The 60,948-nt window shown below is 58.2% G+C and overlaps 1 long non-coding RNA gene across 1 annotated transcript; it reads left to right on the top strand.

The window, feature by feature from the left end:
• The first annotated feature begins 2,588 nt into the window (after positions 1-2,588).
• Positions 2,589-22,794, top strand: LOC129510263 (uncharacterized). Its single transcript, XR_008664555.1, has 3 exons — positions 2,589-2,729; positions 3,351-3,507; positions 22,022-22,794. It is a non-coding gene; the product is annotated as an uncharacterized LOC129510263 (long non-coding RNA).
• Positions 22,795-60,948: the final 38,154 nt, after the last annotated feature.

Raw genomic sequence — 60,948 nt, 5'->3', positions numbered from 1 at the left:
AGGGAGGGAGACCACTCATCCCTGGGCTCCATGCTGGCATTACCTCCCCCGGGAAGCTCTCCTGGGTGCCCAGCTGGCATCTCTCATGACTTGGAGGTTTTGGTGTCCGGCCTTGCTCTTCTCAAAGGACATGTTGGCGTGTGGGAGGGTGAGGCTTATGGGGGCTGGAGGCCCTTGTGTGTAGGTCCTGCCAGGCATGGGCCATGGGTTAGCTCAGTACTGATGGAGTGGGGGGTTCCTGTCAGCCCCCAGAAGCCCAGGCCAGGTGGGTGTAGAGCCCACCACACCGAGGAGGGGCTGAGCTCAAGATGAGGCAGGGTCAGTGTGGGGAGCGCCTGCATGGCCCTGCTTCGCCACTGCACGCCTCCTGGGGCAAGTGCATGTGTGCACGTGTGTGCATTCCTGTGTTAGTGAATCTGTGAGGTTGTGCACATACGTGTACCTGGCCAGCTGCCTTGTGTGTGTGTGCCAGCAAGTGTACATATGAGAGTATAAGCACATGTCTGTGGGCATGCCTGAGTGACCTGCATGCACATGCACGTTTGTCCAGGAGAATGGGGCAGCATGTACCTGTGTGTGTTTGTGAATCTACTCTGTGTGTACATGTGCCCAAGTACATGTGCTAGTGTGTGCATTCTTGTTCACACAAGGACTTGCTTACACTGTTGACCTATACAGACATATGTGCATGCCTGCAGGTGAGTCAAGCACACTCAAACGTGGGTACACATGTGCTTGTGTACACTTTCATGTGTACGTGCACAAGGCCTGTGTGTGCACATGTGTGTGTACATGTGGCCTGTGCATGGCACATATGAGCATGTGTGTATGTGCCTGTTCACAAGTGACAGGGGGGCCCTGGAGGGCCCTTGGGGCGAGACCCCACAGGCATGGCCACCATCACCTTCACTTGGGCGGCGCCAACAGAGGCCCCCATGGGACCTGGTGTAAATACAGCAATCCCAACTTCAGATAAATACAAGATGCATCAAAAGATTTAAGGCACCTGTTGTGTATTAAAAGAATTATATCTTGTTTATGGTTCGGTATAAAATGCACAGCTGATTTATATAACGGCTGGCCCATCACAGAGGAAATCTCATTTCAATCATAAATGGCAGGGTTTGATTTAAGAATTCATTCTTTAATGGGTCTGCAATGTTCAAATTTAAACCCATTCAATTCATCAGCCAAATATTCAATATGGGGCACAGAGAACTCATTTAGGCAAACAGAGACTTTTAATATAAATTTTCCGGGAGATTTCTCCATCGATTCCGCAGTTTAGTGCAAAATGATTTGTGCGATACATTCTCGGGGATCAATGCTGCCGGTCAATGGCTCCTATAAAACCGCCTCCCCCGCCCGGCGCGGGTCAAGGAACTTTGGCTCTCGGGGAGCCACCGGCCAATGGGTGCGGTGCTCGGCTGGGGTCACTGGCCTCTGCATGTGCTGAGGCCCACCCGGCACAGGGGACCTGGTGCCCCAGTCCGCCGAGAGTCTCAGGCTGACCCAGGGGCCAGTGGGGGAGCCCTTCCCCACTCGTGCTGGCCTGGTGTCTGCTGAGTGGACGAGACCCCACGGCTCGGGGGGTGGGGGGCTTTCCTGGAGGCCCTGCCCTGCAGCTGACACAGTGCAGCCTGGGCCTATCCAGGGGACACTCAGGACTGTTTAGCTGGGAACTTGTCTGTCTTCTCTTGGGCTGAGGATCCCCGGCAGAGACCTTATCCACTGTGCTGGTCGGGCCCATGGGTCACCAGCCTGGGAGCTGGTAAAGCAGCATTTGGGCCAGAGCCGCCCTCCTGGATCTGAGGGCTGGGCTCTGAGAGGTGGGGAGGTTGACTGCGGACGTGAGGTATCAGCCTGGGGTGTGTCAGCAGGAGAGTCCAGGGCTGGACCCCACAGCCCCCTGTACCCCGACCTAGCTGAGCCAGTGATCTAGAGGAAAGAAATGTTTGTCCCTGCTACGTGCTTCCTGCCCCTGGCCTGGGCTAAGTGTGAAACCCATGAGCAGGGTAGCCTCGGGCCTCTGTGTAGTGCCCCCATTTCCCAGGGAAGGTGGCCCGGGCCTCGGGGACCTGCCGGAGGCCCACTGGTCAGGGGCAAAGTCATGAGGTATAGTCTAATGCAGTGCAGCTGGCATGCACAGGGGAGGCCGGGCCATTTGGGCAGCACCGTGAGGGACCGTGGTGGCCATCACAGTGCCTGGAAGCCCGACAGCCTTCATATATCGCCCTGGACAGGGGCTTGTTGGACACTCACTGCTGTAGAAGGGATGGCCCCTCCTGCTACCCAGTCAGCTGTGGAAGACATAATGAGGAGGGACTTCAGGGTGACCAGGAGGGGCATCCGTGCAGTGGCCTTGGACTGTGGACTCAAGGGCCCCACCTCTGGACCAGGTGCAATGGCTCCAGTGTACCAACCATGGGGCGGGGGCGGGGTGGCCCTCAGGCTGTTTTCCCCTCCCCCATCCCAGGACCTGCCCACCTCCTCTGGCCCCCACCTCCCCACCCCTGTGATCCTCTGGACCCTTCCCTCAACCTCTTGGATGTATTTTGCTCATTAGTTCATTCATTCATTCACTCATTCATTCATTCATTCCCTCACCCCTCATCTGTTTGCTCCCTCTGTGCCTGGGGTGCACCTGCAGGTCTTCCCTCAAGCAGCTCTGGCTCTGGAGGACTAACCCTGACCCTGTCCGACAAGGACCATGAGTCAGGAGCTGGCAGGTGCGTTGAGGTGAGGGGGCTCCAGGGAGCGGCATAGGTATGGCTGTGTGCCTGCGTTCTGTACGTGCCTGCGGAGTGAGCGCAGCAGGTGGGGTGTAGGAGGGTCCTGGGGTGGTGAGCAGCCCATGAGTGCCTCAGTGAGGAAGGGTAGGGGGCTTCAGCAGGGACCCCCGGGGTCACAGATGACCACAGGCCTAGGGAAGCCCCAGTGAATGCGGCTGATCTACCCATGTCGATGTCCTCTGTGGAAGCCCGGGCTTTGAGAGACCCCCGTGGGGGTACAGTCAGGGGGTCCCAGTGAGCTGAGGGCATGGGCCCTGCTGGGACATGGGTCAGGGGACAGAGTCCCTGCCAGGTCTCCAGGTAGAGGCTCCCTGCCACTGACTTGTCCACGGAGTCTGAACAGCTGCCTTCCCCAAGGCCAGGCGCCAGAGGTGAGTCTGGTCAGCAGATCCTGTCAGGGCCAGCCGCCCCAGCCCCGCCTGGTGGCCCTTGCCTGAGCAAGGCAGCAGCGTCCCTGTGTGCGGGGATACTCCAGGAATGAAAAGCAGAGCCCATATTGATTTCATTTCCAAATTATTAATCAACTTCACAGCTCAACAGAAATATTGTATTGTTCAGCTTGGGCAGGTCCAAATGGCTCTCCCTCAGGCGAAGAGCAGGAGGTCGGTGAAGGACGGCGGGTGATAAACGTCCCAGCCTCCGTAGAGGCCTACAGATGCCCACGGGAACTCAGAGCACCAGGCCCTGCCCGCCCTCAGCCCTCCTACCTGGCTAGGTGAGTGCTGGGTGGGGGGTGGGGGGGGTGGGATCCAGGTGCCTTGTGGGCAGGGGCACCGCTGATCTGACAGGGACCCAGGGTATGGGAACCAGCAGGGGACTTCTGTTGGCCCTTGGGAAACTGGGAGGGCCTTGGGGGCAGAGTGCCCAACCATGCAGTGCTTCTGGGTAGCAGGCCTGTCTCCAGCACCCTCACGGCCTCCTCTCCCAGCCCCCTGCCCCTTATACCAGGTGCAGGGGCCTCTCTGTTTACTTGTCCACCCGTCCGGGGCTGGCCCAGGTCCCCTGGCAGACTGGCTGCATCCAAGCCTACGGTGCTTGGAGGTTTGGAACCTTTCAAGGCAATGTGGGGGCCTTTATTGAGCACCTACTGTGTGCTGCTGTGGCTAGGGCCCTGCTGGAGTTTTGGTGGGTTCTGACCTCACATGGCCCAGGGGGCCCGGGACCCTGCCCCCAGGATCTCCCTGAGGAGGGGGCGGGGAACACGGGCACAGCTGCAGCACCACGTGGTTCAGGGTAGGATGAATTGGGGCAGCAGGGATCCTAGGATCTGGTTCTCAGTTGCAGGGAAGGTGTTAGGTGGCATCTGGTATGGAGGCTGGAGGGCATCAGGAGGACACTGGAGGCACTGGTCACCACCCCAACTGGGGAGTTAGTGGGGCTCGTTTTTAGTGGATGATGTTGTGGTTCGTTTGGGTCAAAGTCTCCTTAGCTTTTAGAAATACACCTTGAAGCACATGTAGGTGAAAGGGTGTGTGGAGAAGTCCCTTCCAGGCAGCCTGGGGTGGAGGTGGGCCAGGGACAGACCGGGTCCCAGCAGGCAGCATGTCCAGGGCACACGCACCTCTCTACCCCATGGTTGGTTAGTGTTTCTGTAACAGTGCAGGTCAGAACCTCACCCCCTGTGGGACAGCTGCTCCCCAAGGAGCAGACACCAGCAAGCCTTGGCGAGGACGTGGGGAAATGGACCCTGAGCACCGTTGGGGGGGGGGGCAGTGGGTAACAGGATGCAGCCACCATGGAAGACAGCATGGACAGTCCTCAAAAACGAAGCATAGGATGACCACACGGCCCAGCCATTTCACATCTGGGTATGTTCCCAGAATGGATGGCAGGGTCCCCATGGTTACGGCAGCATTAGGCACAGCAGCTGAGACATGGAAGCACCCATGTGTCCATGGACGGATGGATGGACAGATGGATGGAGGGACGGATGGGTGGATGGCTGGAGGGACTGATGGACAGATGGACAGATCGATAGATGGACGGATGGACAGATGGATAGATGGATAGATGGATGGAGGGACGGATGGACAAGTAGATGAACGGATAGATGCTTGGACAGATGGATGGATTGGTAGACAGATGGATGGACAGATAGATAAACAAAAGGGACACACAATACACACGATGGAGTGTTACTCAGCATTAAGCAGGAAGGAGACTGCCACCTGGATGAACCCCATGGACACTGCTCGGTGAGGTGAGCCAGCCACCCAGGGATGACACCGTGTGATCCCACTTCTCTGAGGCCCACGGAGGGGTCAGACCATAGAGAGGGCCAGTGGGTGGTGGGTGTCGGGGGTGGGGACGGGGGAGGGGTGGGGAGCTTGTGTTTCTTGGGGGCAGTTTGGGAAGATGAGAGAGTTCTGGGGGTGAAGGGTGGGGTGTCCACCATGAGCGTGCCTGATGCCATGGAACTTCCCGCTTAAAGACAGTTATAGTGGTAAAAAATATATATCCATTATATTTATTTATTTATTGATATTTATTTTATTTTTATTATAAAATATTAATTATATATTGCCACAATTAAAAAACTAATGTAATATATCCAAAGCCAATGGATTATGTATTCTAAATGGGTGAAGTACATGGTATGTGAATTCTGTCCGGGTGATGCTATGCTCTGGAGCATGAGTGTATGTGTCCACGTTAACCTGTGGACCAGCTTCTGTACCGGTGGCTCAGGTGAGGTGGGGCACACCCCTGGGAACCACTGTGCAGACCGAAGAGGCAGCAGGGAACAGGGCATCGGGGATTCTGGCTGAAGAGCCCACTGAGGGAGGAGGCCGGGAGCAGGAGCCCAAGTGGCTGCCGGACTCTTCAGGAAAGTGGCTCAAAGAGGAGGAAGCACTTCCTGTTGGGAATGAAAGGGGCAGAGATGATACAAAATGAAGACTGTGTATGGCCTCTGAACCTGGGCCGAAGCAAGATGAGAAACCCCTTAGTAACTAATGTGGGCTGCATTTTAAAAAACAGGGGGGCCCTCAAGAGGGCTGAGCAAGAGCCCGCGAGCTGTGGAGCCGGGGAGGAAGGCATGGGTCCCCTGCAGGCCGAGTGCCCGCTGTTTGCCTGCCACCCTCTTGTAAGGCAGGACTCCAGGGATGTCCCCTGAGGCCACCCTGAGGAGTGCTACCCATACCTGGACACACAGAGGTGAGGGACTGTGGGCCAGAGCCGTCATGACCTCTGGGGGTCTGGGGTGAGGGGGCATCCCCTTTGCACCCTGGGGGAGCCGTGACCACAGGGCGAACTTGTCACTTCCATTTGTAGATGGCTGCAAAGGTGCTTTCTGCCCCACAGGCTGTCCTCCTGTGGCCTGACCCCTGACCCTAGAGGTGGGGCTTTGGCAGCTGGGTGACCACTCCTCCTGGCTCTCTCAGGATGGGGTTCCTGGGACCCAGGCCGTGCGGGGGGTGGGGAGCCTGGCACCCTGTTGCAGCATTGGGAGCTGTGGCCAGCCCCACCTGAGGTCCCAGCCGCAGATGCTGGGGCAATACTGCAGGGGTTTGGCCCTGGCCTCGTGTCAGGTCCAGACGCTGAGCTTCTCCAGTCAAGGCTCAGACACTGGGGACAGAGAGCCAGGTGGTTCTTTTGGGTCTTGTCTGGGCTCCTGACCATGTCTGCGAGCTTTCTAAGTTGGCGGCATGTGCTACTTGGTGTGGGAGTGGCTTGTTTGCTGCAGTAGGATGATGGGACACCAGTGGGCTAGTGTAGACAGAGAGAGGACTGGAGGGAGCACGAGGCATTCGTGTCTACACATGTGGGGAGCAGAGGGCACAGAACTGGGCGCCCCTGAAGCTGAGGGGAGCGGGGTCGCTGTAGTGGCTAAGCTGGAGGGGGTGAGCCTCAGCTGCGGGGAGGCTGTAGGGGTGCTGGACGAGTTGGGGGCAGAGGCTGAGGGCTTGTAGACAGGAGGGGGGCACAGAGGCTGAGGGCCGTGTAGACAGGATGGGGGGGGCAGAGGCTGAAGGCTGTATAGACAGGATGGGGGTGGCAGATGCTGAGAGCCGAGTAGATGGGACAGGGTGGGGACGAGGTGTCTGGTGCAGGGCTGGAGGCTGGAGATTCTAGATCAGCCAGCTCTGTCTGGAGGGCAGGGGGCTGCCGGAGGGGCAGCCCCCATGGCAAGGGTCGCCAGGGGTGGACAGGGCCATGGTGAAGGGGGTCAGCTGCCAGTGTGTGACTCTCTGGGGGCATCAGGGGCTGCGGGTGTGTGCTGTGAGGATGGGCTCCAGGGCAAGGGCCCCGTGTGTGGGGTGCTCCCTGGCGTCTGGTGGGGATGTGCCGGTCTGGGGGTGCTACCTCTTTCCCTGCAAGCTATTGCCCCCCCAACCTGAGCTTATTCCATGCAGGGACCTCTTTCCTGAGCTCTGCAGGGACCCCTGTGTCCTCGTCTGCAAGGCCTCGGGGCCTCCTGCCCCAGAAACTCATGACAGTGTGGGGCCCAGTGCCTTCGTAGAACCCTGGGGCCAGGGCAGCCCGCCGACCCAGGTGCCCTCCTCCCCGGGGCCTGGGGCATAAGCAGAATTGAGCACCATCCTGGGTCTCCACAAGGCCTTTCTGGGGCTCCCACCCGCAGCCCAGTGTTTGGAGAGGCAGACACATGCCTATCCACATGCTTTAACCCCCTTGGGGGGGTTTGCTCACCTGTGCAGGGGGCGTCCTCAGCTCTCTGCTGGCCCGCAGGGTGCCCAATGTCTCCTGCCTGGGTGGGCAGCCAGGCTGGGGAAGGACCCTGCTGTCCACTGTCTGGCTGCTCCATGGGCTCTGCTTGGCACTGGGCATGGAGGGCGATTCGGTGGCAGACCCTGGCAGAGTGGGGCGTTCCTGGCAGGGCACAGAGGTGATGCTGTGCTGTGCTGGCTGCCGCAGACTCTGGGGTGGACCTCACTGCCCACGTTTCACAGCAGCAGCCATTGCCCTGGGGCCTCCCTCTCCCTGGGGAGCCCAGTTCGTGACATGCCTTCTTCCTCTTTAAATTTGATTTAATCCTTTCTTCTGACAAGTGGCCAGAAGTGCCCACCAAGCCCTATGTGGAAATGCCCAAGCCCATAGGACGCCAGCCTCGTGGGCCCCGTGGGTGGACCACAGGGCTGGGGAAGTGGCCGCCTGGCAGCCTGAATGTTATGGCTCTGTGGGCCAGGCCCTACTACTGCTGCTGTGTGTGTGGGTCCTGCCTTCAGGACTCCCACAGCCAGACCTGGGGCCCAAGTTGGGGTAGGTGGGGGCCCTCCAGGTGGCTGCACTGCCCTCAGGGAGTGGAGGTACACGTGGGGGAGCTCTGAGGGTCTTGGGCTGAAGGACAGAGTAGGAACATGCACACCCTGCAGCCCCAGCCATGTGGCCAGCGGCCATGGAACCAGGAATGGTGGGCGATGGGAAGCCGCTCATGCAGGCCCGGGCTCTGGGGGTCTTGGGAAGCTGGCTGGCAGCTCTCAGGTTTATGCAGTCCCTGGGCTGTAGCCATTGCCCAGGGGAGGTCTTCCCTCGGCCGTGTGCTCAGGGGCTCCACTGGGGAGGCCAGTCCCTGCAGAGGACACGAGGGCCACTGGTGGGACCTGGCCCTGTGGGACAAGGTGGACAGGTGCTCACCTGGGTTGGCCCATCTCTGGGTATAGCAACCTGGATGGAGGGCCTGGGGGCTGCGAGTTTTGGAGACTCCACGGGAGGGGTGTGGGATGACCTCAGGGCATCCAAAGGCTCTGGTGGGGTGGGGGGATGATTCCCTCCACTGAGCCCCCAGGGGACCCCCCCAACATTGAGTCCTGCATTCAGGCCTACCTGGGAGCCGTGGCCCCCTTGGCAGGGCCATCAGGTTTGAGACACTTGTCAGAACCAGTTCCCCAGGAAGGGGATGGGGGAGGTGGTGCGGGGGGCAGGTGGGGGCTTTAGGGGCAATGCCAATGGTCATGTGCAGGTGATATGGGCTGCCAAGGGCAGGGGGGCTCCTGTTGTGGGAGCTGGAGCACCAGGATCAGAGACCCTCGGGAGGGGGTGGGGGCTGCCTGCATTAGGGAAGCCAGCCTGGACCCCTCTGGGTCCTGGTGCAGGGGATCAGGGCCTCTCCGGAGGGTGAGGGGCAGGGGGAGCACGAGAGCACCCAAGGCAGAAGGATGCTATGCTGTGCTCCTGCCTGCCCAGGGGGACGCCTGACCAGCCCATCATCGGGGCACCCAGCAGAGCACCTGCCTCTGCCTTCCCTGCTCTGACCATAGGCATGGTTGGCGCAGCCCTGCCTCTGCCACGCGCCCAGGGCCCCTGACCTCTCGGAGGCCTTTGTTCACCTGTGCAGGGGCGTCCTCAGCCCTCTGCTGGACCGCAGATTGCCCGTAGGTTCCCGCTGGCTCTGCCTCCTGGCGTGTGACATGGACGCCGTTAGAGGGGCCCCCCTCACCTGAGCTCCCTGCTGGGAGCAGCCCACGCACTGGCGCCCATGTCTCAGTGGAGGAAAGTGGAGAGTGCAGAGCGGTCCTCGGCTCCCCTGGGTCATGCTCCCGGAGCTGGGCTGTGACCTGGGCAGGAGGCTCCCACGCCGGCCCCCCAACACCTCTGCCTGCAGAGTCTCCGCCGGTAACTGGGAGGCGGTCCCGGGAAAGTGTCTCTGGGAGACTCGGGGACTTGGGGCTGCACGTGGTCCCCTCCCTCTGCCCCCTCCTTCCCGTGCTGGGCAGCCAGTACCCTGGGGCCTGGGGGTGAGGCCCTGGGGGGGGGGTAGTCTCCTGGTAGGCCTGCCTCGGTGGCTCGAGGGGAGGGCCCAAGCTGAGGGCTCTGAGCAGCGGCTGAAATAATTCACTCCCCCCACCCCCCTCACCCCGTGTTGAAGTGAGTCAATTCTTTCAAACCACATTTGCTGTCTTATTGTTTATTTTCGGGCAGCAGTGGCAATTTTCGATACCCACCTCAGATATGGCTCGGGTCACCTGTCATTCCAGAAAGGTCAGCGATTCATTTAAAGTTTCATCACTGCACATAAGCAGGCAAACACCATTTCATTTGCTGCCTTTGTGTGGGCCAGAGGCCCGGCCTGTCGTCTCCTTCCCGGCCTGGGAATCGACAGCAAGGCCGTCACCCCCTGTGGGTGGGTCGCAGCCTCCCATCCGCCCCAGGCAACCTGCGCCACTGCCCGCCTCCCCAGCCTACACAGTCTTTCATTCAGAGGCCTTTCTGGGAGCCAGAGCCCCCCGTGGCCCTTCGTTTGCCTGGTCTCTTAAGACAGAATTATCCAATTACCTGCCCTGCCCTGGGCTCTGCCTCCCCCGGCCCCTCATCCTTGTCCACCAGGGCGGCTCTGGGGCGGGGCTGCACTGGCCCCAGATGTGATGCGAGGCTGCGAGTGGGGCCGGGGCCTGGGGCTCCGAGGGAGGGACAGGAAGGGGGCAGATCCCTCCACGTTCAGCGGGGGTGGGGGGGGGCTGCATCTCTGCAGTGGCCAGAGCAGGGCTGGGCTGACCACCCGGCAGTGAAGCCTAGACTGGGGAGATGGCTCGGGTCCCAGAGACCAGGTGGCTCTTGTTTTGCTGCCTCCAGGGGTGGCGCTGGGGGGCCTCTGGGGCTTTGGGAGATCTCCATCGCTGGTGTGGGGGCTTCATGCCCCCTCTCCACCTGCCTCCAGACCACGGGCCCCAAGGGCAGGGCTGGGTTCTGGGGTCCCTGATGTCTAGTGCCCTGTGTGGCCTAAGCCTGATGGATCTGTCTTTACAGCCCACCTGCTCTGGACATGACTTACAGCAGCAGGTGGGGATGCTTGGAAGGCAGGAAGGTGCCACAAATGTGGTGGCCCTGGAAAGGGCAGTGGGGTAATGGGGCCCAAGGGCACGGGGTCGGCAGCATGTGGTGGGGGTCCGGGCAGCACGGTCCATAGCACATGGACAGGAGGACCCCGCGCATGCCTGGCCTGGGAGCCTTGTCCCTGAGGGACTAGAGGGCAGGGTGGGGGTGCATGGGGAGGCAGCTCCCTGGGACTAGGGCTGCATCAGGTTGTGGGGGACAACAGAAGTATTGAGATTGCCTGCAGATGTGGTGTTTCCGGCTCCTTCTGGCCCGTGGGGCTGCTGTACCCACCTGTTCACACGAGCATCTGCTTCCGTGTGCTCCTGGGTGCTGAGACCCCCACTGGGGTAACATGCCTGGCCTATCTCTTCCTCTCTCCTGGCACCCCCACAGAGGGCAGGGCTCCCCCAGCCTCAGCACAGGGAACCAGCCTGCCTCCCTCACCTGTGGGATCATCCCCGCCCCCAGTGCCTATAGTTAGCAGGTGATCCATAAAGCCTCAGGCACCATGCCAGGCCACTGATGTTGGCCCAGAATGGTAGTGACAGGGCCTGGTCCCCGGAATGAGGGAGAGTTGCTCTCTGCCCGCTGGGCTGCCCGGTGCCCGGTAGTCTGCAGTCTGTCCCTGGGGGGTAGCAGTAGGGAGAGCCAGCCCTGAGATGTGGGTTCTACCCCCCAGTTCCTGGGTGACACTGGGTGGTGAGCATACATCCCAGCCATGGCCTAGTCCTTGCATAGCCTCCCCTGATCTGGTCCCTACAGGACCCTTGTAGGGATCCCTGCTCTCCTGGGTAGCCCCCCTGCCAGGCACACGCAGGGCCAGCCCAGCCAGAGCCCCTTGCTCTTTAAACCTTGTGGGACCTGCCCACCTGCCCGGCTGGCCCCAAAATGGCATGAGGAAGCCCTAGCATGGTGCTGGCAACAGCGGGTCTGATGAGTCTCCAGAGTGGGATGGCTGGGCCAGGGCCTCTGGGTGGGATGTGTGGCCTTGTGTGCCCACTGGTCTGGGGTGAGGCTGAGGGGGGGCCCCAGGTGTGCCCAGCTCGGCTTCCTACCTGCCACCTGTCCCCTCCCACCCCCATCTGCTCTGGCTGTTCCAGGGTCCCCTCGAAGCTTCTCTTTCTGGGGGAAACTGTTGGAAGCCACAGGGTTCCCCAGAAGTTAGCTAAAGAAGAAGGCTTGAGGTGTCCCAGCTGGGTGAGTGTTTGGGTGGGAGGCCTGGGTGAGAGTAGCCGGATGTGTGCTGTGGGGTAGAACCAGGGCCCTGCAATGATAGGGTGGTGCGTGTGTGCATGTGTATGTGTGTGTGTGTGTGTGTGTGTGTCTGTCTGTCTGTCGGGTGTGTGCCAGGGAAGGAGTGTGGCCTCCTGGCAGGGCCAAGCTGCCTGCATCGCTCTAGTTCTTGTAGAGGAGCAATGGGGTGGATAGGCCCTAGATCATCCAGGGTGAGGCTAGAGTCGTCCTTCTTGAACATATCCTGCCATTCACATGATTATTTTTCATTCAGAACACATTCTGGTGCTGGGTGAGGCTGGCAGGTCCACCGGCCTCACAACAGAGTTCACTCACTTTGCTTTGCCTCCTTGTCTGTGAAATGGACCAAGAAATGTGCAGGTCATGTGTTCTCACCTTGGCCCAGGGAACAGTCCAGTCAGTGGGCTCCCAGCTGGCTGGCCCATCCCTGAGGGCTGGAGCTTCCAGAAGATTCCAGATGTCTTAGTGAGGCCAGGGTGGAGCTGAGACAGCTGGGTTGTGGCTCTGCTGATCACTCCCAACCCCCCTCATCTCTGTGGCCCCTCCTCTCCACCAGCTCCACTGGCCAGGGGCCCCTTCCTCACAAAGCTGGCTCTGAGCCTCTGGTCCTCCTTGGGTGCCCCAGTTGGTCCTTGCCAGACTCTACCCCATCTTGGAGCTCACACATCTGCTTCCTCAGGGACTTGGGGGCAGGGGGTCAGCTGAGAGCAGGACCAGAGTGGGAACAAGATTGGAGTGAGTTATGAGTTTTGGCTGCAGGGGCCAGGCAGCTGGGGGAATGAGGGAGCCCCTCCTGGTCTTAGTCAAGGCCCTCCCAACACTCTGGCCTCCGCAAAGTAGCTCCCAACCTCTCCCACTGCTCCAGGTTGAACCTAGGCGCTTCATAGAGCTGCACGATAGCCATCCATCATTTCCTCCACCACCACCACCACCCACCTACCCACCCAAATACCTGTCTACTCATTCCCCCACCATTCCTTCTTCCCTCCCTCCCTCCCTCATCCATCCATCCGTCCATCCCTTCATCCACCCATCTGTCCATCCATCCATCCACCATTCCCTCTTCCCTCCCTCCATCATCCATCTATCTGTCCATCCACCCATCTATCCTTCCATCCAACCATCCATCCATCCACTCATCTGATCAGTGAGTCCATAAACGTGTAGGACCCTGATGGGGCCATGGTCTAGGCACTGGGAATCCAGAAGGTGAGTTCCAAGGTCTCAGCTACTGTACTGACAGAACACAGTACTGTCTCATGACTCCACCTCTTCCTGCAGGAATAGGTAACAGGGAGGTGGAAGGGCTGGGCTGGGCCTGGTGGCTTCACCATGGGGTCATTAGGGTCCATCCTAGGGTCCCATCTGAGCCCCTCAATTCAGCTTGCGTGTGTCTCTCTTAACCCCCGCTCTGGGGCAGAGCCCAGTCGTCCTGGGCACGTGGCCCTGCTCCTGCCTGGGCTGCCCCTCAGAGCAGAGAGAAAAGGGCCCTTGCTTACAACCCCATCTGCCTCTCCCGCATCCCCAAGACCTGGTGGGTCTCCAGCCGGGGGGCCTCTGGGACAGCCCAGAGTCAGGATGGGGTGAAGGAGGCCCTATCCTGAGACCCCACAGTCTGCGAGCAAGGCCATCCCCAGCTACAGGGAGCGAGGCCCTTACTGACGCCTCAGGGTCATGGGGCCAGCACCCACCTCTCCCACCTGAGGACACCTGGCCCCCATGTCCCACCAGGTGTCTGCTCCCGCTGAGTGTGCAGTGTGGCTTGGGGTGCACCTCGGCCCTCCAGCGCCCCCGGATGGTCTCAGCAGGGTGTTGGCGGGTGGGCCAGGCAGGGGAGGGCAGAGGGAAGCAGGAGAGAAGCAGGCCAGGGTGGGACTAGAGGCAGTGCCTCGCCCACACGCACCCTGCGCACGCCACAAAGAGGAGAAAGAAAGGTAACTGATGGGCAGTATTTTAAGGCATATTAACTCAATTACAAGTATATTTTTACAATCGTGGCTCCAACATTTATCACGCAGCGTTTATTAGCCCCCGGAGCTGGGCTGTGTCAAATGAAGACTGTGAAGCCGGAGCATTTCATTACGCTCTGCCCGCGCCGGGCGCTCCTTCCCGAGTCTCTTAAACCGCACGATTTTATCAAAATCTTCGGAAATTGAAGCAATCACTAAAAGGTGTCGGGGAATTAAAATGTTCTGTCTCGGTGAAAGAGATACACTTCTTGTAACATATATCAGTGGCTCTTGTTTTTTTTAAAGACACATTACTATGCAGAGAAAAGTCCCCCTCGCAGGAAGGGGGTCTTCCAGAAGGATCCGGCAGCAGCAATTCTTCACGCTTAAAAATTGTCTGCGGGAGACGTGCTGCCTGCGAGGGCGCCTTCTGCGCCTCCCTTCTCCCCTCCCTCTGTGTGTTTTTCCAGTTTTGCTCTTGCCCTCGTGGTTTGGGGTCACCTGCTCCAGAGCAGCCCCGGGTCTGAAGATGGGAGGCGGGAACGGCTGGGAGCCGGAGTCTGGCCCCCGCTGGCTGCGCCCTCTGCGCAGGGAAGCCTGCGGGAAGGGCCGTGTGCGCAGTCTGCCCCCAGATTTCGCAAACGCTGCCACCTCCGGCTGTCCCCTTCCTGCTGCTGTCTGTGGGTGCAGAGTGACGGTCACGGTGCGGTTTGTCCCAGAGCCACGTGGAGAGGCTTCCCTGGCCGTCTTCATGCCGTGGCCTGAGCACGGGGGCCGCAGGGCTGGGGAATTGGCTGTGGCCGTCCCTCTCACCAAGAGCCTCACCTTTTTTGGAGACAACCAGCCGGACATGGCCCCCCACCTCGGTCACCTCTGAAGCCTTGAGGGGGTGTGTGGGGGTCTTGCCTGACAGAGCTGTGGGAGCCAAGGTCCTGGGGGCGCTGATGGTCCCCAAGGAGGTTTGGCCGTGCCTGCCTCTTCCTCTGACCTGCCCGCCGCGGAGGGCAGGCGCCGTCTGCATTTGCTCAGTCCTGAGGTGGGTCGTGGGCCGGAGGTCAGCGCTGGGTCAGTCCCTGCCATGGGAGGGCGTGACCATGGGGAAAGACTGGGTCCCACATGCCGGTCGGTGCTCATGGTGGGGCCCGTGGGGAGGGGCAGGGCTGGATGGGGGTCTAGAAGCCCTGGTATCCCAAGGGCAGTGGTGGGAGACACCTGCAGAGGGTTGGGGGCAGGGGGAGCAGGGGCCCCAAGCAGCACCCCGGCAGGGTCCAGGTGGTGGGGAGACACCTATAGATGTCCTGAGGTGGGGCCTGGACCTCTGGGGCCTGGGGAGCCTACTGGGGTGGCCGCTCTGTGCCAGGCCTGTGGGGGGCTCTCAGAGGAGCTGCCTGGCCCACCAGAGACTCAGAAAGGGGCTGTCCCCTCTCAGAGCCTTGTGGGCAGGGGTGGCAGCTATGCCGATGGAGCACCTGGCAGAGGGCAGAGTGCTGACTGGTGTGGCTCACGCATGAATCTTTAAAGGCCCTGATGCCATGTCCCTGTCGCCTTGTGGAACAAGTGTTATTTCAGAAGACCTGCGCCACAAAGCTGGAAGCAGCTTTATGTCTTGCAGAGAGTGACAGGGAGGTGTCCCCAGCCCTGATGCAGCCCAGTGAGAAGGGGCGAGCCTGGCTGGGGTTCCCCAGGAAGCAGTCAGTCCCAGAGGTGTGTCTGCCTCTGGAGGGCCAAGGGAGTGGGCCCTGAGGGACCCCCGTGGGGCCTTCTGCCTCCCCATCAAGGCCATGTTGGGGTTGCCCTTGGGATCGGTAGTCTTGGGGAAAAGTGGGCAAAGAGTACATTGGATCTCTTGATACAGTTTGTTTATTTTTTATTTTATTTTATGTATTTACTCATGACAGACACAGAGAGAGAGAGAGAGAGGCAGAGACACGGGCAGAAGGAGAAACAGGCTCCATGCAGGGAGCTGACGGGGGACTGGATCCCGGGTCTCCAGGATCAGGCCCTGGGCTGAAGGCAGTGCTAAACCACTGAGTCACCCAGGCTGCCCAGATACAGTTTCTTATAACTTCATGCAAATCTATAATTTTCTCAAAATAAGAAGTTAATTAAAAGCTAGTTGGAGAAAACAAGAAGCAAGTTGTATTACCTCAGCGGTAGTAAGAAGTGAACATACAGAGGGAGAGCACCCCACCCGCCAGCGCCCAGGCCCTGGAGCAGCAGGTGAGACACCCCAGGGATGAAGAGCTCCCACTCAGCCCCCCCATGATGCTCTGCAGTGTGGACAGCCCCAGGCTCTGGGGGGCTCAGGCCCCATAGGGAGGGGATTTTGGAGCCCCCCTCACCTGCCCCCTGGTGTCTGCCCTGTCCTGTGTGTTGGCGGTCCTGGACGCCTTTCCCAGAGGCAGCGCAGGCAGCCCAGAGAGGGTGAGGCGGCCCAGCAGGGGACTGGGGGCCAGAGGTGTACGGTGTGGAGAGGGCTCAACCCCCACGGCCTCCCCTTAGTGGGGGACGCATGTGCAAATGTGCAGAGGAACCAAGGGCCTGGCCATAGCCTGGATGTACTGGCAGGAGAAGCTGAGTGGTAGGTGGGGCTCTGGGAGGTGTACATGGGGAATGTGGGGTCCCCTCCAGCCCTGCCATGGGGGCTGTGCCACAACCCCCTACAGGGAGCCCAAGGGTGCCTCTATGGTGCAGCCTGGGATGGCCCTGAGCCCGTGTTGTCTTCCTTTTCCTGGCCTGTCTCTGTGGGTCCTTAGCCAGGCTCAGGAGCAGGGACCCCCATGTCCCACATCAGCAGGGATAGGATCCAGACAGGCAGGACAGCCACCCTGTCCTGTCCCCTGTCTGCCCCGCGCTCAGCCAGGCCTGTGGGAAGCCGGGGAGCATGGCCTGGCTACTGGGTTGGGGCTGTCCTCCAATGGGTCACAGGATAGGAGACAAAGGGCCTGGTGGACAAAGGGACCATGTCCCTCCCCTGCCCAACAGCCACTAAAGGTGTCCCTCATTCCAGGAGCCCCAGGGAGGGCCGCTGTGTGGGCAGATGACCCGAGGAGGGACAGACCCTCGTCCCTGCCCTGGACCCAGGAGGCCGACTCCCCGCCTTCGTGTTCCCCTCAGACTTCAACAAGCAAAGGGGCCTGTCTCTGACCCTGAGGTCACAGCAGGGCGGCAGGTGGCACATCCCCCACCTGGGGCTGCTGTGAGGAAGGAAGGAACCTCTGACAGCACCGTGAACGCCTGTGCAGGACCAGTGAGTCCCTGGGCCTCCCCCTGGGCAGACAGGGGTGTCATAGGTCCACATCCCCACAAGCTTGGGGAGGACCGTAGTCCTTGATCACCCCCACCCACCCACCTCCCCGCATGCCCTGCGGCCCTTATGATGAACCCTTGGGCCCCAAGCCAGCCCTGCATGGGCTGGGCCCCTCTTCCTCCCTCAACCCCCACAACGTCCTTCTGCCCTCCAGGTTGGCTGTTCACCTCTGCCTCCAGGAAGCCTTCCAGGCTGTGCTGTGAGTTGTAGCCCTATGTCTGTCTGCCTAACCACCTCTGCAGCCTTGTAGCAGGAGTCCCTAGAGAGAGAGGGTCACTGCTGGGTCCCGTGCTGCCCCTTCCTTAACCAGGGCCAGGGGGGCGATGGGCTCTGCCTGGGGGGCTCAGGGTCTGGGTCTGCTGGCTTGAGGGGTCCTGGGGGGGGACTCAGGGTCTGGGTCCACTGGCCTGGGGGAGCTCGAGGTCTGGGTCTGCTGGCATGGGGGGGCCTGGAGGAGCCTGAGGGGGCCCAGGGTCTGGGTCTGCTGGCCTAGGGAGCCTGAGGGGACTCGGGGTCTGGGTCCACTGGCCTGGAGGGGCTCGGGGTCTGGGTCTGCTGGCCCGGGAGAGGCTGGGGGAGCTTGGGGGAGCTCGGGGTCTGGGTCCGCTGGCCTGGGGGCTCGGGGTCTGGGTCTGCTGGCCTGGGGGTCTGGGGGGGCTCAGGGTCTGGGTCTGCTGGCCTGGGAGGCCCCCTCCCATGGCCACCCCCACCCCATGGCTGTGGCAGGGCCACCGGATCACCAACTGGGAGCCCTGGATCTGTAAATTCTGGGTGGATGGGTGGACGGCAGCCCTGCAGGGCCCATATCTCCTGCTTGTTGGTGTCGCAGACTTTGCCACGCTGGGGTCAGGAGTGAGCCCGCCCCGTCGTTTGTGTTCTCAATTTAATTGTTGCGCTCCTTTTCTTCCTTAAAAAGATCAGTAAAAACTGTTAATTTGATCAATACTTAATTTTTTCACCCGAAGTGCGTTTCTTCTGCTGGCCCGTGATAAGCAGGCGGCGGGGCAGAGGGACAAGTAAATTGTCAGGAATTTCTCTACTCTCCCGCGGCCACTCCGCCACTTAGAGCCGTGTAATTTATACCCGGGCAGTCGCTCTGCAATTACCCTGTCTATTGCTGTCGACAGTATCACACTATCTTTTAAATAGATCCGGCTCGGCTGGTCCAGACGAGCCAACAGGACAAATGACGCCATCCCTCATCCCGCAAGCCCTAAAGAGATAAGTCCCCTAAAGAGGGACCCATTTATCAGCTGATACAAGCTGGGTACTTACAAGCCTACTTCTTTGTTTGGGCTCTTTTCAGATTTCCAAAGCTATTGATCTAGCGAGGGGGAGCCGGGCTGGGGCGTGGGGTGGGGTGCTGAGGGGCAGCCCTGGGGTCCCCGCACTGCGGAGAGTCCTGGGAGGGGCCCCGTGGCTCCTCCCGCCGCTGTCAGCCCCCGCCCCCCAGCCTGGCTGCGGTTGCCCCCTTGGCCATGCCATCAGCCTCCTTCCCGGGGGCAGGCTGTGTGGGTGCACCTGCTGAGTCGCGGACCTACGGGCTGTGAAGTGCCGGGCTGCCCCTCGAGTACCCTGGGGCTCTGTGGGGCTCTGTGGGGCTGACCAGGGGGGCTGGGCCCAGTGCCACTGGCCCTGACCCAGTGCCTGCTTCTTGCTTACTGCCCCCTTCTCCCTTGAGGAAGGCTACCTCTGTGCCCTCTTGCAGCAAATGCACGAGCCTTCACCATGTGCCTGTGGGGTCTGCATCCCAAGACCGTCAGGACTTTGAATTAGGGATAAAATGAAACAGGGCGATGGGCCGGGTGTTGGGAGCTGCTTTGGAGGATGGGGCAGTGAGCTGCTCCCGTTCTCTTCTCCAAAGGGCAGGGCTGAGACCAGGTCTGGTGCTGGGGGCTGGACCCCAGGGTGGGGCAAGGTGGCTTTGCACTCCACCTGTGGGGGTCACTGCCTGGGGGTACCCTTAGGGCCACAGTGGGGCTGAAGTGGCTCTGTTCCCTGGCAGGCTCAGCACGGGCCTCAGGGGAGAGGATCCCGTGCCCCCCACGCCCTGCCTGCTTTGACCATCCAGGGGAGCCAATCAAAGGCAAGGACACGGGCACAACCTCAGTGTCGTGACAGCTGCCCTTTTGCAAAACCCGCTGGGACGGGATGTCCCAACCCACCCACCCCCAGCCCAGCTGTCTGAATTGGGTGGGCTCAGGTCAGGCCTCAGTTGGGCCCCTGTGCCCCTTTGAGTACTCCCAGGACTTTGGGGTATGGGCAGCACGTGGACTGTCCTTGGTTCCCCAGAACCTTCTGTGCCCCATGCCCCGTGCCCTGTGCCAACCCAAGAGTGGCTCCTGTGAGACAATGGATGGTCCAGGAGGCTCCCAGCTGGGCTGTGGGGAAGAAAGGGCCTCCCCACCCCAACCTCCCCAAGGAGCTGCTCCCAGAGCCCAGCCAGGGCCTGGGAGAGCTAGGGCTGTGACCTGACCCTTGGGGCAGGAGGGAGGCTGGGCTGGCCGCCTTTTCCAGCCCTCGGGGTCGTCCCTGTGTCCTTCACCACCCCAGCCGCCTAATGCTTTATCTCTTGTGGGCACGGGAGAGACACAGGTGGGGAGCCCCCCATGCTGCACCTGGAGCAGTGACTTCTTCCAGGCCCAGGGCCAGGCGGGCAGGGTGCTCACAGACCCCCACAGAGGCCAGGCTTCTGGTTTGCCATCGCTGTGCTGAGAGCCCACAGGGTCAGTGTACAGCGGGGTGCAGCCCTCATGCCCATCCAGACATCTATCTGCTGGCTCTGACCTGGGGTGCTGCCTGGGAAGCTCGGTCAGCTGGTAAAGGGTCTCTTGACTTTTGAGTCCAAAGCTCATGAAGCCTGAAAGAAGGGAAGGCACTCATGGGGGTGCTGTGAAGCCAGGGGTGCAAATGGAGGCAGGAAGCATGTCCGGGCTTTGGGGCACCCCAGAAAGGCAGACGGTGGCACGGGGGTACGTGTGGGCACCCTAGAGCAGAGACCAGCCCAAGGGCCAGCCTGGCATGGATGCACTGGCCTTGAGCCTTTTTTCTGCCCTCCTTCCCAGTCATGGGCTGACCATTATGGCCAATGCCCCTGGCCGGCAACCCTGACTTCAGCTGTGGCCGCCCAACCTGCCTGGGGGAGCTCTTTCCTCCCCGTGGGCACTCCTGACTACTTGTGGCTGCTCCCTTCCTGCTTCCTGACTTCGTGGCTTCTACGCTTTCTGGATCCTCCAGGCTGGCCTCACTGGACTAGGGGAGCTGGGTCCAGGGGTGGTGGGAGCACGGGCAGCGCTGGCTGAGCCTGGGCCCAGGGGGAGCAGATACTGGTGTTGGGGGACAGTCACGTCCACTGGCTGTTTCTAAGTGGCCTCCGAGCCTCCTGAGTGAGCATCACGAAAAAGAGCAAAGGGCAGATTCTACGCTGGGCCAGGCCTGCTCCCTGCTGGCAAATCTGGGGAGGATCAGCGTGGTCTCTTGGCGGGAGCCAGGCCCTCCCTTCCGTGCTGGACATGTCCTGGGCCACGTGGGGTGGTGTGCCGCCTCGTTGCGAGGTTGCCTTGTGAGCCTTCACTGCGTGTCCGTGGAGACGGATGGGAGCATCATGTTGGACGTGGCTGATGCAGGCGATACACCGTGGGTCATCTGTTTGGTCTTAATTTAGAAAAGCTTCACGAGATTATTAAGCGGCATTTTTTCCCTGTGGTGCTTGATGGTATCAGGTGGGTTCAGGGCTCAGCTTCCCCGTTTATCTTCCTCAGCTGCATTAATACGTAAGCACAACGGCACAGACTACACCCCACGAAAACAAATAGAAATGATCTTTGCAGTGTCTCCCTTTAAAAATAGCATCCATCTGTCATGGGCGGGATGGTGCTGGGCTCGTGCCTGTGGCCTGGGGCAATTGACTGTCTGGGGCTTCAGCCTCTGCTCTCCCATTAAGCTCTCTCTGGGGTCAGACTTCTCTTCTTGCTCCATGTGCCAGAAGGAGGCTCTGGGCCATGATGAACATGGGTTGGTGCTGTGTTGGTGTCCCCATGTGTAAACAAGGTGAGCCCTTGTGCACCCGGCTGAAGTCCTGCTCCAAGGACTCTGGTTCCTCCTGCTGCTGAGACCTCCTCCTTGTCCATATCCCATGCATCCACTTTATTCCTGCCAGGGGCTTCCAGGCTCCTGGCAGGAGGTGTCCAGAGGGTAGGGCCTCAGAGCAGGCTGTGTGTCCACATGAATGAGGAGCCACCTACTCACCCACGCCCTCCCAATACTACGGACTGAGGTCTTTGCTGGGCAGCTGCTGCGGGAAGCAAGATGACTGTCACCTTGTTCCCGTGGAGTGTGCTGTGCCCTGGCCGCACTCTGTGCAGGATGTTGTTGGAGGGTGGGTGCTCTCTCTCGACCCCATTTTGGGCATGTGCAGGGAGGGTGGGCTTTCCTTGGTGGATTAGAGACCCTGTGAGGGCTGAGAGGGACCAGCCTGAGTGGACAGCAGGCAGAGGCAGGGTCTTTGCAACCCTGGAGAAGTAGAAAAGGAGACGTTTGTAAACCTACCAGGTGGCAGAAACCAACTGTAGTAGAATGAGTGCAACGATCGTAGGTGAGACCCCATGGTCTGGGGGAGAGACATGGAGATGAGACACAGATGATGCAGTATGTGGCTTGTAGGCGACACATGTTCAAGGGAAGGGCATGAAAGGGTTGAAAATCAAGGGGCGGAACAGGCATGAAGGTAGAAGCAAACCCCCAGCAGCAGCAGGTACGTATCTACAGCAGCTGCTCCTTCAGAGGGAGGTTCCTGCCCAGGTCCCGCTGCAGATGCCATTTATCAAATGACCCCTCAGAGGCAGCGTAGCCAAGAAGAAACACAAGGCGGCCGAGCAACCCTGGGTCAGTGGTGTTTGGATGCATGTTTAAGGGCTGATGCTGTACACTTGTCCATTCCACAGGTGAGGACACAAAATGCGACCTGCCAGGGCAGTGGCCACCCCACCAGACATGGCCACATCTATCTGCCTGCTTGTCCTGAGGAGCCTCAGGGAAATCCTGTGGCAGAGCTGGTGAGCCGTCTATGCCGTTCCCCCAGAGCTGAAAGCTGCTGCCCAGGAATCCAGATGTTGTGACTCTGTCATCAGTGGATGTGGGCTCTAAAGGTAGTCAGGGACACATCTGAATATCATGTGATAGCCCAGCTTTTTTTAGAAGGACCTAGTGTCTCTTAAACTCCAACTTTGAAATTGTTTCTCATAGTTTTGAGCTTTAGCATTGAGATTTATTTTTTGAAGATTACAGATTTCTGTCATTGGATGGAGTAGCTCCTGCTGAGGCTGCTACATACAGCTCTGGCTGGTTGTGTCTTTGCAACACTGGGCAGCCCTGGGCACAGCACGGCATCTGGGTTCTGTGAGAAGAGAGCCAGCTCTCCTTGAAGAACAGTGTTCTCTCCTGGGATGTTTATGTAAAAAAGCACTAACAATACAGTGCTCTCTGTCTTGTTTCTTCCCATTTTATATTTGATAAATGGCAATAACTTAATTATAAGGTAACACATGCTGGTTATGAAATTTCAAAAAATACAGAGTTATAAAGTAAGAAAAAAAAGAAAAAAGAAATAAAGAGAAAATCGAGGGATGAAAAGAAGATACAGAAAGGAATTTGGAAGAACCATTCTAATGTCAGACAACATAGAATTAAGGCCAAAAAAAATCATAAAAGACAAAGAATATTAGACATTGGTTCAAATAAACAATTGATCAAGGAGATCTGATGATCATAAGTATACACACACTGAATGATACAATCTTTAAAAATATATAAAATGACAACAGAAGCTTACAAGGAGAAATATATGACTAAAACATGGTAATTGGAATGTTTGACAAACTCTTTTTATAAAATGGTAGATTAATATATAAAAGTAAGTATAAGTATTTAAAGTTGAATGACATAATTAATTAATCAATTACACCTAGTATTTCTGTATCAACTTACATATCTCATGGAGAATATGGGCTCTTTTGTACACAATTTGGTATTTGGAAAGACAGACCAGACCATGAAAGAGGCACTGTTTTGGCCACCTGCAGAGCCAGGCAGACCCCACCCCACACGTGGCTCAAATATTGCTCCTGAAGAAGCCACACACACACCCCTCAAAAGGGTATGAAAAGTTTTAGATTACTTGCATGAGTGATATCTCTGAGGTGAGCAGGGCAGGCCTCCCAAACAACTCAGAAATGGCTTGAGAAAGCAAGGAGAGAAGGTTTTCTTGTGGTGAAGAGCTTGGGCAGAGTGAAATGCCTGTGTGTGGGCAGCATCAAGGAAGGGAGCACCCGGGCTTTCTTGTGAATTGTCCAGGTGTGAGGCACAAGTGGAAGAGCCAGGTTTAAAAACTGTCAATATCAGGGCACCTGGTGGGCTCAGTTGGTAGAACATGTGACTCCTGATCTTGGGGTCATGAATTCAAGCCCCACGATGGCTGGAGAGCTTACTTAAAAAAATAAAACAAATTCTTAATTTTTAAAAAACTGTCAGCATCAAACATCAAAAAATGGAGATAGATTGCTCATTTTAGCCTCAAAAGAATCAGCAAAATACTTAATGTATTCTCTGATAGTCACAAAAAGAAATAAATGACAAAAGCATAGTGACAAGAAAAGCATTGACAAGAAAAAATCTTAGGCACCAAATAACTCTTGGGTTAAAAGAAAAATCATAAGGTAATTATAAAATATTTAAAGTACCATGAGTCAGGAGTTGTGGGATATACTTAGAGAAGTACCTACAGAAAAACTATGGTTTTAAATATGTTTATCAGAAAACAAAGTGGGACACCTGGGTGACTCAGTGGTTAAGCGACTGCCTTTGGCTCAGGGCGTGATCCTGGGATCTAGGATCAAGTCCTGCTTCAGGGTCCTTGTGAGGAGCCTGCTTCTCCCTCTGCCTGTGTCTCTGCCTCTCTCTGTGTGTCTTTCATGAATAAATAAATAACAGCTTAAAAAAAGGAAACAAACTAAGATTGAAAAGAAGCAAGCTGAGCATCCAGCTCAAAAGGCTAAAGAACATACCTAAATAATAAGATGGAGCAGAAATCAGTGAAGTAGAGAACATCTTTAACATCAAAAAGTGGCAAAGATTTACAACTAAAACTGGTCCTGTAGATATAATAAAACAGACTCCTGGCAAGTCTAGTGACAAAAAGAGAAGAACTAAATAAAAGAAATGCAATGAAAAATGGTATATTTTCAGTATATTCAGGAAACCTGGATAAAAATGGGTACATTTCTGGAAATTGACACCAAAATAAATAGAAAAATTAATAGACCAAAATCTATTAAAAAACCTGAAATAAGAAATAAATAATTCCTCATTAACTTTCAAGAAAGATAAATTATTTCTTATGCAATTCTTCTGAAGGATAGAAAATAAGGAAAAGCCTCTCAATTCATTTTATGGATTAGCAATACCATTCTTCCAAAATCAGAAAAAAGACAATCATAAGCCCTTTCAGTACAAAAGATCAGAAATAAAATGTAACCAAACACAAGTATGTATTTTAAGAAATATTTTTTGTATTAAAAATATTATGATCTTAAAAACGTATCAAATGGGGTTATCCCAGGAATGCAAAGGTGGTTCAACATCAGAAAATCTATCAATATAATTTACTTCATGAATGGAGTAAAAGGTAAGAATCATGTGGTAATCTGAATAGATTCTCCCCACCTTAAAAGAGGTGTTTGATAATTATAATGATTAACTCTATGTGTCAGCATGACTGGGCCATGGGGCACCCAGACATCTCGCCAAATGTTATTCTGGGTGTATCTCTGAGGATGTTTCTGGATGAGATTAACATTTGATCCAGTAGACTCAGTAAGGCAGATTGCCCTCCCCAGTGTGGGTGGGCTTCATCCAATCACTGAAGACCTGAATAGAACAAGAAGGCTGAGTAAACAGAACATCCTCCCACCTGTCCTGAGCTGGGACATTAGTTTTTGTGGCCTTCAGACTCAAACTGAAAAATTGGCTCATCTTGGTTCTTGAGCCTACCAGCTTTCAGACATTGGCTGTCCTGCTTCTCAGGCCTCAAGGCTTCTACTGGAGCTACACATCAGCTCTCCTGGGTCTCATGCTTTCTGACTGCAGGTTGCAGGGCCACTCAGCTTCCATAATTATAGGAGCCAGTTCCCCATAATAAATATCTTACATATGCACATACACATGATAAGGACATATCATTTATACTTTTTATACTTTTTAAACTAGTCGTGGGATCCCTGGATGGCTCAGCGGTTTAGTGCCTGCCTTTGGCCCAGGGTGTGATCCTGGAGTCCCGGGATCAAGTCCCACATTGGGCTCCCTACATGGAGCCTGCTTCTCCCTCTGCCTGTGTCTCTGCCCCCCCCCATGTCTCTCTTGAATAAATAAATAAAAAATAAATAAACTAGTCACCAAGAAGAATGAAAAAAGACAAGAAAAATGGGAAATTATTGGCTTGGAAAGGGAGAGAAAACCCTATCATATGCAGATGATATGATTACCCACATAGGAAATCCAGCAAAACCAACAGGTAAATTTAGAACTGATAAGAGGATTTATCAAAGCTCATGGATATAACACCACGTATTCATTATCAGCTGCTGCATAACAAATAACCACAAAGCTTAGCAGCTTAAAATGACAGAGCTGATGATCTCACAATTTCTGTAGGTCAGGAATTTTGGAGCAGCCTGATTGGGTGGTTCTGGTTCTCAGGCTCTCATGAAGTGGAGACCAAGCACTGGCTAGAACTGCATCATGTGAAGGCTTGACTGGGGCTGGACCATCCATTTCCAGGATGCTAACCCACATGAGGGAGGCCTGCTGGCATTTTCCTGACCATATAGACCCGGCCATATGGCAACCTGAACATCTAAATAACGCAACAGTTGGCCTTCCCCAAAGCAGGCAACGTGAGGATGACACAGTGCCTTTTATGGCCTACTCTCAGAGATCATGGATGGGCATCATGAGCACGTTACAGTCATAAATGAGTAAGTGCCCCTCACACTCAGAGGGAGGGGAATTAGGCTCCACCTCTTAAAGAATAGAGTATCAGGGAATCTGGGGGCATATTTGTAAAACCAGCATGATTATGTCACAAGAATCAATAGTGCTTCTCTCAACCAGCTCTATATGGATGGAAAATATAGAGAACAAGGAGCTGCTATAGTGGCATTAAAACAATATAGTACCTAAGAATTTATCTTATAAAGTTTGCACAGTATCTTTATATAAAGAACCACCAGAGTGTTTGTGGATGGCTGACTCAACATTATAAAGATGCCCATGTTCCCTGAAATTAATGTATAAATTAAATATGATTTAAATCAAAGATTTTGAAAAATGTAACTAATTCTAAAATTTACATAAAAATGAAGATAGAAGAACATCTTAGACATTTTTGGAAAAGAAAAACAAAGGGAGAGTGGGCTGCCTTACAGTTATTAAAACACGCCACAAAGATATAGGAAGAAAAATGCTATGGCACTGGAACAGATAAACAAACCCTAAATACAGAATTCCCCAAGTAAACCCATGAACTACCTCTCTGGTAGATGTAGTAAATATTTGGAAAGAGAAGATTTTTAAAAACAGATCTGCACACTTTGACATTCTTCCACTAAGAGGTGGCATCTACGTCTCCTCCCCTTGAACCCAGACTGTCTTTGGGACTTGCTTGTAACCAACAGGATGAGACCAATGAGGGTACAGATGTCCTTGGCTCAGTCATGAGGGACCATGTAGCTTCTGCCTGCTTCTCTTGGGACACTGGCTCTGAGGGCAACCAGGCATGTGGCAAGAAGTCTGTCTACTTCCAACACCATCCTGGAGAGTTTCATGGAGGCACTTGGGCCGATGGCCAGCTGAGTGCCAGAAGACAGCTGGTACCAACTGCAAGCTGCATGAGTAGCCAAGCTGGCCTTGTGTCCCTGCTGACATCTGAGTGATGGCATGAGAACCACCCTGCTGAGCCCTTCCCCAATTCCCAAAGCTCAGAAATATGAGCCAAAGAAGATGCTTGCCTTAAGCCATTAAATGATGGGTTAACTTGTAACATGTCAACAGGAGGGGCACCTGGCTGGCTCATTCACCAGGGAATATGACTCTTGTGTTCAAGCCCCACACTGGGTGTGGAGCTTTCTTGAAAAAAAAAATAGGAACCAGAACAAATAATATCTGGAAAATAGGCTTTTTGGTGGAAAATAGAAAGTAGGATTCCCTACCTCACACCATGTATAAAGGGAAACCTACATGTAGATAGTAACCAGGAGCCTGATGAGAGGATCAGGGGAGTGTCCCTGTGGCCCTGGACAGGACAGGATTTCTGAAGATGCCAGAAAATCATCAATCATAAGGTGGAAAATTGACAGAATGAAGGATTTGTTCCATAAAGGGTTCGATAGGCCATGAGAGCAAGCAGGTGTCAGGCTAACAGATGACATGTGAAAGTCTCAGGGGATTTATAGGATACATATACAGGAAACCATGGAAAGTCACCTTGAAAAAGATGAGGCCTCCAAAAGAAAAGCAAGCAGAAGACATGAACTTAAGAGGAAAGCCCAATGGCAGCTGAGCGTCTCTGGTGACCAGAGGACACAAACCCAAACAACAAATTTGCACCCAGCAGAAAAGCAAAACATTGGTGATTGCATTGTTCCAAGTGTTTGTCAGGATGTGAGGAGGGCAGAGCCCCAGCCTGGCTGCAGCATGTGTCTTCTGGACAGCAAGCGGGGCTCCACTATGAGCCGGTGAGCTGGCCCAGGGGCCCCACTCTAGGCTGCGCGCTGAGGGCCCATCCCATCCTCTGACATGAGGAGCTCATCAGCCAGCAAGGCACCAGGATCACTGCATGGGATCAGGACTTGGGGTCCCCCAGCAGCTGCAGGCCTTGGGCAAGTTGGGGGCTGTCCTACACACCTCGTCTTCTTGTCTCCGACGGGCAAGAGTAGAACTTGCACAGGGGGTGAGTGAGGATCCAATGAGATGATTTATGCAGAGTGCTTGATGGGTGCTGCACAGGGCCAGTGAGTGTCAAACTCAAGAGACCACAGAGTGGTGAGTGTGGGCCCATGGGGCACGGGCAGCCCCCAGGGGCCATGCCAGACTCCCAGCACTCACACAACTGGGCTGTCCTGCCTGCCCTTCTCTTCCCCTGTGGGGGACACCTCCTCCTCATGCTGGCTCCTCCCTACATTCCGGTGGCCAGCATGGTGACCGGGTGTCCCCTGGGCAGCATCCTGTACCCACATGGTAACCCTGCCCTGCATACCTCCCTACTCATACCCCATCCTCTACCATCTCCCAGGACAACCAGACATTGCCACTTTGCCGAGTTGAGCAGTGCTCATCTGGGCTCCTGAGAGCCACACCAGCGGTGAGGGTACCCCCTCCCTGGGTCCTCACCAGGATTTTAATCCTGTGCCAAGAAAGAGCCCAAGGTAGGTGCACTTCTGCTCACCCAGCCTGGCCCTTGATCCAAGGCTGTACTAACCCAGTCCCAGCTGTGACCTGGGCCCCGACAGTATATGCAGCAATTCTCACAGGCTCTGGGTTCCTCCCTTGGGCCTGACTTCCTGGCTGATTTACGCTGGGATGTAGCATAGGCCATAAGCCCTGGGGAGACGCCTCCTGGAGGCCTCCTGTTGCCTTGTCGGGGGTGGGGGGGGTGGGGGGGAGGCAGCGTCCAGCAGCTCTCACAAAGAAAGCTTCTGTGGGCTGTGTCTATAAGCCCTGAGGGCTCAGGGGGTCAGCACAATCACGTCCAGTGTCCCCTCCCATGTTTCGGGGCCCCAGGCTCTCCCAACAAGGCCCTGACTTCTGATTCACAGAAGTGCCCTGGCCGCCAGCCCAGTGTCCCAGGAGCCCTCAGCTTAACTGTCAGGTCCTCTGGCTGCCGGAGCTGCCGCTGCCTTCCTCTGCATGGGTACGGACCCCCCTCGAGCCACCCGGTGACCCTAGAGCCACCAGGGGACACTTAGTCTGTCTTGGGTGTGAGCATCTTGCACTTGGTGTAGTTCTGAGGATGTTTGGGGGACCACTGGGGGTCAGAGCCTCTCCTGGAGCCTGCTCCTGCTGTAGTACAGGGAGCAGCCATGGGACAGGTGGCTCTGGGGCCAATGCGGTGATGGGTTTCGGTGGAAACCAGGGAGTAGACTCCTTGTCAGAGGGTGGCAGGGGCCTTCTGGTACCGCATGCCTTGACCCACGAAGGTCCTCTCAATGAAATATGGGCAGCCAGCTGGGGTCTCGCTTCATCTGTGGGCAAGAAAACACTGGGTCTGCCAGCCAGAGACCCGCTATGCAGTGTGCAGGCCCAGAGCCCCCAGACAGCAGGCGGCCTCCTGAGGAGGTGCGCGCCCGGCCTTCCTGCAGGCTTTCCATGACAGACACGCAACACTGACCAGCCCCTGCTCCAAAGGAAGGGGAGGCTCCTCAGATCTCTGGGGGTGTGCGGCTGTGGGCTGTGAGCCAGGTCCATCCCGGGGACCGCGGGGCCACTGCCCCACCTGCAAAGCTGTGGGCGGGTGGACCCATCCTGCAGGCACGGCCCAGAGTCCCAGTGAGTAATGGAGAAGTCAAACCCTGCAGTGGCTCTGATTGCGGACAAGGCCATGCCCGCTGCACCTTCCCCTCCTGCCAGGGCTGGGGAGCAGCAGCAGCCCTGCCTCCCCAGGGGAGCGCAGAGATTAGTGCCCGCACCAGAGACCAGAGGGTGTCCGGGATGGCGGTGCCCTTCAGATCCCAGTTTAACTCGTGGCCCGGCTGGTGCAGAAGCCAGACAGATCCTGGAGGATGCCTGCACGTTTTCGTGCCTTCCATCAGGCGGCGCCTCCGACGGCAGCTGCTATTCCAGATGTGGCATCTTCCCTGGAGCCAATCAGCCCAGCCAGTGCCCTTGAAGCGCAGCCACGGCCTGGCTAAGGCTTTCCCTCCAGCCCTGCCTGCTGGGGAGCCGGGGGTGTCGGGAGAGGCTTTTACTTTTTCCTGAGAGGGCCAGGGGCGTTCCTGCGCAGGGCCAAGTTCTTCCCCCCCTCTGGGCAAGATCGCTGACCACAGATGTGCTGCCAACCCTCTCGGTGCTCTGCGGAGCACCACCTGGTCCCCTTTGCCGACAACATCCTGCTGATGGACTCTGAGGGTCTGAGCCACACCGGAGAATGGGGACCAGTGTTGCCCTGGGCTGTGTGTCACCGGCCCCACAGGGCAGCCTGCTGTCACCACCTGCATTTGGCATGTGCCAGTCTGTGCAAGGATGGATGACCCCTTGTTGCCCAGTATGAGGCTTCCTAAGCAAGTGGTTGCAGGTCTCTCTGGGGAAGGGATGGGTATTAGGACCCTTCCTCCTGGGAGCTGGTCTTCCCTCAGTCAACGGTGTCGTGTCGGTGTCGGTGTCTCGGGTCCAAACACAGTGGGAGGGACCCTGACCTCCTGACCGCTCCCCCTCCCCCTCGATTTGCCTTTACTGCAGACTCAAAAACACCCTTGCTGGGCCCTGGGAACCCAAGTTCTGACAGCCCCTCCAGAGCTGTGTCAGTTACTCCCTGCCGCAAGCTTGCACCTCTCTATGAGTGGCTCTCACCTCCTTGAGAGCTAACAGGGTCACCACCTGGCCTCGGTTCTTTCGGGAGCCTGCTTCTGCCACAGCCTTGCCTACCAACAGCCTGCACCTCTGGTGGGATTGTGTTTGAGATGATGAGTGTGCCAGGTGCTCAGTGGGGAGGCTCTGGGGGTGGATACTGTGGGGGTGACAGAAGGACGGGCTGGCCCAGAGCCAGGCAGTAACAGGGTTTCAACAAAGGCTGCAGGCCCTCCTGCCAGGCGTTCTGGAGCTGGGCGGTCCTGCAGACCCATCTCCACTGGGACAGGGGCACTTTATGGTTGCATGTGGCTGCTCGGGAAGGGGGGGCCTTGGGGAAATGGCTCTCTGAAGCCAAGGTCAGCTGCCCAGAGGGGGAGCTAGTCCAGGCGGCACACACAACACATCCACTCTGCACACTTGGCTATGAGTAAGGTGCCTTTCCCAGGTGCTGGAGTGATATGTGTGCATGTGTGCATATGTGTGATGTGCTTGCATGTGTGTGCATGTATGCATGCCCACAGCTTGGTGCCGGAGGGTGAGTTCCAGCCCCGCCCACATGACACAGGTGTGTGCACCTGCCAGAACAGGGCTGCTTTCAGTGATGTGTTTCCATACACGGGGGCCTTCTGACAAACCCCAAACTGTAAATGGCATTTTAATTAGAGGGGTTATTTCCCTATCAGGTGTCACTCCCTCCTCAGCCTGCAAACATGGAGCACCCATTGTGTGCTGGCCTTGCTGGGGCAGGAGCAGGGGCAGCGCCTGGGCTGGGGCAGGGCTGGGGAGGGGTCCTGATGGTGTGAGAGCAGCTGTGGGCTGCTGAGGGGTCACCCTAAGGCAGCAGGGAAGCTGGGGAGGGGGACAGTTCTCCTGGATGAGAGCCAGTAACCAGCTGTCAGTGTCCGAAAGGGAGAAGGACTCCCAGCACTGGCTGCCCCCCAAGAGCGTGGACCCCAACGAGGACCCTCAGGGTGGACCACCATGCACAGCTGGTGTACATCCTGTGCCTAGGGCTCTGGCCCCACACCTCTGAGCAAGACTGTGCTGCCTTCCTTCATGCTTGTGCTAGCTTTGTCCTCTGCTGACGCCTCCTCATACAGGAAGCTCTCTGTGATTGCAATTTCTAAGCAGGCCCTCCTGCCATGCCACCCACCACCCCCAATCTCTCCTCTCAGGCAGTCACTCCATGAAGCGGTTTTTATCACTTTGCTGATCTGGTTGCTTCTCTCCTCGCTAGACTCCTAGCTCCCTAAGGGCAGAGCACAATTCCACGGCTCAGAACTGCCCTGGGCATGAGGGGCGCACTGCTACTGCTGAGCCTGGGCCCTGCATACACACCTCCCTCTGTCAGGAAGCCCTCTGCCTCTGCCACCTGACCAGCAACTGCCTGCCTCCTCCAGGAAGCCCTCCTGATGTGTCCTGCCCTGGGAGCCCTGCCTATCTGTTCTGCTCACTCTAGATGCTGACCTCCTGAGTCTCTCCACTCTGGCTGGGCCCAGCTGTCGTCTCTGGGCCCATGTGAGGCCAGGCTTGGTGCTCCCTCCTGCAGGGACTCTAGCAGCCACTGCCCAGGACTGCCTGCACAGCTGGCGCCCTCCCAGGGGCAGCCCACCAGGGAACAATGGCTCTTCTCTGGCCCCTTGTGGGACCCCAGCGCCCAGCTTCGGCCTGGCCAAGGCACATGTTCTGCAGGGGTTTCCAGGTGAGAGGGAGGGATTCTTCCCCAAACCAGCACCTGCCCGGACAGTGGTGGTTTGTCTAGGAGATGCAAACGCTTGGGCATCCGAGCCTGTCCTTCTCAAATTTAAATAACACCATGTCTTAGGAATTCTGAGAAACTGAGAAAGGATCAGTGTAGACATGGACCATGGGTCAGCCCCTCCAGCCTCCCTCCCTCGCCCCCCCGCACTGAACCACTGCCTCTGGGGCTTCCATGATTTTGAACAGAACACAAATTGTGGTCCCTGAGGGCCATGGATGGACATTACAGCAGATTCAGACTTGGGCACAAGTACGTTGCTGGTATTTCTGCACAGAGAAGAGCAGGGATAGGCCGTCGGGCGGGGTGGGGGGGGCACATTGTCCGGCACTGGCGAGCTTTCAGGTTAAACTGTGTGACTTGCGCTCAGAAGCTGGTGGGGCTGAGCCCCTGATGTCCTGGCTCTTCCCCATGAAGCTCAGTGACTGTTAGTTGCTAAAAATTAGTTACAGGTCTGCCACAGATTAGGTGTTTGCATCCCCTGAATTCCTGTGCAGAAGCCCTAACCCCCAGCGGGATGGTATCAGGATGGGAAGGGGGTGCTTAGGGAGGGGATTAGATTAGGGAGGTCACGAGGGCGGGGTCCTGAGATAGTATTGGGTCCTCACAGAAGAGGAGGATGGGGGAGATCGCACCTGTCTGCGAGTGAGGACATAGCAAGAAGGTAGCCGTCCCCAAGCCGGGAAGGGGAGCTGGCCACCACTTTGATCTCAGACTTCCAGCTTCTAGAGCCATTTCTCATGAGAAATCCAGTCTGTTGTTTGAGATTAACATTGAAATGTCTCATTCTGGCATGAGGTGGGTGGGCCGCTTGCAATCAGTTGAAGGCCTTAAGAGAAAGCCTGACCTCTGAGGAAAAGGGAACCATGCTTCCACACAACTTCAGACCCAGCTGCAGCACCAACTCTTCCCCGGCTTCCAGCCTGCCCACCTACCCAACACTTTTCAGACCTGCTGCCCCAAATGAGGAGAACCCACTCCAAATAACGCACACCCACTCGCACTCTGTCCCTCTGATACACAGTGACGTATGCCTGTACCTCTACTGTACCCAGGTCCACTCCCACCCCTACGCCACTCCCACATCCTCTCTGGTGCCCACACCCACACCCATGCCCACACCCACGCCCACTCCCACATCTATACCTTGGGGGATTCTGTATCTTCAGAGGACCCTGACGACCCCAGGGTCTGCCTTGGTGACCTGGGTGCTCCTACCCCTCTGTTCTTGGTCACCGCAGTGCCTGTGGAGAGAGAGCCCTTTGGGTCAGTCTGTCAGGTTGCTTTCTGAAGGGCACCCACCTGCAGGCACTGCCCCCCCGGCAGGGGGTGCCACCTCCACTGGATCAACCCTGAATACTAAAGTGGCCGAACACAACGGTATCTTTCTGCTCGGCGATTCATTTCTGGGATGGCTTCGAAGGTCAGCCTGCCCCCACCTTGTCTCCCCGTAGTCAGTGAGCTGCGGCCGAGTCCAGATACGTCGCCTACTTAGGAACCCAGACACACGCTAAGAGCCTAGCTGGGTTTGTCAGGAATAGTTAGAGATGCAGCAGGACCTGAGGGACAGGAAGTCGGCTCACTTCAGCTCTGGCCAGGGTGGGCGAGTGCTTGAGAAGGTGGGAACACACCCTTGATTTTGTGTCTGCTGGGCTCCCCCTCTCCCAGGTGTGAGCCCGCAGGCAGGCCCAGCGGGGGTGGGGGGTGGGGGGGTCTCCACGCAGCAGGAAGAGCACTTGCCCTCTGTCCTGTCCTGCTGGGGCTGGGCCCCGAGACCTTCCCTGGCCCCTCCGATGTCCTGGGGCTTCTGGAGGTTTCTGCCCGATGCCTGCGGGGCTGGAGGAGCCAGGGGCCCTGGGGCAGGGAGGGGGGCACTGCCCCTCGGGGCTCCCGAACTACCCAGGGCCTGGCCTCCCGCCGCTGTGGTTCGGCTTCAGCTGGCGGGCGGCCGCGGGAGGCCCGTCCACACTCCATCATCGGAGGATGACAGCGGGAACGGTGGGAGTTCATTACAGGGACCATGAATTGTTGGAGGTAATTTAGATTACAATTTAAAGTTTAATTTAAAAATCTATCAACAAATGTGAAAGTACTGGAGGAGCGTTTTAAAATGCGCTTTAATCTCGCCGGCACAAATAGCTTCTCGGAGCTCTAAACATCATCACCTGGAAAACACTAAAACTTTACTGCATCTTTAATTAAATTACAAACACAAAGGATAATTAACTTTTTTATTTTTATTTTATTCGTGCCATTGTTTCTCCTGGAGCCCATATCTGCCTGCTGCAGCAGCCGGCTGTTAGGGGGAAGTTTACAGCCTCCAGGCCCCTGATGCCACGCCGGCTGCCTGGAGGGATGGATGTCCCCGTGCGGACCTGCGGGTGGGGGCGGCGCCACGGGCCACCGAGAGTCTGCCCTGGGCAGCCCGAGGTCACTTCCACTCGTGGCCCTGACATCCCACTCGTGGCCCCGAGACCCCACCCACCTGAGCCCCGAGGTCCCATCCACCCGCAGGCCCGATTCCCTCTCACCCACGGAAAAAACGCGGGCAGCGGCAGGCCCGGCCCCAGCTCACACCAGGTAAGTGTGGGGTGGCCCACGACAGCCCACGCGGGCTCTGTGGTTCTTCTGCTCCAGGCCGTGATCTGGGCGCTCTGCGAACTCACCCGATCCCCTCAGCGACCCTGGACGTCGTGCCCTCCCCTTTCATAGACGGGGAGACTGAGGCACGGGCAGCTGGGACTGCATGAAGTCGTCCAGATGTGGTGGTGTAGAGGGCCCTGGGAATTGCAGCCACCCCCCCACGACCCTGGCTTTGCAAACAGAGGGTGGGGGCGCCAGGGCCGGGGCTTGGCCCCAAGGGTGGCCACGGACCCTATGACCCTGGGGTGGACCTGGGGGCACTGAGGTGCTGGGGTGGGGAGGGGGCTCCCTGAGGGGCGTGGGCTGCAGCGCCTGCAAGTCCCAGCGCGGCCACCAGGGGGCTCCGTGCAGACGAGCGCTGAGCCCCCTCACCCCACCCCCCACCCCGCAATCGAGAGGGGGCCAAGGGGAGTCTCATGGGGGCTGGGGTGTCCGCGGGGGCGTCCTGCACAGAAGCGTTTGCAGGGGGGAGGTCAGGGGGACCCAGGCTGGGGGGGGCGGGCGAGGGCATCAAGGAACCCTGGCTGGGGTGGGGGGACAGGGGAATTCTGGCAACATGCACCTGGGGGGGGCTCCCCCTCTCCCCGCTGCTCCTCCCCTCTGCTCTCTTCCCCTGCCCCCTCCTCCCCTCTTCCTCCTCGCTCTGGCCTCCTTCCTGTTGTGGGGGAAGACCAGGTTGCCTGGCTTTGGCACCTGCCTTCCTGGTCCTGCCTGGTTTTTTGCCCCCTCTGCAGCGGGCTTCTAGCTGGGGGTCCCGACCTTGTAGGGCCATGTGTGGGCGGGGCGCTGTCACCAGGCAGGTGCAGAGTCCTCCCACAGGCCTGGGACTCCGGGTTCTTGTGCCAGATCACAGGCTGTCAGGGCCACCCCAACTCCTGCTTGGGTTCTCCCTCAAGTGTTATGTGGGCTGGATCCCCCGTGGTGAGGTGGGGGCATCACTCTGAGGGGCCCCCACCTCCAACCCCAGCATGTTCTTAGGGGCTGCCAAGGCGTGCCCTGTCACACACACCCATTTACACATGCTCATACACGCTTGCTGACACATGCACACTCACATGCACAGTCCCACCCACACTTACATACCCGCATATACACACATCTGCAGCCACCCTCGTGCACACACACCCCACAGCCTGCTCCTGCCTCCCACACTGACATACTGCCCCCATCACCCTCAGCTCCCATGAGCACACAATCAGCCTCACAGTGCCACATCCTCATAGGCCCCCACCCCAGCCTGTGCGGTCCCCCGCCACAGATCAGGGAAGGGCTGGACAGGGTAGTGGTGACCCGTCCTGCTGCCCGGCAGTCTGGGCAGTGTCCCTGAGTCCCTCCCCCTGCCTGGCTGGCATGGCCCAGCTCCTGGTGCACAGAGGCAGGGGGGCAGTGGGCCACTGGGGTATTCAGTTTTAGTGCGGTGGCTGCTTAATTATTGGTTAATCTAGCAATTTAGCATGCTTCATTTAATTCTAATTAGGAGAATTAATAGTCAGGGAATAGCGATTTCAATAGAGTGGCACAAAACAAAACCCAGCCTGGACACTGCCAGCCTGGGGCTGCGTCCAGCTTGTGCAGCTCGCGGGGGCTGGTCCTGGGGGAGTCAGGGGCAGGAGGGGCAGACCTGCAGAGACTCGGGAAGGTCATGGTGGGGGGAAGGCCGGGGGTTGGGGCAGGAATTTCTCCTTTGCCTCCCGGTGCAGGGCCTTCGGGGTGGAGGGGTCTGTGGGCAGCCTGGCCGCACCCCACAGGCAGCACCCCTGGGCCCCCCAGGTCTCCAGTGCCTCCCAGGGCTGGCGGTGCCTGTGTGTTTGTCTGCTCATCAAGCCGGCTCCCTGACAAGGCCCGACATTGGACAAGACTGTTCCTCTAATTAAGGTGCTAATTGAATTAAATGGCTGCAGTAATGAGCAGATGAGCAGCATAAAAAGTAAAGAGTCAGATAGGCCAATTAACAAGCGCGCAGAGCATAATTATAACATTGGAAATACATGCAGCTCGGCTCCAACATTGTTAATTGTTACCGGGGGATTTATGGTAATTGGCCCCACAACAGGCAGCAGCCAAACCTGCCCAGGGCCGGTAATTAAAAAAATGATATTCTACACAAATGCCGGATGGGCTAATTAGGACTTGATTTACATAAAGGACTGGAGGAGGCCCTGCCCCACCTCCCTGCTTGGGGCCACTCAGCAGGGCAGGGCCACGTGGTGGCACAGAGTTCAGCTGGCCCCCCGCTGTCCAGCTCCCCCCCCCTTCGCAGGGCATCCCCAGGCCAACCCTGAGCGCAGCGTGACTCTGGGTGAGGCCTCCCGCCGCCCTCAGGCCAGGCCAGCCCGCTGGACAGCTCTTGCTCTGCACCTGCAGCCCCTCCTGCCGCCACGAGCTGGGCCTGCAGCTTCATGGCCTCCTTCTTCGCCCACCCGGGTGTGTGGTTTCTCGTGGGGGTTTATGGCCACACTCCCCTCCCCTCCCCTGCCCTCCCCTCCCCTCCCCTCCTCTCTCCCCGCACATGCATGGCTGTCCTTGTTGAGAGTATCCTCAGTGAGGGTGCTGGGACCTGGGGACGTGCCAAGGTCATGGGGCACATGGCCAGTCAGACTGGCCTGGGCCTCTTGCTTCTAGCCTCCTGGTTGGACTGTAACCACCCCTCCATGCTACCTCTTCTTTTTTTTTTTTAAATTTTTATTTATTTATGATAGTCACACACACACACACACAGAGAGAGAGAGAGAGAGAGAGAGGCAGAGACACAGGCAGAGGGAGAAGCAGGCTTCATGCACCGGGAGCCCGACGTGGGATTCGATCCCGGGTCTCCAGGATCGCGCCCTGGGCCAAAGGCAGGCGCCAAACCTCTGCACCACCCCGGGATCCCATGCTGCCTCTTCTGAGTGTCGTCCCAGACCCACCCCTGGGGTAGGATGTGACCCCACCCCTCTACCTCAAATGGGAGGACCCCAAAGGGACAGACAGATCCTCAGAGGTCTACTGGGAGGATGCCAGAGACAGAGATATGGAAGGGAGGATGGAGGCGGGCATGAACCCCTGCCCTGCCCCCAGAAGGCTCGAGCACCTCAGTTATCCGGTCCTGCCCTGTCTCCTGCCCCAGCTTCCATGAGAGACCCCCCTGCACCCCATCTCAGAGGTGGGAGGCGGGCCTCTGTGGTGGCCCGTGGGCCTTCTTCCTGATGCTGCCCTGAGGGCCCCACACCATGCCCGGGCACCGGCGGGCCCCCGCCCTCCTGCGCCGCCCTGCCCTCCGCCAGCCGCTCCGTCGTGACTCCTCAGGCAGATTTACCGTGACGTTCACACTTGGAACAGAAAACCCTGCCTCATTTACAAATGTAATTTCAATTGAGACTACTTTTCCAATCTCCCTTCATTTGAGTCCCAATTGAGCCCCTTCTCGCGGCGCTGATGGCATGATTAGACAGCGCGCGTGGCGGCAGACTGGTCAAGCGCGCCCCGTAAATTGGGAAGGATGTTTTATCAGGACCCATCGCCGCCGTGCAGGCAGCTGTGGGGTGCTCTGGGCTGTCCCCTCAAATCACGGTTATGGAATAATTTAGCCCTCGATTCTCCGGGATTACTGCCGCCACTGATCATGCTGTCACATTCCGAGTGAGCACTTCATCCCGCGTTTATTCATGCCAGATCTGTTTTGCTTTCGTAATGAGCACATATTACCCCGGCACAAAGAGGGCGAAGACGTCCGCGGTGATAGATAGACGCGAGATTAAATGAGATCTTTATGACTTCTGCAGCCATCAGTTCTGACTGTACGGCGAGGCGAGCAGGCTCGGGTCCTGATTTGCTCTTTATTGGCGCCGATATTAGCATGCGCTCACCGGTGCGCGGGCTGATCAAACCCATTTAAGGTGGAATCGGGGATGCAGGATGTGTGCGGAAGAGGCGTGGCAGGCTGAGGCTTGGGGTGTGTGCAGGGGGGGGCTCCTCCAGCTGCCCGAGGAAGGGGTGCTGCACACCTCCCCCTGCCCCCCACTCCCAGTCCACCCCCAGCACCCAGCTTCCAGCGAACACACCTGGCAGGGAGGGAGTTTGTTCATTTAGCACCTGAGGACACCAAGTTACCTCGTGGGTGGGGACAGGAAATGGACTGCATGGGCCTTCCTCCAGCTTGCAAGGGGACAGTTGGCCCCCCCCCCCCCGCATCAGGCCCAGCCTGTAGTGCCCCACCTCCCCTGCTCCCTGCCAGCTGCTCTGGGGACCCCTGGGTCAGAACCCTGCATGCTCCTCTCCTTGGTGTCCGTGGGACACCCCTCCCACTGCGGAGCACTCTTCCTACCTGTCCTTAGCTGTGGCCCTGGCCTAGACCCCCCCAGTGACAGTGCCACTGGGTCAGACCCAGTCCTGACCTGGTTCCTCATAGGTCCAGGGGCTCTGTCTCCTCTGAGGGGCAGCGTGCCCAGGGGTGGCCTAGCTGCTCTGCACCTTTTCCTCTTGCCAGGGAGGGTGGCCCCTTTCCAGTGTGGGGGAGGCCACCATCACCTGTCCTTTAAAGAGTGGAGTCCAGCTGAGTCTGGCCTCCCAGGGATGCCTCTCTGGGGAGCCAGCCAGCAACGTGTCCTTATCTGTCTGTATCACATATTGTTCACCGCTTGGGTCGAGCTTGTTGAGGAGACTTCAGGGGGGTGATGAAACCTCACGGTGGCCAAAGGGCCCAGGTAGTGTGACATAAGGTGGTCCCCCCTTGACACCAGCCGAGCTGCCCAGCCTGCTATGCTTGGAGACAGAGCTGCGGTGTGTGGTTCTGCTCTGCCCAGCTCTGAGCCTCTGTCCCACGTTGGCCACCCCTGGCCCCAGCACCGGGGGCTGCCTGCCACACTTCTGTAGAGCTATGTGAAGACCAGTGCTGGGCACACAGGGGGCGTGCAACAACAGCCACGGCCTCAGTGCTGTTGCTTTGATGGCGCAGACTCTGCTGCAGGGGCCAGCAGTGATGGGGACAGTCCCTGCTTCTCCATGGAGGCCGACACCAACAAGGGAGCAGATGGGCCGTTTTGGCAGGTGCTGGGGCAGCCTAGGACACCAGGCTGGGGCAGGGACCCCGGAACAGGAATGGGGCTGGCTCGGAGTTGGGGGGTTAGCGAGGAAGGGAGATGGGGATAGGGCTTGTGCGGGATGACCCCAAGGCCTCAGGGTCCTGGAGATGAAGAGTGTGGGTAGGGGCATGGGTGGGCATATCTGAGATGGACTAGAGCTCCACAGGTGTGCCAGCAGGGGGCCTGAGGCGAGCACATGTCCGTCCCTACGCCAGGGCTCCCACAGAGCCTCTGCCCTGGGTCTGGCTGTGAGACAGAGATGGACAAACCCAGGTAAGACATCCTGCAGGACATAGGCCAGCCCTTAGACTGTGAAGGCTGAGAAAGGCCAGCAGAGACTGAACTCAGGAGGAGGACTGTTGGGGTCCAAGAGGGGTCCTGGGCTAGAGGAGGGATGTGGTGGGGGCATGGGAAGAGAGCCAACCTGGTGTTTCCTTGAGGGTACTGCTAATGCTGAGCCTCGACATGGGACACACATCCCTCCTGGTGAAGATGGAGGGTGGGGACCTGGCAGGTGTGTGGGGACTCTCTCTCTCTCTCAGCTTGGTGACTTCTCTTGGATCTAAAATTGTCCCCAAATTAAAGTTAGAAAAAAATCCCCCTGGTTCCAGGGTGGAGTGGCTGCTGGGAGGGGGAAAGAGGGAGGGGGAGAGGGAGGGGTGAGAGAGGAGGGGAGAGGGACGGGGAGGGGGAAGGGAAAGGGGGGGTTGGGAGGGGGAGGGATGAGGAGGAGGAGAGGAGAAGGAGGGGGAAGAGGAGGGGGAGGAGGAGGAGGAGAGAGAATGGAGAGGGCGGAGGCAGAGGGAGGAGAAAGGGGAAGGGGAGAAGGGGGAGAGGTGTGTTAAAGGCAAAGCCATCTGCTTGTGGAAGGCCATATGTGTGAGCGTGTTATGTGTCTGTATTTGTGCATGAGAGTGCATGTGAGTTATGTGTATACACATTGAGGTGCATTCATGCAGGAGTGCATGTGAGGAGTGTATACATGTGTGTGTTCACATGGGCATGTGTTGTGCATGTGTGTTCATGTGCAAGCACGTACTCGTGTGTTACAGGAGTCTGGAGTCTGCGCGTGTTCTGAGTGTGCGTGTGTACGTGGGTGCCCGTGACTCCCCTACTTGTGAGGAGCGTCCCTGGTCGGATGCCTGCCCCTGAGGCCTGATGGGGAGCTTTTGCAGGTGTGGCCTCAGGGTTCAGGCTCCTGGGGTGGAGGGTGGGTCTGATGACCTCCCCTGGTGCTGGGAACCCCCCACGCTGAACTCTCCCCCTCTGGCTCAAGCCCGGCAGCAGACCCCTCCCATGGGGCAGGTGGGTGACCAAGCTGGGAGGCTTGGGGCTCCTGCAGCTCTTCCCCCTCCTCGTGCCTCTCCCTTCTCTGGGCTTGGGCTGGGGACCCCAGAGGTGCGCTCGGGGATGTCCCTCCTGGGATCCCTCGCTCATCACGTGTGCTAGAAACCTATCAATATCTCTGCTTGCTCATTGAGAGGGGAGCGGGCTGTTTATGAGCAGCCCCAGGTGACATTTATGAGCTTGAGGGTAAGTGATTGTTGACAATGGACACTGTGCGTGGGTACGGAAGGGGAGCCACTCCCCTATGAGGACCCCTGGGTGATAAGGACACCACTTCCTTCTCTGTGGCCAATTTCAACCCCTACACTTGCTATTAGCACTGGGACAGCTGCCCGCCCTTTTCATTTTAAATGTCAGGTGCTCCTGGGAGGGAGATGCCAGGACAGGGGCCTGGGGCAGAGGGGCCCCAGGGCAGCGGTAGGCAGCTTGGGGAGCAGGAGATAGGGTGGAATGGGCAGGGGCCCGCCATTCTCTCAGCGTGCCCCGCTTCCACAGCATCCAGTGCTTCTAGGTACAAATAAAACGAAATGCGCCGTTCTGTGTCTTTGTTTAGTCTGTGTTTATTGAGCACCTACTGCATACCAATCCGTCCTCAGGGGTGAGCAGAGCAAATGTGGTTGCTGCCCTGGGCCCCTGATTGTCCTTCCCTCCCCATGCACAGATGCAGCCCCCGGCACAGATGCAACCCCCATGCAATGCAGCCCCTGTGCACAGATGCAGCCCCCAGCACAGATGATGCAGCCCCATGTACAGATGCAGCCCCCAGCACAGATGCAGCCCCATGTACAGATGCAGCCCCGTGTACAGATGCAGCCCCATGAGCAGATGCAACCCCCTGGCATAGATGCGGCCCACGGCACAGATGCAGCCCCATGTACAGGTGCAGCCTTATGTATAGCTGCAGCCCCATGCACAGATGTAGCCCGGCCTCCTCAAGCTCTCCTAGGGTCAGGGCTCTACCTGCAGCTAGCGGCTAGCTCCTGACTCTCTGGCTGGTGGGGAGGCCTAACTTTGTGGGGTGGTGTGCACCATGGGTGTGAGAACAGGAGACTGTGTGGATGCCCCATCTCTGGCCTGTTCGTGGAGTCGCTCCCAGCCTGCCCCCACCCCAAGGGCCCCACTGGAGCTCAGAAGTGAGGGGTGCCACAGGCACTGATCTAATGAGGCAGCCCCCTCCTCTGGTCCTGACTCAGGCCCTCTGCAGCTAGCAGCCTCACTCTGGGCTGGGTTCCCCTGCTAACCCTGGCCAGAGAGGACCCGCAGCAGTTAGCTTTAAGCATAGTGAAGTGTGGGAACTACGAGATTCTTCGGGGATAGGCTGGAGGTTACGGGATCAGGTTCCCAGGCCTGCAGGAGCCCTGGGGTCCAGGGACGCTCACCCTTGGCCTTTCCTCCTATGCCCACAGCTGCAGGACCTTGAGGACTCCCACTGTGGGGAAGACTCTGAGGCCCTGGACAGGGATCCTCCCCTCCCTGGAGAGCTGTCCCCCCTACTCCCCAACCCCCTGCTGCCGAGCATGCCCCTCCCATGAGCCTGGGCTCCTCTTGTGTCAAGTCACAGGGCTGGTAGTGCTGGGCGCAGGCTGCAGGCATCTCCCTCCTCAGGGCGTCTCTGCACCCTGACAGGTGTCGCCTGCTGCCCCATCTCAGGTGCCCCTTGACCGCTGTGTGGGTTTTACCTGGGGTCTCTTTCTGTGGTTTGCTCATCTGTCCTCCAAGGCCACAGCCCCTCCGTCCCGAGGGAGGGGTGGGAGTGTCCCTTCTGTCTGAGGCCTGGGGTGCAGAAGGGGCTCAGGGGGAAGGCCTAGCCTTTCCTGAGGCTGTGTAGTTACAGGGCCCTGGAGGTCATCTGGGCTCATGTGGGCCACAGGATGGACAGGATAAGTAGAGGGGGCCCTACCTGCTGGCTGCAGGGTGGAAACAGGGTGGTGCCTGTGGGCACAATGCAGACACACACCCGCTCAGCCCCTACGGGCCTGTCCCTGCTGGCTCTGACTGTGCAGGGCTTGTGGCAGGTCCTCAGCTACCAGATGGGCTGGCTCCTCCTGCCCCCTGGTGCCACTGCCCGGACTCCTGGTGTCTGCTGAGTGACAGCCCAGAGTCCTGTGAGTGTGTGAGCAGGACCCACTGGACAAACCACGTCCTATGCAGCGAGAGGCTGTGTGTACCCCCTGGCTCAGGTGGGAGCCTCAAGCGGTGGGGCCGGCGGACAGGCTCTCATCCACTGAGTGCCCTCCTAGCATCAAGCCAGGCATGCATCCCTCGAACAGGTCCCACAGATCCCCGAGCTGGGTCTACCACATGTATGTCTGCAGTGAGCTCTGCAGAGAAACCTCAGCTGGGTGGTGGGAGGAGGGAAGGTGCCTGGGGATCAGCACCCAGGATGGGCCACTTGGGGCAGGTCTCCCACTGGGCATTGAGGGGTCCCCTGGATGCTGAGTAGCCCCTCCTCCAAGCTCCCAGTCAGGGCTATGGAGGAAGATAGTCTCAGTGGCTGGGGTGGGGGTTGCTCTCAGCCCCCCTGTCTGGCCCTTTCCCCAGGCTGTGTAGTTACAGGGCCCTGGAGGTCATCTGACCTCATGTGGGCCACAGGGTAGATTTCTCAGCAGCTGGAGCCTGAGGGACTTCTGAGGGTCACTGGTGATCCAGACTTGGCTGTGGAGCTGCCCTGGGAAAGGCCCCTGGGGCACCCTCCCATTAGACTGGACACCCCCCAGTGCTGCAGCCCACCCCCCCTCCCTGGTCCTGCAGACGAGGCCTAGGGCCCAAGGGACAAATGGTTCTGATCATGGCCCTCTCCAGACGCCCTCAGGTCACCTGGGGGCCCGGGCGGCAGGGCTGCCAGGACGCACAGTGCCTCAGACCCCTGCCAGGAGCCCTGCCAGCAAAGCCTCCCAGCCAGTCAGCAGCCCTCCCAGCCAGGGCGGCAGGCGCACGGTCAGCAGGGGCTTGCAGGCAGTGCTAGGGAGCTCCTGCTCCCTCTGGGGAAATCAGCCCTGCCCGGTCCCTGGGGCCCGCAAGCACGCCTCAGCCAAAGCTGTCCGGGTATTTAATTCCCAATGGATCTCAGTGCCCAGGAGCAGCCACAGAGGGCAGCGAGCCTGTCAGACAGCTAGAAAATTGAAGGATGCGGCTGCTGCCCCCTAAGAAGTGCGGTGGCCCCTCACTTCTCTCTCTGTCCATTTCCTCTCCAACGACTTCCCGGAAAGTGGATGGTGGACGTGTTTGACAATGGGATGACAGATGGCCACAGCTCACATGGGCTCTGTGCTCGGAGGGGCTGAGAGAGCACCCTGAGCTCTAGGAGAGCAGGGGTGGGGTGAGGCAAGGAGGGGAGAGGGCGGAGCTGAGACCCACAGAAGGGCTGCACAGCCCTGGGGAGCAAATGCCCACGTGAGCGTGCTGCCAAGCAGACACAGGCCCAGGGCACCAGGACGTGGAGCGCTAGCCTGGGCACAGTGGACCCCAGGATGACAGGGAGGGGGCAGGAAGGGGGGCGAGGACGCCCCCGGATGCCTGCCTGGCTGGGTCCTGCCCCACCCCCAGTTGGAGGTCCAGGGCTGGGCCCATGGCCTCTCTGCCTTGGTGTCCTCATCTGCAGAATGGAGCAGTGCTGATCCTGCCCTGTGGGCTGCCTGACCGTGCCCCGCCCAAGGACAGAGCCCCGTGGGGGTACGGTCTCTCGTGTGCTGGGTGCCCTCTGCTAAAGGGTGTGGGGTGGCCCTGGCCGGCCGCCAAGACTTCCACCTTAAGGTGTGAATAGCCGAGCCCCCTCCGCCCCTGCCGCCCTAGTGACAAATACTAATGTCTAAATCAGCAGCCCGCCCGCTGGCCCGCTCCCGCTCATGTTCTTTGCTGAAATGTCACCTGTTCCTATCTAACGATTTGCATAATGCAAAGCTTCTCACTCGTAAAATACAGATTAAGAGGGGAAGCGGAGTCATTCTGGAACCAGGGATCCATTTCAAGGAGCGGGAGGGAGGCCGGCAGCACGCTCTTAACCCTGTCCCTGCTGGCCGCGCTGCTCAGGGCGGCTCTGCCTACACCCACACGGAGCCCCTGAGCCCACCTCATCTGCCGGGCACCCTGTGACTGCGGAGGTCTGTCTCCCATCCACCGGCAGGGGCCCAGCCAGTGACGGCACCCGGGGGCTGACTGCTCCAGGCCACTCGGACTGATGGCCGCATGCTGCCTTGCCCTTCCCTCCACTTCTCCTGGGAGCCTGTGGCTTCAAATGGTACATTGTACCCACATACAGACGACAGGGGTGGAAGGTGTGGGGGGCCCTGCCTGGGGCTGCTCAAGCAGGCCCTCTCTGTAGTTGTGGTGCCCACCCTCCAGGCGCCGGTGGGAACAGAAGATCCAAGGGGACACCTGGCCCTAGGACACTTCAAAGGTGTGCTTTGGGGCTGGCGAGGAACCAAATCCATGTTGTCATTTGGAATTTCTCTGTCCCCCTCCCCCCAACTCTGCCTTGGTTTGTGCAAATTTAAAGCAAATGCCCAGGGGAGGTTCAAGGGCCCCTTGCTGCCCCAGAGATGGGCCTGGGGGCTACACAGGGGCTCCTCTCACTCAGGCTCAGTGAAGGGACAGCTTCCCGGAGGGAGGGCCACTGGTCTGTGCCAGAGGAGCGCCTGGACAGCCAGCTGAGGCCTGGCTCAGAGGGCTCCTGAAAGGGCCAAGAGACAGGGCCTCACCACCAGGAGGGAGAGTGCCTGCCCACACTGCATTGCCCCAGTCTGGAGCCCCCTCAGGTCAAGGTCAGCCTTCCTCCTACCAGTCCCAGCCTGAGACCTCCTCCCCCACCTCCTGTCATCTACAGAGCTCTTCCTTTGGGGGGCGGGGGAAGGAGTCCCACCTGACCCACAGTGGGGCTGGGGTATTGTGAAGCCAGGAACTGGAGGCAGAGTGAAGGTGGAGCCAATGGGGGCACAAGTCATGGGAGGAGGACGCTGTGGCTGAAGGCTGCTCCTGCGTCTGGACCACGTGTGGATGAGCACAGGGGTGCTCAGCTGGGGGAACCCCTGGCCAGGTGCCCTGCTGGGGAGGGGTTGTCTGGGCATCACAGGGAGGGGCTGGTTTACTCATGGGTAAACCCCAGGAGGGAGGAGAACCAAGTGCCGGTGCATCAACCCCAGCTTGATCTCCCTGCTCCTCTGCCTAACCACCTCGGCACATTTAGCATTCCCCTCACCCACAATCCAGGGAAGGGAAGGGAATGGGCTGGGAAGTCTGATCTTGGTGCTTACCTCACTTCCACCACCACTGCCACCATTACTTCCACCACCACCACCACCACCATCACCTCCACCATCCTCATCACCTCTACCACCACCATCTCTGCCACCACCATCATCACCATCAACTCCACCATCACTTCACCGCCATCCCTTCACCATCATCACCATCATCTCCACCACCATCCCCATCACCAACACCAAAATGATCACCACCACCATCACCTCTACCATTACCACCAAAACCACTACCACCACCATCACTGCCATCATTACCTCCATCATCACCTCCACCATCACCTCTACCACTATCACCACCTCCACCACTACCATCACATCACCACCATTACTAACACCACCATCTCACCATCACCACCATCACCTCTACCATCACCTCCATCACTATCATTACTATCACCATCACCATCATCATCACTACCACCATCACAACTACCATCACCAGTGGCAGCAGCCCTAACCCTTATTTGGTGTCATTCCATGCCATGTGTAGTACTTAGAGCTGCATTTTTATCATCTCATGTAATTTTCACAACCCTGAAGTTAATGTTTTCACCATCATCATTCTATAGTCAGAGAAACTGAGACAAGGAGGGATTCATCTGGGATTTGGACTTGGGTGTTCTAGGCTGTGGCATCTCCCCATCTAGGGAAGAAGGCACTCACATAAAATGTGGGAGATGAGCCTCTGCAGGAAGCTGGGTATCATCCTGAGCCTCCCCCCTGAACTGTCCCGGCTCTTGCCCCTTGCCTGGGAACAGGAGCAGATGTAGTCAGTGCCCCCCAATAACAGTGGGATGGCCCATCTTCCCTTGAACACATCCTCAGCCCCTGGGGAGAATTCAAGATGCTGTCCTGTACCCAGCCAGCTCCTGTACAGGCAATACCTGCATTTGTTGCCCAGAAGATCCCAATCCAGACCTGCCCCCACCCTCTGTAGATGCTCCTCTTCTACACTCTTCCTCCTCCTCAACAGGTGCCCCTCCTCTGTGGGTGACCCTCCTCTATAGATGCTACTCTTCCACAGATCCTCTTCCTCTACAGACTCTGCTCTACAGATGAGCCTTCTCTATAAGTACCCCTCCTCTGCAGGTGCTCCTCTTTTGCAGGTGAGCCTCCCTCCCTATCCCTCATTGGGGATAGTGGGGTTATTATTCTGTATCTGAAGTCCTTCCCGGCACCTTGGGGGCCCAAGTTCTCAGGCACCTCAACTGCACTTGTCAATGATGAGCCAATGAGCACTGGCATGCACTCCACCATCACTTCCACCACCATCCCTGTGTGACAGCTTCCACTTCCCTGTCCCTTAGCCCTAACTTTGCCTTCCCCCTCTGATCGCTTGCAGAGGCAGCAGGAAAGGCTTCTGTCCCCATGGAGGGTACATCTGGGGCCACATTTCAGCCCTGTCTAGGCCTGAAGACAACCCAAAGGTGGTCTTGGCTATCTCAATGGACTCCTACAACAATATTCCTACACCAGGGCTTTTGTTCATCCACAGATGTCTGGCCAAGGGCTTATTAAATGATCACAGCCAATCTAGTTGTAAGATGTCGATTTATGGCAAGAGACTCTGTGGGCCCCTTGCAGGGCCTACAGGCCACAGTGCCAGGAACCCAAGGCCAGGGATGGGACCCTTACCCATACAGAGACCATCTGCAGGAACAGCCTCACCTGAGTGGTATGTTTCCTGCTGGGGTTAATACAGCCATTTCTGAGCAACTGAGCAGTGGGCTGATGGCTCTCAGAGACCCCCAAGGGGCAGGGATCTTGAGTAGCCCCTAGTCTCAGAGCTGCCCACTTTTGCCCAGGGTATACATCCAGGGAGGAAAAGGCCTGGGCTTTCTAGCTGCTGTCAGATGGAGCCTTGGCACCACCACCTTCCTGGCTCATGAGCTCAGCCCCATGGCACCCTGACCTTGCAAATGGGGATGGAGCCATCTCAGGGCTTAGGTGGCAGTGAGGACACAGCCCAGGGCTAGGAAGCCCCCAGGGACCTGGCTACGGTGGACCCTTCCTGCCCCACCTGGGAGGCTGATAGTGCTTCTCTGAGAAGTGAGTGCTATGACCGGTCAGGCTGGGCCAGGTCCTACTAGCTTCTCACACATTCACTTGCTCACTCACTCATGTGGTATTCGGCGGGCACCTTCTGGATGCCGAGGAGCCCATGATGACCGAGGCCTGAGCCCTGCCTGCTGAGAGCAGCTGTTCTGAAGGCTCTGAACTATACTCAGTGCTCACCGTGAGGCCCCAGACAAGGGGGCCTGACAGCAGCCAAGAATGGCCCCCACGTGGGACCTGGGGACCGAGGCCATGGGGCGTAGGAACGAGGGAGGCCTGGGGCAGGGCATGGCCCCACACTTTGCCCCTGGCAGTGACCCAGTCAGCTGGGAAAGGACAGGGAATGCAGTGGGGTGATAAGCTGGGAAGGTGAGGGGCAGGTGGAGAGAGAGTCTCTGGTTCCAGGTCCAGCCCTGCTGGCTGTATCTGCAGGCTTGCTGTGTCTTGCTTGCCTTCTGGCCCTTCACAGGAGGGAGCCACTGACCTCACAGGGCCCACCTTTTATTCCATCATCACTCCCTCCCCAGCAGGCCACCAGCACAGGTAGGCTGGTCCCTCTTCATCTTCACCAGCCTAGCCTTGTCCCTCCTGCCACCCACCCCTCTGCCTCCCCTCCCCTCCCAGGAGCTGCCCCATGTTCCTCACCCCACTCCTGACCTTTCCCAATACCCCCAGGGGGACACTTCTCTGGTCACCATGATGGATATCCACATGCTAAGTCCCATGAACAGTTGTCAGATCCCAAGTTAAACCTCCACATGGGATCATCTCTGGGTCACTCGGCCTAACTGACCTCTTCACCTCCATGAACCTCCAGACCCAGCCTGGGGGGGGTCCAGTCTTGTCCCCCACATACCTTTGGACTCCCCTGCCCCCCATTGCTCTGCTTGAGGTGGGGTCACCTCTGGCTGGGATGCTCCCCATCCTTGCTCAGAGCCCTCCTGACTCTACCCCACTGCCCAAGTCAGGCAGGGACCACCCCATGTGGAGCAGGCTCTCCAAGCCCTGAGACCTATATCCCTGCTTCCTGTTTACTGCAGTCATCTCCTGCAAGCCAAGCATTGGACTTCACTGATTTCAGGGTCCACAGGGCCACCCAAGCACTTGAGGCAGGACCACCACCCAGCGAGCACCCTCAAATCCTTGTACCCTGGGCTGTGGTAGGGACTCCACGGGGCTGGGACACACAGTCCCTCCCTGGGTGGTGCAGCCATGTCTAGGGCTGAATCCTGGAACCCTATCTTAATGGTGTGCCCAAGGGGCTGAGGACATCTGGGCTGGGGCAGAGGGTGGGGGGCTAGAGTGCCCTGGCCCCACCTTTCCCCTCCAGGCTAGCCACCCTGGCCTGGGCAGTGGCACCTGCCCTCCAGTTGGCTGGGGAGGGGGCTGAGAGGCGGGGCTACCCTGAGGGCGGCCCGGAGGAGGTGGCCCAGCCAGGCCCCTGCCTCGCAGCTGCTGATAAAGCTGGCTAATGGCTTTTTGCTAATGAGAAAAGCCCGACTGATTATGACAAATCGCTGGGAGCAGTGGGCTAAGCGGCGACACGTGCCCCACTCGCTGCCGCCAGGAGGGGCTGCTGCCCCACCCACCCCAGGCCCAGTGCCCCAAACCTTGCCCTGCAGGGGAGGGCCCAGGGCCTGTGGGGGGGTGCGAGGTGTGAAGGGCCAAGGGGAGGAGCTAGGGCAGGGGACCCTCCCCAAGCTCCCCTGTACCCATCTCCCTAGCTCCCCCGGCACCTTCTGCTCCTGATACCCCAAGTCCATGACCCCCAGCACGCCCACTCAGCCCCCTCCCCGTGGCCCCCTGAGGTCGGGCTGCGGAGCAGGGGCCCAGGGGAACTGGTTGGACCTCCCCTGACTAGGGGAGGACAGCACATGCTCTGTACCTTGTTTCCCCAGGGATCCTGAGGAAAGGGGTGCATTTCTTCACTGCCGACCCCCAGAGGGTGTCTGGCTAGGGAGAAATTCAGACTGTCCTGAGTCTAGGACCTTGGTTCCCCTCGTCCCTCTGGGGCAGCCACTCTGCAACTTGGGGTCAAAGTGGGATAAGTGGCGACAAAGAATCCCAGAACATGGGGCAGGGGGGCAGCACTATCCCAGGGCATGGGGGTGGGGGGCAGCATGATCTCAGGACACCGGGTGGGCAGCATGATCCCAAGGCACCTGTGGGGGGAGGGCAGCACGATCCCAGGGTGCAGGGTGGGGGCAGCACGATCCCAGGACACAGTGGGGGGGCAGCATGATCCCAGGGCACCTGGTCAGGGGAGGGCAGCATGATCCCAGGGGGGCATCATGACACCGGGGCGGGCGGGGGTGGGGAAGCATGATCCCAGGACACCAGGGCCCCAGCACGGTCCTCCCCGCCTGTCCTGGGTTGTGGGTTTTCATATGAACCTTCCCAGCCAGAGCAGAGATTGCTGTCCTCCTTCCACCCATCCACCTGTCTGTGTATTGAGCCTCTATGGGGCGCCAGGCACTGTCCCTCGAGCTGGGGTGAGCTTGATGCCCAGCTCCTGCTCCAGGCTCACTAGAGCAGTGTCCTGACCTGCGGCCCCCCTCCCCTCTGTCCTGTCCCTCCCCCACAGTCTTACCTGCTTGGTGACCCCCAGCGGTACCCCACCAGGTCCCTGTCCGTAGGCTGTAGGACCTGTGGACACACCTCACCGTGTCCAGCAACAGCTCTGCCACTCGACGCTTCTCTTCCCGACACCCCTTGGTCCCACTTCCAGAACCTTCTGCTGTCTTAGCTTTCTCCCCGACTGCCACGGTCCGGAGTCCTCCACCCCACCTGCCCTCGGGTACCCGCACAGGGCCGACCCTGACCCCGACCCTGGCCCCAGCGCCTGCGCCGGCCCCACCCCAGCCTGAGCAGCCCTGCTCCACCCACCCCTGCCCCCACGCAGGCCCGTGACCTCGGGATCTGGGGAGACCGGGAGCCACAGTGTAGCTGGCCTGTTGGGCGTTATTTAAGGGGGTTGAGGGGCCAGGGCAGCCGTGTAGAGGCTGCGTGGAGAGGTAGGAAAGGCATAATGGGATTTTCCATGTGGAACGGCCGTCTTATCTCGGCCCCGTGTGCCATCCATTACCGCTAATTACGCCGGCGGCCGAGCCCGGAGCCCTGGGCGCTCCCCCGGCCAGGCGGGCGGCTCCGTCCTCATTGTCCTCTGCCGGGCCGCCCCTCTCGCCCGGTGGGAAGGGCCCGGGGTCTCCCTATCGTCCCAGAGCAGCAGCGAACGTGGTGGGCACCCCCTTGATAGATGAAGCATGGAAATTAGTTCCAGAGTTTAACTGATAACCACGGAGCACAGCTACATTCGGTTATGGCAGCCCTAATTGATGAGCTCATTAAGTCCATTATTAGAGAAATTGATTTCAAATAGGCACTTAGAGCGGGTGCAGGAGGCAGGTGGGCGGGGGCAAAGAGGCAGAGGAAGCCACGAAAATACATAATGAGGCAAGTAATTTTATAGGTTTGTTTAATGAAAAGCCTCAACAGCGTACTCGTGGCCATGTGGGTTTTAAACACTCATTTTATGTACTAATAAAGCTCCTGGTGGTGAGATCCTTCCCAGGCCCCAGCCCACTATCCTCCGCGGCCACCCCTAATTAATTAATTAACCCTGGTGAGGCGATCAATGAGTTAGTCATGCAGAATCGACACTTGGAGGCCGCCTGCCTGGGCTCGTGGGGAGGGGAGGCCCGGCAGGTGCTTGGCTTCCCGCCCTCTAGCTTGGCCCTCTGGCCCTGCCCAGCCCGGGGCCCTGGCACTGGGGGCCATGCAGCCCCATGGCGGGGAGCTGGGGCCGCTATGGGCACTCTCCAGTGGGCCAGGAGGGGCCCTGCGGGTCACCTCTATTTGTTCCAGCATGGTCCACCCCGACCCTGTCCCTGTGCCACAGGGCCATCCCCATGACTCTAACCCTGACTTGGCCCTCAGGGCTCTCTGCCTGGCTCGGGAAAGGCTCAGTCTGGGTGATCCTTGGGATACTGACCCCAGCCTCCACCCCTGCTGCCTGCCCCCCAACCCACATGTACCGAAACAGATGCGGACACCCACATGGACATGCACAAGGGTGACGATGACATGGTCACATGGATATATTCACATATGGATGCACACACAAAGATGTATTGCCACGGAATACATGGACTCCCACACGCAGATGCACATGCAAACACAGGCCCATGGAGACGCAGTAGACACATGTAGTCCCACAGACACATGGACATGCAGTGGACACATGGAGCCCCCGTGGACACACGGACACACAGTAGGCACAAGTAGCCCCACGGACACATGAACACGCAACAGACACATAGCCCTGTGGACACACGGACAAGCAATGGACACACGTAGCCCCCGTGGACACATGGATACACAGTAGGCACACATAACCCCGTGGACACACGGACATGCAGTAGGCACATGTAGCCCCCACAGACACACGGACACGCAGCAGACACACGGAGCCCCACAGACACACGGCATGTAGCCCCCGTGGACACACGGTTGGGAACACACACACACACATGAACACCTTTCCATCTGTCCGAAGCATGCTCGGGTGTGGATGCCCCACTCTAACTGAGGCTTCTCCACCTCTGTGGCTGCTTCTCTGGTCCTGTCGTCTGTCCCGCCTCAGCTCAGAGCCTCCCCGGGCCTCGTTCCCCTGCACCCATTGTTCCTGGCTGCCCACACCCCGTCCCAGGCTCTGCACGGTGGCCCTGCCCATCTCCACCCGGGGATCCAGCTTGAGTTCTCATGCCTCCCACTCCCCTTGACCACGTGCCTCAGTGGGGAGGCCCAGCCATCCAGGGGTGCGCTCCACGGGGTCCCTGGGCCAGCCTCCAGGCACTTCGATGTCTGCAGGAGCTCCTTCCCCACCTCTGGCCTCCGCATGTCCACCTGTGTCCCTGGAGTCCTTCACCGACCAGTGGTGGAGCAGAGTCCCACGGGACCAGGCTTCTTGGGCCACTCTGGCCTCCACCTCCACGGCCACACCGGCCCCGGCTCTGCCCCCCACTTAGGGCCTTTGCTCCTGCTGCTCCTCCACCTTGGCTCGCCCATCCCTCCCTTCTTCCTCCGTGATCGACAGCAGCCCGTCCTCCATCCTGTTTCCCTTTCCCTGGGGTTCCCTCTGCCTAATGTGGTACAAGGGTCTCCTATAGCCTTGTCCATCCTGCCAGCATGGAGGCCCCATGAAGGGGCCTGGCCCCCAGGGCTAATCTGCAGAGTTCCATGAATTCATGGGGTCCTCTGGGGGTTCAGGAAACACTGCTACTGAGATGCCGCAGAGGAGGAGCCTTCTTTATCAGTAAGATAATTAAAATACTGATGAGCCACACGGGGAGGATGGAGGGACAGTGGCAGTAAGGCGGGGGGCTCAGTGTGGCAAACAAGACAGACATGATGCTAAAAATGAGCAATTCAAGAAACAACAGAATCAACACACATTCCGCGGAGAGGATGGAAGTGGTCACCTGGGTGCTGGGGGGACAGAGGGCCAGGCAATAGGGCAGCCTCTGTCCTGGGTCTGGGGGCAGAGCAGGGAGGTGGTGGCAAAGAGCCTGGCCCAGGGCCACTGGGGGATGGGAGCGGCCCAGGAGGACGTAGGAGCTGGAGCAGGCCTCTCCCTGCCCTGCCAGCCCGCTCCGGGTCTCAAGGCTTAATGCACCGGAGGCCAGGGCTCGGGGGGAGGCAGCCTGGGCAGAGGTCTGAGGGTGCTCGAGTATCCAGAGGTGATGGATGAGTGGCATGCCAGTGGGGCACCATGTCCCTCCCCAAACAGGGGATGCCCGCCGGCAATGTGGACTCCTCACAGGTGACATCGCCTGGGTGCTCTGACCCCACGGAAAAAGGAACCATCAGCATGGGGCAAAGGTCAGTGCAGCAAACATGTGAGCTCCCACGTTGCCCTGGGTCACTTGCACCTCCCGCCTGTGCTTCCCATGCCCTCAAGGAGCACTGTGGCCCTACTTCTCCCACGACACAGCCCTGGGATGGTGGTGACATCTCGGGGGCCACTTCTGCTGCACAGGCAGGAGGGGGACGTCCAAAGTCCTGGCAGCTGCACTTGCCTGCCCAGTGTCCTGTGAGGGCGTGACATCCTCCAACCCACAAGCTCGCCTCTTCCCTGCAGCCCTGCTGCCTTCATGGCGTGGCCTAGCTGTCCTTCTGCTGGTCCGGGAGCTGCACTCAGGGGAGCTGACAGTTTTCCTCTGGGTGTGGCCTGCCCTAATTTATGGCCAGGTAGGACCTGGAATGGCCACAGGAGGCCACAGGGGGCCTCAGGAGTGGGGTGTCCCGGCTTACCCCAGGTGTGCCCCTCCCCCTGCAGCCCTCCCTGTAGTTCCGAAGCCCACGTGGGGCAGACACAGGGCTGGTCTTCAGCAGGCGGCCAGAGGCTGCAGGCAAGACCAGTGTCACTGCCGGAGTGCCCAGAGAGGTCAGCCCAAACCACAGGTGCAGCCCCACTGGCCTCTGGGCACCTCTGGCCATCACTGCCTGCCCCCACCCCTATGTCTGTTCTGAGGCCTGGTGGCAGGGGGAATGGGGATGGGGCCTCTCTGCCCACCTCCAGACCCGGACGTTGCTCCAGCCCACGCGGGGTCCTGCCCATCTGGCAGCCCTCCCACTAAGTGAGTCTGAGCGCTGGAAGGGCCCCATAGCTGCCCTTCATTCCAGGGGAGTGACTGTCTTCAGCATAGGTGCTCCCCGCTTTGATGGTCCAATTGAGGAAGAGACCCATTAAACATATCCTTTGTCAAACAGCCCTGTGAGTTTTCTTCAGTTTTGTAGGTCTGCAAACACCCACCCCTGCTTAAAGCCCTGCGCAGAGTCTGCGGGTGCACGGAGGTGAGCGCCCCAGCACTGGCCTGGCCCTTGTGAGGGACAAGAATTGGCCGAGGGGTTCAGTGCAGGTCGGGGGAGAGAGCCAGCTGGCAGCAGGAGGGCTCACTTCAAGTCCCCCACTTCTGGGGACGGTGTGGACACGAAACAGATGACGGAAAAGCAATTTACAATTTGGCTGTTCTATTTCCAATTAAACCGCGACATTAGTTAATATGCAGGGCCGGGAAGCTCAGGCGGAGATAATGTGTAGATAGCTCCATAAAACTCCACCAGGAACAAATAATTTTGCACAAATTTGCAAACAGCATGGTTTTTGTAAATAACCATCATCTTTCTACCAGCCCCACTGCCGATTATGCATTTTTTCTTCATGATAATTTAATGATGATCTAATTTACCTACTGTTGCTGGGCCTTGGGTGCAGCCAAAGCGATCGTCTGATTTAGTCCAAAATCTATCCCGATGGCGTTAATTCATATTGACCAAATGCTTACAAATTGAGCTTTTCCCCTTGTTATGCCAGACGGTGAACTCCACTCACGAGCCTGTTTGCACATGTCCAGCTGCCTGGGCCCGGACCTGCCCATAGCTGACCAAGCTGTGGCAGCCCCTGAAACTGCAAGCACGGGTTGAGGTGCACGGCCTGGGAACTGTGGGGGGTAGAGAGAGGGGTGGACATGAGGGGCCTGCTTTCCCAGGCCATCAGAACAGGAGTCTGACAATGCCAGGAGGGCCTAGGAGGACATAGGAGGGGCCAGGAGGGGCCAGGAGGAGCAGGGGGGCTTCCACCAACATCCAGAGGCCTTAGTTTCTGTAAAGGGGCCCCCAGGGCCTGAACCGGGGTCTTGGCAAGGAATAACAGGCATCATCCCTGGGAGGGACTGGAGGCCAGCCCATCACCTGCATGTAGAGACCTTCTCCCCAAAAAAACGTGGCTGCGTGGTCTTCTTGGGCACTCCACCGTATGAAGTGACTTTGTTTCTCTGTTTGCTTTTCAGATGCTGGTCTCCCTTCTAGGATGTCACTGCTCGGGACAAGTGGGGTCTGCTTTGCCCACAGGCTGGCCCAGGGCTCAGCTTAGAGCAGGTGGTAGGTTACCACGTGTCTTATTACTTTGTCACCATTGGCAGCATGTGCCTGGGCTCTGGTCACAAGCACTGCTTCCCCATGGTTGATTTCCTCTTCCAGGCTCACCAGTTTGCCAAGGGAATGGAGCGGGAGGGCATACTGAAGGGTGGTGTGTCCTAGAGCTGCTGTGTAGCAAGGGAGGGCCCATACATGGGTAATAGGGGGGAGGCAGTCACCGTGGTGGGACGGGCCCTGCACTGACCCAGCCCAAGCATTGGGTGATCATGGAGTAAGTGGATGGATGATCAGATGGGTAGACAGGGAGTTGATGTTGGCTAGCTGGCTGCCCGGGGTTGCTGGCTATGGGTTTCTGGTGGGTAGCTAGGTGGGTAGGTGGAAGGGTGGTCTGGGGATGGATGGTTGGGTGTGTGTGTGGGTATGTGGGTGGCCTGCTTGGGCTGGTGGTTGGATGAACACATGGATAATGGGTGAGTGGATGGATGATTGCTGGCTGGCTGGGTGGGTGGCTGGCTGGGTGTGAGGGTAGGTGGATGAATAGTTGGGTGGGCAATTAGGCAGGTGAATGGTAGAGAGATTGGTGGGTAAATGAATGTGTGTGTGTGGGTTTGTGTTTCAGTGGGCAAGTGGGTGAATAAGTGGACTGTGGATGGTTTGCTGAGTGAGTTAGTATGTGGGTTGGTGGGTGAGTGAGTGAGGTGGAGGTGGGTCAGTGGTTGGATGGGCACTCAATTAGAAGGAGAGGAAGAGAGGAGGGGCCAGGCACCTGTGCTTGTTGAGGAGTGTCTAGATTGGTAAGTGGGTACCTGCGTGATTTGGTGCGTTTCTGGGTGAGTTTAGCAGGTGGATGAGTGGGTGGATGGTGTGCACAGTGGATGGAGACCCAAGGATGCTTGCTCCCCAGAGCTTTTCCAGACGCCCATGATCAGGGAGCCTTCCTTGGCCGCCTCCACGCCAGGGCAGAGGCCACTAGGACGTGGGGTTGTTGCTTCATTCATTTGTTGAACTCGGAGGAAATATTTGGAAACAAAATCACACGGGAGAGTTGCCAGCAGCAGTAATCTGCCTGTGGGGCCCTTGGAGGACGCAGAGCCAACCACGACAGAACTTGTGGCCCTGGGGTGCCGCTGTAGGGGTGGGTGGAACAGAAGGTGTGGGGACCAGCAGGTGCGGGTGGAAGCAAGGAGTCAGGTAATGTTCCAATTGCTGGTAGGGGGTCTGGGTCAAGAGCTGGTTGGGTCTGGGGCTCTGGTCTGGGCCAGGGAGGGGTCCAGCAGCTGGGGGAACCCGGCTTGCCCAGGGTAAGGGAGGGCTTCCTGGAGGAGGAGGGGCTGGGTATCTATGTAAATGGAGGGCTGTGGATTGGGGATAGGAGGAGCGTGTGTACTATCTGTCCTCCACCCCTGTGTGTCTCAGCCAGAGGGCCACGTGGACATGGATCCAGTACGAGTGGGACCAGGGGAGAAGCAGGGTAGGCACCAGGACTGGCCACCTGCGGCCTCACTGGGAGCGCAGACCATGCGGTTCTCTCCTTGTAGGAGCATCCCCAACACACAGGGACATTTGCAAACCATGGTCCTGCCTGGCTATCCCACCCCTGTCCTGGCCCTGCCTCCCTGGCCTGAGGTCCAGGGTCCTGCCTGATGGCCGGACCTCACCCTGGAGGGGCAGGGGGCCTTCCTTTCCTGGCGTGGGGGTGGGATGGGCTGCCCAGAGAGGAATATTTACAGGTTAAGTGTTCCTCCTTCACCCTCAGCAGGCAGATGACCTGGGACCAGCGCTAGTCTGTGCCTGGGGACATGCTTAGAACCGGCCGTGTCATCAACTGCTCAGGTCAGTGGTTGTAGAGAGCATTTATAGGTGCAGCCCCCTCACCCTGCTGTATAGCCATGTGGAGGGGCGTCATGCCCCGCCGACTGCATCTTCTGGGCCCTGGGGGTGCTGCTCCCCCTGCCAGCAACCGGGCCACACCAGGCCCCGAAGTCTCTGCCCTGAACCACTTCCTCCGGCTAAAAAAGCTAGATTTTTCTGCTATTTGTGCTGTTTTTAATCCATAGGAAGTGAATTTTCCACTCATATATTAGTTTATTTTATATTTTCAAATTGATTCGACTATACATTGATTTCCTGTTGTGGGTATTGTGTCCCGAGCGGGGATTACGCGTGTAGAACTGGGGGCTCGTGGCGCATAAAGGTCGCTCTGCGCTGGAGAGCTCTTATCTTGAAAAGGGAGAGTCCAATTTTATTGAAACAGCTAAAATCCCACTTAATTGAATTTTTTTTCCTCTAAGATGTACAAGCTTAGAGACTTTTGCTTTCCAATTCAACTCAGACTCTGTGGTGTTTAAATTTCCAAACCCATAAAGACCTTTATGAAAAAGACCCTGCGAATATCGTATTTCTGAGCCGGCGCCCTGCCGCGCAGCACCAGGTGGGAGCGGTGATCACAATATCAATATTCTGTAGAACATCTTTGCATCGCGCGCCTTTCATGCCTATTTAACGCAGCACCGAGGAAAAGGCTCCTGCCGGGCTCCCCTGATGCCCTGCCCTCAAAGGCCTGGACAGCCCGCCAAGGAGCCCAGTGGCTGGGCTGGGTCGCTCCTAGCCCCAGACTGAGTCAGAGAGGGGCACCTGACAGATGCTGGTCTCCCCATGTCTCAAAGCATCTGCCCCATGCTGCTGGCTCTCCGTGCTCCCTCTGCGCCCTTCCTGGGCTCTGCAAGGAGGCACTGGCCTCACGCACACATCCTAGCAGTAGCCTGGCCATGATGTCTTCATCCCTCTAGGAGTGGCCCTGGCGTCCAGCTCGCTGCCCATCTCCCCTGGCCTTCCGTCACTTTCAGGGAGAGAGGAAGATGAACAGTCTAACAGCATGCTGTGTGACTTGCAGGCCAAGTTGTTTGGAGGGCAGCCTCTTTCCCCCAAGCCTGGCCACCAGGGCTGGTCACACCTGGGGCATGTGTGCAGTGAGGAGGTATGTGGGCCCTGGGGGCCTGGCAAGGACCCTTCTGCACCTGCTGCCCTCCCATCCTGCCCTGGATCTGAGCCCCTCTGCTTCCAGCCACTGGTGGGTGCTGCAGATGGGTGCTGGGGCATCTACTGGGTGAGTCTGGGGGACTCTGTCTGGAGGCATCTGCTGGGTGAGTCTGGGGGGCCCTCTGTCTGGAGGTGTCTCCTGGGAGAGTGGGGGACCTAATATTCTGAGGAGGCCACCCCCTCGAACCTGTTCTCATTCCTGGCTACCTGCGGCCCAGCCTGGGACCACTTGCATGAGCTGACTGAGCTCAGTCTCCCACACGCTCTGCTCAGATAGCCTGTGCCTTCCCACCAGATGCCTTTGTCCTGCTCAAACCACATTTGACCCTCCTGTGTCCCCTGCTGACCCCCACCCACCTCTACCAAATTGGGCCTGAGCACCTGGGGCCCAGAGAAGCTCCCACCTGGCTTTGGAGTTCTAGAAGCTCAGCGCAGCCTCGCCCCTCGGGGGCGTCTCCATTCCCCCCTGGGTTCCCAGTCCCAGTGCTGCTGGACACGGGCAGGGGAGGAGTGGCGCTGGCGCCGGAGCAGGAGGGGCCTTGGCTTGCCTCACCTGCCAGCCTCAGTATCTCCATCAGTACAGGGCCCTGCACTGCAGTGTCCTCCCACAGGGCTGGCGATCTGAAGTCCAGCTCGGGTGGAGAGGCTCTGGGCCGGCAGCCCTGGGACCTCCCCTCGGGGCCATGGACTTGGGAGCTGACCCCCGGCTGCTGCGGGCGCCCCGCCTGTGTGCTTGCAGGACCTGCCTGTGCTCTGCACGGCCTTCAGGTGGGGCCTGGACTGTGCGTGCCGGTGTCCTGGGGGTAGCCCCGCTGCCCTGGGAGCCTGGCAGGCTGTGGGCCTCTCCCGGAGCCGCCGTGGCGGGGCGCACGCTTGGCCGACTGTTATCTGCTGCCTCCTCACGCACAGCTACTCCAGAGACAGTTGAACATTGCTCCGGAACGGGGCTACTCTGTATCTCTATCCCGTGAAATGGCTAATGGTGATAAGGAGAGGAAAAACAAAGCGGTCCTCGGGCCTACGATGCCCCCGCCCACCCGGCTCCTTAGCACTCGCTGGCGCTGCTGCCCGTAATTATTTCCTCAGCTCACTGGAGCTTCCAGAGAGTTCTCTGCGCCAGCGATGCTGCTGAGTGCTTGGGATAGTGCTGAGCA

Source organism: Nyctereutes procyonoides, unplaced genomic scaffold (assembly GCF_905146905.1).
Source record: "Nyctereutes procyonoides isolate TBG_1078 unplaced genomic scaffold, NYPRO_anot_genome, whole genome shotgun sequence".
NCBI classification, from domain to species: domain Eukaryota; kingdom Metazoa; phylum Chordata; class Mammalia; order Carnivora; family Canidae; genus Nyctereutes; species Nyctereutes procyonoides.
The sequence above is the reverse complement of the archived record's forward strand: the minus strand, read 5'-3'. Positions and strand labels throughout refer to the sequence as shown.